Genomic DNA, 72089 nt, shown 5'->3' with positions numbered 1-72089 from the left:
CTCCCTACTTTCCCCCAAGCCCCTGGCAACAAATGATCTTTTACTGACCCTATAGTTTTGTCTATACAAGAAGGTCATATAATTGGAATCATTTTCAGACTGGATTCTTTCACTTAGCAATATTCATCTAAGGCTTATCCATGTCTTTTTCATGGCTTGATAGCTCCTCTATCTTCATCAGTGAGTAACAGCCCATTGCTTGAATATTCCACAGTTGGTTTATACATTCACCTGTTGAAATGTATCTTGGCTACATATATTTTTCTTATTATTTTCTCCCAGTCTATAGCTTGAATATTCATTTTGATAAGAAGTTTTATATTTGATGAAGTTTAACATATTTTTTCTTTTATGGTTATTGTTTTCTATGTCTTGTCTAAAAACTTCTTTGCTTACTCCCAGGGAATGAAGATATTTCCCTATGTTTTCTTCCAGAATTTTAATTTTAAGTTTAGGTCCATGATCTATTTTTGATGAATTTTTATGTAGCATATGACTGAGGTTCTTCTTTTGTTGGTGGAAATGCACAACTGGATCATGGTGATGGTTGTGCAACTCTGTAAATGTACTAAAAAAAGCACTGAATTGTATACTTGTAATGAGTGAACTTTATATAGTTCAATAAAGCTGTTCCAAAAGGAGGAAAAAAAAAAAGACATGGTTATTTCCACCTTTTGGCTATTATGAATAGTGCTGCTATGAACATTTGTGTACAAGCATTTGTTTGAATACCTGTTTTCAGTTCTTTGGGATGTATGCTTAGGAGTGGAATTAATGGGTCATATGATCATTCTATATTTAACTTTTTGAAAAACGACAAAACTATTTTGCACAGAGCCTGCAGCATTTTACATTCCCACCAGCATGCACAAGGGTTCCAATTTCTCCACTTCTTCAACAATACATGTTGTTTTGTTTTAAATTACAGCCATTCTAGTGAAAGTGATTGTGGTTTAGATTTGCACTTCCCTACTGACCAATGATGCTGAGCATCTTTTTATGTGCTTTTTGGACATTTGTATAGTTTTTAGAGAAATGTCTGTTCAAGTCCTTTGCCCATTTTAAAAAATGGGCTGTCTTTCATTGAAGTTGTTTTTTTTTTTTTTTTTTTTTTTTACTGTAGCTTTATAATGTCTTGAAATCAGGTTGTGGGCATTCTCCAACCTTCTTTTTCTTCTTCCTTTTTTTTAATCATTAAGATATTTGTTTATTTGCTAAAAATATTAAACCTGTTACATGTTAACATACATAACTTTTTTTTTTTTTTTGCGGTACGCGGGCCTCTCACTGTTGTGGCCTCTCCTGTTGTGGAGCACAGGCTCCGGACGCGCAGGCTCAGCGGCCATGGCTCACGGGCCTAGCCGCTCCGCAGCATGTGGGATCCTCCCGGACTGGGGCACGAACTAGTGTCCCCTGCATCGGCAGGTGGACTCTCAACAACTGTGCCACCAGGGAAGCCCCCTGATGTCTTTTTATTTTTTAATTTATTTTGTATTCTTTGTTCTTTTTATAAATTATTTTGGTTATTCTAGGTCCTTGGAATTTCCAATAAAATTTTAGAATAAGTTTGTCACTTTCTATACAAAAACCTACTGGAATTTTTATTAGGATTGCATTTAACCTATAGATCAATTTAGGATGTACAGACATCTTAACAATATTGTGTCTTCCGATCCATGAACATGGTATATGCCTCCAATTATTTAAGTCTTCTTTAGCTTATCTCCAGAATATTTTTATTATTTTATAGTCTTCAACATATAGGTCTTACACCTATTTTATTTATAAGTAAGTATTCATTTTTTGATGCTATTATAAATGGTTCCCTTTTTTAAAATATTTAATTTCTAGTTGTTTGTCACTAACATGGAAATATAATTGATTTTCCTATTGGCCTTGTACCCTCACTTAATAATCTAGTAAACTCATGTAGTCCTCTTTTTATATATTCTGTGGAATTTTCAACTAGACGATCATGACATCACCAATAAAGTAACTTCTGATCTGTATACTTTTTCTTATCTTGTTGCACTGGGTAGGATCTCCAATACAATGTTGAATATAAGTGATTATAGTGGACATCCTTGTCTTGTTCCTGTTCTTAGAGGACATGGTAGGCAGAATTCTAAAAATGTCCCCCAAGATTCCCATCCTCTGATTATTCAATCAAATACAAGCATACCTTGGTTTATTGTGCCTCATTTTATCACCCTTTGCAGATATTGCACTTTTTACAAATTGAAGGTTTGTGGCAACACTGTGTTGAGCAAGTCTATTGGTGTCATTTTTCTAACAGCCTTGCTCACTTCATGTCTCTGTGTCACATTTTGATAATTCTTGCAATATTTCAAACTTTTCATTATTATTATATTTGTTATGGTGATGTGTAATCAGTGATCTTTGATGTTACTACTATGACTTGTTGAGGGCTCAGATGATGGTTGGAATTTTTTAGCAATAAAGTATTTTTTAATTAAGGTACGCACATTTTTTAAGATGTAGTGCTATTGCACACTTATTAGACTATAGTATAGTGTAAGTATAACTTTTACATACACTGGGAATCCAAAAATTTGTGTGACTTGCTTTATTGTAATATTCACTTTATTGCAGTGGTCTGGGACCAACCCTACAATATCTCCAAGGTATGTATGTATGTCTGTACTAACCTAGGTACTGCTGTGTAGGACTCTGAAGATGGAATTAAGGTTACTAATCAGCTTAACCTTAAATTAGGAAGATTATTCTGTTGGGCCCAATGTAATTACATATGCCTTTAAAAGTAGAAGAAGAAGAAGGCAGAAAAGTTAGTCAGAGAGATGCTGAAGAAGGAGCAGTAGATGAAAGACGAAGAAGAATGGGTGGTCAAAGAGATTCAAAGCATAAGAAGGACTTGACTTGCCATTGCTGGTTTTGAAGATGGAGAAAGGGAGCCATGAGCCAAGGAACACAAGTGACCTCTACAAGCTGAGAACAACCTCCATCTGACAGCTATCAAAGAAATAGGGACTCCAGTACTAAAACTGCATGGAACTGAATTCTGCCAACTGAATGAGCCTGGAAGTGGATTCATCCTTAGAGCCTCCAGAAAAAAACAAAGCTCTGCTGAAACCTTGAATTTGGCCTGCTAAAATCCAGAGAATAAACTGTGCAGAGCCACACTGTGCATGTACTTCTGATGTACAGAACTGTATGATTTTAAAATGGGTGTTATTTTAGGGCACTAAATTTTTGGCAATTTGTTACTGCACAATAGAAGAGAAATACAGAGAGAATACATTCAGTCTTTCACTGCTGAATATGATGTTAGTTGTCCACCCCACCCAACAGGTGTCCTTTATTGGGTTGAAGAAGTTCCTTTACATTTTTAGTTTGCTGTTTCTCTCGGGAAAGGGTATTGAATTTTGTCAAATGCTTTTTCTGCATCCATTAAGATAAGCATATGTTTTTCAACATTTTTCTGTTAATATGGTTAATTATATTGATTTTTATATACGCTTTTTATTAATATTCAGGAAAGTCATGATAATAAATGGAGTTTTTCATGTTAGGCATACAAAGGAGTAGGCTTGCAAAAGGACCCTCACTATGGTATGGCAAAATTATTTATGCTGAGTGGATGAGTATTGATCCTTACTTTTTATCTTTTCCTAAGTAACAGCTTTATTGAGGTATAATTCATATACCATATAATTCCCCCTTTAAAGTACACCATTCAGTGATTTTTAGTATATTCAGAGTTGCATAACCATCATATTATCTATTTTCAGTACATTGTCATCACCTCAAAGGAAACCCTGTGCCTATTAGCATTCATTTCTCATTCTCCCCTCCACCCAGGCCCTGGCAACCACTAATATATTGTCTGATTCTATGTATTTGCCTATTCTAGACATTTCACATAAATGAAATCATTCAATATGGAGGCTTTGTGGCTGGCTTTTTTCATGTAGCAAATCTTTAAGGCTTATCCACAATTACTATTTATATTGGGTTGATCAAAAAGTTCGTTCTTTTTAAGTAAAAATAAAAGACACATTTTTCATTTTCACCAGGAAATTTATGGAACAAAATATTCACCATTTTGTTCCACTACCTTCTGCCATTTTTTAGTCAACTTCATAATTCCATCTTCCCAAAACTTTATATCTTTTTGAGCAAAGAACTGTGCCAGGTGCTTTTTACAGTCCTCCAGGGAATTGAAATTTTTTTCCATTAAGAGAATTTTGTAAAGACCAAAATAAATGGAAATCCGAAGGTGCAATGTCTGGTGAATACAGCAGATGAATCAGAACTTCCCGGCCAAGCTGTAACAGTTTTTGCCTGGTCATCAAAGAAACATTGGGTCTTGCGTTATCGTGATGGAAGATTATGCATTTTCTGTTGACTAATTCTGGACGTTTTTCATCAAGTGCTGCCTTCAGTTGGTCTAATTGGGAGCAGTACTTGTTGGAATTAATCATTTGGTTTTCCAGAAGGAGCTCACAATAGACAACTCCCTTCCAATCCCACCATGTACACAACATTACCTTCTTTAGATGAAGGCCAGCCTTTGGTGTGGTTGGTGGTGGTTCTCTTCCATTCCACAGCATTGTACAGTATCCACTTTTCATTGCCCATCACAATTTGTTTTAAAAATGGAACGTTTTCGTTACGTTTAAGTTGAAAATCACATGTGGAAATATGGTCAAGAAGGTTTCTTTTGTTTAACTTATGTGGAACCCAAACATCAAAGCAATTAACATAACCAAGCTGGTGCAAACAATTTTCAATGCTTGATTTGGATATTTTGAGTATGTCGGCTATCTCCTACATGGTATAACGCTGATTGTTCTCAGTTAATGTCTTGGTTTGATCACTATCAACTTCACCTTGTCTACCTACCTGACAGTGGAGCATCACCCAGTGAGAAATCTCCAGCACAAAACTTCTCAAACAACTTTTGACACATTCGATCAGTCACAGCACCTTCTCCCCACACTGCACAAATATTTTTTTGCGTTTCAGTTGCATTTTTACCTTTCTTGAAATAATAAAGCACAATATGCTGAAAATATTGTTTTTCTTCCATATTCAATATTAAAATGGCTACTCAAAAATTCACCAATTTTGATAAGTTTTTTTTTACTGCATGCTGATATGACAGCTGTCACGATACAGTCTAAGGAAATTGTTTCAAATGAAGTTAAAGACAACTAAGTGCTACTACAGCCATCTTATGGAAAAAACTGAACGAAGTTTTTGGCCACACCATACTTCATTCCTTTTTTATTGTTGAATACTCCATTATATAATAGCATATTTCCCTTATCCATTCATCAGCTGATGAACAATTAAGTTGTTTCCAGCTTTAACTATGATGAATAATGCTTTTATGAACATTAATGTACAAGTTTTTTGGGGGGGTGTACATTTTCAATTCTCTTGGGTATATAACTAGGTGTAGAACTGTTAGGTCACATGCTGTCTCTATGTTTGATATTTTGAGAAACTGCCAAACTGTTTTCCAAAGTAGCTGCGCTATTTTACAATCCCACCAGCAATGTATGACGGTTCCAATTTTTGTACATCCTTGTCAACAATTGTTATTGTCTGTATTTTTATTTCAGCCATCCTACTGGGTATAAAGTGGTATCTCACTGTGGTTTTGATATGCATTTCCCTAATAACTAATGATGTTGATAATCTTTTTATGTGCTTAATGGCCATTTCTATATCTTCTTTGGAGAAATATCTATTCAAATCTTTTGTCAATTTTTAAAATTGGGTTGTCTGTTTATTTTTGAGTTGTAAGTGATCTTTATATATTCCATATACAAATCCCTTATCAAATATATGACTTGCAAATATATTCTCCCATTGCATGGTTTTCTTTTCACTTTCTTGATGGTGTCCTTTGAAGTACAAATGTTTTTAATACTGATGAAGTCCAATTTATCTGTCTCTTTTTCTTTTATTCCTTGTGCTTTTGGTGCCACATCTAAGAAACCATCACCTAATTCAATGTCATGAAAATCCATTTACTCCTACATTTGTTGATTTTTAAATATTGAACAGCCTTTGCATTCCCAAAGTGAAACCCTCTTGATTTCTTGATCATGTTATTACCCTTTCATATGTATATGGTGAAGTCAACTTGCTAATATTTTGTTAAGGATTTTGACATCTATCTTCATAAGGAATATTAGATTATAATTTTCTTGTAATTGTCAGGAGTTGGAAACAGGGTTATGCTGGCCTCAAAAAATGATTTGTGGAATGTACTCTTCTCTAATATCTAGAAGAATTTGTGTGAAATTGGTGCTATTTCTTTCTTAAAATTTTTATAGAATTCATCAGAAAACATCTGGATTTCTTTCCGGAAATATTTTTGATGATGAGTTCAATTTTTAAAAATAGACGTAGGGCTATTCTGATTTTCTGTTTCACCTTGTATCCATGTTGCATTTTTTAAGGATGTGTTCATTTCACCTAATTTGTTAAAATTATTGCCATAAGTTGTTCATTGTACTTCTATATTACCCATTTATTTTGAAGAATCTATGGCACTAGCCCTTCTTTCATTCCTGATGTTGGTCATTTGTGTATTCTCTTTTTTTGTTATTTAGAACTCTATCTAGGGTTCAGCATTGGCTATTTTCTCTATTTTTAAAGTACCTCATTGATCCTGTGTTTGTATTTATTCTTTCCTGCCTTTTACTTACTCTAGATCATGGATTTGTGAACTACAACCCACAGGACAAATCTAGCCAACCTCTCACAAATTGCTGAGAGAGGTATTTAAAAATACCCAACTGTGATTGTGAACCTGTCTATGTTTCCATTTAGTTCTATTAGTTTTGCTTCATGGATTTTTAAGCTCTGTTATTAGGCATATACACACTTAAATTACAGATTTTCCTAAAGATTCAATCCTTTTATCATTATGAAATGTCTCTTTTCCTTTGGTAATACTCTTTGTCTTGAGGTCTACTTTATCTGATATCAATATAACCACTCCTACATTTTAATGCTAACTGTCTGAATGGCATCTAGTTTTTCATCCCTTTACATTCACCTGTATGTGTCTTTATTTTTAATGTATTTCTTGTCGTTAGCATGTATTGTGTGATTCTCCAGTCTTACAATCGCTGCCTTTTAACTGGAATATTTAATCCATTTATATTTAATGTCATTATTGATAAGGTTAAATTTAGTTCTCTCTTCTTGCTATTTGCTTTCTATTTGCCCCATCTAATTATTTGACACTGATAATATATTTTTAATCTAGCATATCCAAAATATCATTTCAACATGTAATCAGTATAAGAAATTATTAATGAGATATTTTACATTCTTTTAAAAACTTTATATTGAGGTATAATTGACAAAGTTGTAAGAAAATTAAAGTGTCCATCATGACGATTTGATACATGTATATGTTGTGAGAAGATTCCTCCCATCTAGTTAATTGGCACATCCATCATGTCATATGTCATACATTTATCTTTTTTTTAAAATAGTCCATGTATAATGAAACCTAAATGCAGTAGTTTTCTTTCTACATCTGGCTTATTTCACTTAGCATGATGCCCTCAGGTTTATCTATGTGTCAAAAGTGGCAGGATATCCGTCTTTTGCGTGACTGAATATTTTATTCATTGTGTAGATATACCACATCTTCTTTATCCATTCACCCACTGACAAACACTTAGGTTATTTCCATACCTTGAATATGTGAATAATACTGCAATGCACATGGGAGTGCAGCTATCTCTCCAGTATCCTGTTTTCATTTCCTTTGGGTATATACACAAAAGTGGGATTGCTAGATCATATGGTAGTTCCATTTTTAATTTTTTGTGGCACCTCCATGATGTTTTCCACAGCAGCTGCACCATTTTACATTCCCAAAAACTGTGCACAAAGGTTCCCTTTTCTCCACATCCTGCTAACACTTGTTATCTCTTGTCTTTTTTATGATGGCCATTTTAACAAGTGTGAAGTGACAATCTAGTGATTCTGACTGACTTGTATTTCCCTGATGATTAGTGATGTTAAGAACCTTTTTATATACTTGTGGGCCATCTGTATGTCTTCTTTGGAATAGTGTCTATTCTGTTCCTCTGCCTATTTTAAAATCAGATTGTTTGTTTGTTTGTTTGTTTTGCTATTGAATTGTGTGGATTCTTTGTATATTTTGGATATTAACCCCTTAACAGATGTATGATTTGCATACATATTTTTTTCCATCCCACACGTTGTCTATTCTGTTCCTCTGCCTATTTTAAAATCAGATTTTTTTTTGCTATTGAATTGTGTGGATTCTTTATATATTTTGGATACTAACCCCTTATCAGATGTACGATTTGCATACATATTTTCTTCCATCCCACAGGTTGTCTTTTTATGTTGTTGATGGTTTCCTTTGCTGTCCAGAAGCTTTTTAGTTTGATGTAGTCCTACTTGTTTTTCTTTTGTTACTTTTGCTTTTGATGAAATATCCAAAAACAATCATTGCCAAGACCAACTTCAAGAAGCTTACCCCCTATGTTTTCTTCTAGGAGTTTTATGGTTTTGGGTCTTATGTTCACATCTTTAATCTATTTTGAGTTGATTTTTGTGTATGGTATAAGATAGGGGTCCAGTTCCATTCTTTTGCATCTGGCTATCCAGGTTTCTCAACACCATTTATTGAAGAGACTATCATTTCCCCATTGTACATTCCTGGCTCCTCTGTCATAAATTAATTGGCCATATAGCATGGGTTATTTTCTGGGCTACTTTTCTAGTCCATTGATCTATGTGTCTGTTTTTGTACCAATACCATACTGTTTGGATTACTATAGCTTTGTAATATGGTTTGAAATCAGGAAACATGAGGTCTCCGGCTTTGTTCTTCTTCCTTTAGAGTATTTTGGCTATTTGGGATATTTCCACACAAATTTTAGGATTTTCTATTTATGTGAAAAATGCCATTGGAATTTTAACAGGAACTGTATTGAATCTGTAGATTGGTTTGGGTAGTATGGACATTTTAACAATATTAATTCTTCCAATCCATGAGCATGGAAAATGTTTTATCTGTGTCTTCTTCAATTTCAAAATCTTAGAGTTTTCCGTGTATATGTCTTTCACCTCCTTGGTTAAATTTATTCCTTAGAATTTTATTCTTTTTGATGCAATTATAAATGGGATTGTTTTATTATTTATTATTTTATTAAAGTATAGTTGATTTACAATATTATGTTAGTTTCAAGTGTACAGCACAGATTCAGTATTTTTGCAGATTATACTCCATTATAGATTATTACAGGTAATGGGTATAATTCCCTGTGCTATATAGTATATCCTTGTTGCTTATCTATTTTATGTACAGTAGTTTTTAATCTGTTAATCCCATACCCAAAATTTGTCCCTTCCCCACCACTTTGATAACCACAAGTTTGTTTTCTATATGTGTGTCTGTTTCTGTTTTGCATATACATTAATTTGTATTATTTTTTTAGATTCCACATATAAGTGATATTATACAGTATTTGTCTTCCTCTATCCGACTTATATCAATAAGCATTAATATTCTCTAGGTCCATCCACATTGCTGCAAATAGCAGTATTTCATTTTTATAGCTGTGTAATATTCCAGTGTGTGTGTGTGTGTGTGTGTGTGATGCCATATTGTCTTAATCCAACCATCTGTTGACAGACACTGGGTTGCTTTGGAGATTGTTGTTTTAGTTTCCCTTTTTCACAGTCCATTGTTAGAGTGTAGAAACTCAACTGTTTTTGAATATGCATCCTGCAACTTTATTGAATTTGTCTATTAGTTCTAACAGTTTTTTTGGTGTTTCGGGTTTTCTCCGTGTAATATAATGCCACCTGCAAATAGAGACAATTTTACTTCTTCCTTTTCAATTTGGGTGTCTTTTATTTCTAGTTCTTGCCTAATTTCTCTGGTTAGAACTTCCAGTACTATATTGAATAAAAGTAGCAAGAGTGGGCTTCCTTGTCTTGTTCCTGATCTTAGAGGAAAAGCTTGTAGCTTTTCACCATTGAGTATAATGTTAACTGTGGGTTTGCCATATGTGGCCTTTATTATATTGAGGTACATTCCCACTATAAACAGTTTGTTGAGAGTTTTTATCATGATGGATGTTGAATTTTGTCAAATGCTTTCTCTGTGTCTATTGAGATGATCACATGATTTTTATCTTTCATTTTGTTAATGTGATATATCACATTGATTTGCAGATGTTGAACCATCCTTGCACCCCTGGAATAGATCCTTCTAATGTACTGAATTCATCTTGCTAATATTTTTGTGGAGGATTTTTGCACTATGTTATTTTCCTTTCTTGTAGTGTCCTTGTCTGGTTTTGGTTATCAGAGTAATGCATGCCTCATAAAATGAGTCTAGATGTGATCCCTCCTCTTCAATATGTTGGGAAAGTTTATGAAGAATTGGTATTAATTCTTCTTAAATGTTTGGTATAATTCACCAGTGGAGCCATCTGGTTCTGGACTTTTGTTTGTTGGGAAGTTTTGACTACTGTTTTAATCTCCTTACTAGTAATTCATCTGTTCAGATTTTCTATTTTTCATGATTCAGTCTTGGTAGGCTGTATGTTTCCAGTAATTTATCCATTTACTCTAGGTTGCCCAATTTGTTGGCATACAACTGTTCATAGTAGTCTCTCATGATCCTTTGTATCTCTGTGGTATCAGTTGTAATGTCTCCTCTTTTGTTTATAATTTTGAGTTTTCTCTCTTTTTCTTGGTAAGTGTAGCTAAAGCTTTGTATATATTGTTTATCTTTTTAAAAACCTTATTATTTTCACTGACCTTTTCTATTGTCCTTCTACCCTCTGTTTCATTTATTTCTGCTCTAATCTTTGTTATTTCCTCCCTCTAGTAACTTTAGGCTTTTTTTCCTGGATTCTTGTGGTGTAAACTTAGGCTGTTTACTTGAGATCTTCTTTTCTTCTTAATGGAGGCACTTATTGGTATAACTTCCTTCCTAGGACTACACTTGTGGCATCACATAAGTTTGGGTATGTTGTGTTTCCATTTTCATTTGCCTCAAGATATTTGTTATTATTCTTTTGATTTCTTCTGTGATCCATTGGTTGTTCAGTAGCATGTTTAATCTCCACATACTTGTGAATTTTCCAGTTTCACTGCAATTGATTTCTAGTTTCATACCACTGTGGTTGGAAATGATGCTTGATATGATTTCAGTTTTAAATTTATTAAGATTTGTTTTGTGGCCTAAAATATAATCCATCCCGAGGAATGGTCCACGTGTTCTTAAGAAGAATGTGTTTTCTGCTGCTATCAGGTGGAATGTTTTGTAACTGTTAAGTCCATTGGGTCAAATGTGTAGTTTTAGTCCAATGTTTCCTTATTTGTTTTCTGTCTGTATCATCTATCCACTGTGAAAGTGGGATATTGATGTCCCCTACTATTATTGTATTGCTGTCTACTCCTCCCTTTAGGTCTGTTAATATTTGTCTTATATATTTAGGTGCTCCCATGCTGGGTGCATAAATATTTACCAACGTTAATCCATTTTCTAGGATTGACTCTGATATCATTATATGACTTTCTTTTCCTCTTATTACAGTCTTTGTCTTAAAGTCTATTTTGTCTAAGTACAGCTACCCCAGATTTCTTTTTGTTTCCATTTTCATGGAATATCTTTCTCCATCCCTTCACTTTCAGTCTGTGTCCTTAAAGCTGTGAGTCTCTTGCTTTAGCATTAATCACCATCTATATACTGATGATTCACATATGTCTATCTCTATTTAACATATAACTCTCTCCCACAGGAACCTTAAACTTGATCTACCTAAAAGTGAACTCAATTTTCCCTGGAAACTTGTTTTTTCTCTTATATTTTCTATCTCAACAAATGGTGCCACCATCTTTCCAGTTTTTAAATTGACTCTTTCCTCTTCTTCACATCCTGTGTCTCCCTTCCCTTTTGACCCTCAACATTCAATTAATCATGACATTCTTTCCATTTTCTCTTACAATTCTCTTAAATCTGTCTTCTCTATATTCTCATAGCCACCACCTTTGTTCACCAACATTAACTATTTCTTCCTAATTGGTTTCATATTTCCAATATTTTCTCCCCCTTAAAAATTCTCCTTATCACAACCAGAATGGTCTTTCTAAATAAAAAATATGTTCTTGTCATTTTCTTATATGTACCATTTCACTGTTTCTCTATTGCCCTTGGGAGAAAATCCAAATTCACCCATTTCTTTTTAGAGTACACACTAGTCACACTAAACCATATGCAGTCCAGGATGATGCCACAATTCTGACATCTATAGGCCTTTGTACTCCCAATCCTTTTGCCTAAAATGACATTTCCAAAATCCTCCTCATTGCTTTCACTCATTTTTCAGATCTCAAGTTAAGATATCACCCCCAGAGAAGTAATCTTTAAATCTTCTAGACCTGTGATGTTTGATATGGTAGTCACCAGTCACACACAGCTATTGTGCACTTGAATATGGCTAGTCTTAATTGAGATGTAGTCTATAGCAGGTTTTGAAGGCTTAGTATAAGAAATGTACAGTTATCTTATTAATAATTTTTATATTGGTGACATGTAACATAATATTTTGAATGTATTGGCTTAAATAAAATATATTATTGAAATTAATTTCATCTTTTTAACTATTTTATGTCTACAATAAAACTCAAAATTACATGTTGTTTGCATTATATTTCAACTGGACAATACCTAGACCAGATGAGGACGACCAAGCCCTTTTTTCCAGCACCCTGTAGTTATTTCTTTAGCAGTATTCTATCTGTTAAAATTGCTAGATGGTGTCCTGCACTGGACAGCAAGCATCTAATGAACAAGGGGCTATCTTGGTTAACAGAGTAATTCCAGTGCTGAGAGCGCTAAGATAAAAAGTCAATCCTCATTTTTCATGGATTCCGTATTTGTGAATATGCCTGGTTACTAAAATTTACTTGTAACCCCAAAATCAATACTCACTGTGCTTTGTGGTCATTTGTGGACATTCACAGAATAGCAGAAGATTTGAGTCATCCAATACATATTTTCCTAGCCAGGTCAAACAAGGCAATGCTCTGCCTTCTTGTTTCAGCTATCAAACTGTAAACAAGTGTTCTTTTCACAGTCTATTAGTGCCACTTTTCGCATTTTTGTGACTTCTGTTGATGACTTGGCTATTTAAAATGGTCCCTGAAGTGGGAAGTGGGAAAATAGTACTGAAGTGGGAAAATAGTACTGAAGTGCTGTCTAGTGTTTCTAAGCACATGAAGGCTGTGATGTGCCTTACAGAGAACATATATGTGTTAGATAAGCTTCCTTTGGGCATGAATTACAGTGCTGTTGGCTGTGAGTTAAATGTTAATGAAACAATATATATTAAATAAAGTGTCTTCAAACAGAAACACACATAAAGCAAGATTATATACCAGCTGACCAAAATGTCAAGCTCACAGGAACGTACTATGTACTTCCTCTAGTAGCAATAGTTCAGTATTTGCTAATTCAATGTTCCAGCAACTTTACTAGAATCAGCTATGTTGAATGAATGACGCTGGATCATTTGACCAAATCCAAATCTTGTGTGAATGCAGTATATGGTGGTATATAGGCAGCATGTGGTAGTATATGGTGGTAGCAGTGACTGTGGAGCCAAACTGCCTTAGAGTTCAATCCTGGCTCTCTGACTCGCTAGCTGTGTAATTTGGGGCAAATTATTCAACTTTTCTCTGCCTTTTTCCACAACTGAAAATGTAGACTTAAAGAGTAGTCGCTAATGGTTGCCAGAGGCTGGGTGTGGTGGGAGGGGAATGACCACAAAGAGGCACAAAGAAACTTCTGAAATGAGGGAAATATCCTATATCTTGTTTATGGGATTATAGTGGTAGTTACTTAGCTGCCTATGTTTTTCAAAACTCATAGAACTAAAAAGGGTAAATTCCACTTTGTATAAGTTATAACTTAGTAAATTTGAAGTTAAAAAAGGAGTAACAGTAAAAATTAAAGGAATAATGCACTACCTGCTTACATAAATACTCTTTAAATATTTGTAACTGTCCTAATAATAATAGGGAAAGGTTAGGTGGTGTAAGGAAAAGCAGAGCGGACTCATGAACCAGGGTTCTAATCTGGCTCTTTCACATATTAGGTAGAGGCTGAGCTCAGTTTAGAGAGTTCACTTACTTATTGTAAAGGTTAGATTAGACAACATGTGTGAAATATCTGTGAAAAAACTTAGAGCCACATAGGAAAGTGAGAAATGGGATTTTTCATGAGACAGCAATACAAAATCACAGGGCCACAGAAACTGTGGTAAAGGTCACCTCTCCAAGGTAGGAGAATGTGGTGGGTTGTGAAACCACTGAGAAAAGGAGAACGCATCTCTTTCTAAGAATCTCGATCCTAATCCTATTCAAGTCGCTATTGGCTCCACATTGATTCCAAGACAACCCAACTGATCTAATGAGGTACGGACATACCTCAAACTCAAAGTAATGCCAATGCCAGGAGGAAGGAAGAGCTGCGTCTGGCAGAACATCTTTCTGCTGGACAATGCAGTAGGAGTCAGACACCCATTCGCCTCCAAAACTCCGTAACAGCCTCTGATGTGAGGAGTGAGTTAGGTCATTTCACCGCTGCTTTTTAGGTCGCGGATGTCTCAGGAGTTCCCACCCGAGAGCGCTGCTGATCCTGGCAGAGCGGCAGCGGCAGTGGCTGCTGGAATCTCATCATGGGTGGCTAGGGTCCCCCGCAAAACCCACAGTGGGAGCCACGTAATAAAATACTGCACTCGCGCTCTTCCTCAAGGAAGAAGCATGGTTTTCAACGCCAAGTAGGGCTGCAAGTTGGGCCAGCATTTGGAACACAAAGTCCCCTCCACAGTCACGAGGCACAACCGTTGAAGGCCCATGCCTCGCGAGTTCTGGCAGCCGTCACATGACAACCGCCACGCGCCTGACGTCAAGGGCCACCGAGTGCGTGGCTTGGTTCCCGTTAACTTTGACCGGGACCCGAACAGTAACGAACCTAAAAGTTTGAGGGAGCAAGCTTCCTTGCCGACGAGTTTACCCTCAGCAACCGAACTCCAGAAAGTGCTCTTCACGCCGGAAGTGCACTAATCCGCGGCACGTGGGGTTGCCAGGGCGCTCTTCACGTGACTGGGAGGAGCCTCGGGAACCTTGTAGCCAATGGTAGCGAGAGAGGGCGGTGCCTATGACGCGCCGGGACCTATCCCGGAAGTAGGGCTGATGTGGGGGCGGGAAAGGGCGGGGAGGCCGGGGTGTGGGAAGTGTGGCGGCCCCGCCCCGTCTCTTGGAACTGCCGAGGTCGCCACTGCTGCCGCCGCCGCAGCTGTGGGGGACTGGCGCGGTTACGCAGGCGAAAGGCGCTCTTTCCCTGCTGAAAGGTGAAGACTCTGGGAAAAGGTGGTGGGGCTGCGACCGGAGCGAGGCAGGGCCGGGGAAGGCGGCCGGAGCCGAGCCCCGACCGTGGAGAGGAGGAAGGATGGAAGGGGGACCGAGGCGAGCGCGGGACCCGCCAAGGCTCAGGCCCGTGAGGCGCCGGGCCGGGCCGGGGATGCCGGCAGGACAGGGGGCGTCTGAGAGGTCGAAGTGACGGCGCTGCGGGCTGGGGGGAGAAGTGCGCTGCCGCTGCCCGAGGGCCAGGTGCTGCTGGCCGGGTCCTGTTATCTCCATCCTTCGTGGGGACATGAGGCCTGGGCTGGGCCCCCCGCAGTGAGGATCCGGGCGGCGGCGGAGGGCCGGGGCGCGGCGCGGTGCGGGAAAGTCACCGGCTCCTCCTGCAGTGGGACGGTGGGGGCCGGGATTTGCTGCCCCCAGCGCGGGTGAGCGCCCTGGGCGGGTATCCCCCCCGCCTCAACGAGCTCTTCTGCGACTTCCCTCCCACCTCCCCACCGAAGGATGGAAAAGTTTGTAAGGCCGGAGTTAGAAAGTCCCCACTATTCTGGGTGGGTGTTCTGTAAATGCAAAAATAATAGATCCATGATGCGTGGCTCGTAACCTCTCCGAAATGAGGCGTTTCCCTGCCTGCATGCCAGTTGTTAAAAAGCAAACAAACTTTTTGCATAGTACCCTCAGAAAAGCAACCATCTCCCCAGCCCACCATGGCGGACGAAATTGATTTCACTACTGGAGATGCTGGGGCTTCCAGCACTTACCCTATGCAGTGTTCGGCCCTGCGCAAAAACGGCTTCGTGGTGCTCAAAGGACGACCATGCAAAATAGTGGAGATGTCAACTTCCAAAACTGGAAAGCACGGTCATGCGAAGGTAAATGCCCTTCCAGCTCTTTCTTGGTGTTGGGATTTTGATCATTTGTATTCCATTACAGAACATGCAGTTTCTGTAATTATAAGTGTATAATGACACTTTTTTTTTTCTTCCCACAATTACTGGGTGATCAGCTATTTGAATACTGAAAGGTAACATTTCCTTCTTGGGCCCTTATAATGTTTCATTAACTGGGAACTGAAACTTTCCTGAATCCTAGTGACTTAGACAATCTATTCAGTTTACAAATGAGAAAACCTGTTCTAACATCATTCTAACGAACCTAAATTCATTTTTCTTAATCACTCTTATGATTGAATTACTAGATTATATGATATTGGGTCTGGATATGTCATGATACTGTTTAGTTTTTCACTGCTTCTCAGTTGTATGACCACTACATTTTTTTTTTTTAAGAAAGTAAAATTAGATGACCTTGGAAGGAGAAAGAATCTGTCATAATCAGCTTTAGTATTATGCATCTGTGTATGTAATGAGTGATATCTTGGCAAAGATTAAACAGTTTCCTGTTCTCCCGTCTCTGTTAGGTTCACCTTGTTGGAATTGATATTTTCACGGGCAAAAAATATGAAGATATTTGCCCTTCTACTCACAACATGGATGTTCCAAATATTAAGAGAAATGATTATCAAGTAAGTACTAATTTCCTTTAGAATGCTGCTTGTTTCCCGAAGGCGCAAATACTTTCTACTGTCCATTGTAATTTAATAAAACCCACAAGTAGTTTTGTAGGTTTTTCTAACCAATTGTTAAGTACCACTTATTTTAGAAATTGAAGAAATAAATAGTGCTATTTAACACTTGTACCTTATCTAGGATGACTGCTAGTTTGCCACTTTTTAACATTATTGCATTTTAAAAAATTTGAACACTTATTATTTCTTAAATCAAGTGACTCTATATTGTGAGTCCAATGTTTAGTAAAATTACTATCTTCTTTGTTGTAAATTATTTCTCTTTGTTGTAAATACTTTCCAGGTATTTCTTTTCCCTTACCAGACCTAAGACTCTCAAGAAATTATTGGAATTCATGTTCCACCAACCAAGTTTGTGTGTATTAGTGAATGTGTGTCAGAATTTGGTATTCTTAAATAGGGAAATAAGTTGAAAGCCATAAATACAAAGGATAAAGTGTATGGTCACTGAATATGGTGAAGAAAATACAAAAACTTCGTAATTGTTTTATTTGTATTTAGTGACCATGCTGTGATCTTTTGTTAAATTATAGGTATAAACTGCAAGTTTTAGTTCCAATTATGCATTTGGATAAGTCATGTTTTATGATAGAGTTTTCTTGTTTGGAGTATTGATGGCAACCAAACCGCTGACCTCATAGAATGTGGGAGCTCAGATTAATCATAACTAAAGTCTTTCTTGAAAGTCTGCAATTTCTTTATCAAGCATACAAGCATATAGAACTCTTTTCATTTTACATAGTGAAAAATACAAGTGTGACACTCGAATTCGTTTTACCCAATTTAAACTTGTTCCTTTCTATACCTCATATTGTGTTGTATAATTTTTAAAGAATGTCACCATTAACTGCAATTATCCAATGATTTCCTTTTACTTTTTGTCCATATGTAAACATATTTTTGCACAGTTTTAATCTAGTAAGCAGTTTTATATTTTCATTTTCCCACTTACAAATGTTTTCTAGGTTGCTTTGGAGTCTTCATAGAAATTTGAGTTGTCTTAGTATAATAATAGCAAGATTTTTTTTAAGTCAGGCAGATCTGAGTTTTGATCTAGTTCTGCCACTTTCAAGCTGGGTGATGTTGAACAAATTATGCAACCTCTCTGAGCCTCAGTCTTCTCATCTACAAAGGAGGGGTAATATGAAGATTAATGAGAAAATGTACTCCATAATTCCCTCATAAGTAGATATGTACCAAAAAGTAGTTTTTTTTTTTTCTGCTTCCCCTTTTCCTGTATAAAAACTTCACTTAATCATTCCATTATTCTTGGAGCACCTAATTTAGACATGGCATATAGTGGATGCTCAATAAACATTTGTTAAATGCATACATGATTACTCAATGAGGTAAAGATAGTACAGCCAACTAAAGCTAAGCATAGAATTTTCTTTTGCCAAAGATAGATTTCTGTTTTTATCCTTAACGTGTGAATGCTTTGAATATTCAATATTCATTAATATTCATTCAATATACAATGCTTTTGCCCTTGAGTGTTTCAGAAAGATGGTATCAGTAGTTGAGATGACTACTACAGTGATCAAATTAGCCAGTCATTGATTGGAGCTCAAGATTTAACATCAAGGAAAATTTTGGTTTGGGTTTTATTTTGAGATAAAGCAGGACCTGGACTAGGATGAGGGGTATGAGATGAGTGAGGCCCTTGCCTCAAGCACAAAATTTTAAATAAAGACAGTACCAGAAACAATGCCAAGCCACACAGGGGCCTGATCCTGTCTGATATTTTGTTCATTATAGAATTTATGCATTAATTCTAATTTTTAAAAATATTACATTAACCTGATCACTGAGGGGTGTGTGTGTGTGTGTGTGTGTGTGCGTGCGTGCGCCACCTTAAATTTTGCACCCAAGACGAGTGCCTCACTTGCCTTGCCGTAGTCCCAGCCTTTGGTATGTAGTCTGTGTTCCAGAGCGGATAAGAGAATGACTCAAGCCTAACAGTCTGGGTCCAGATCCTTGCTTTGGCACTTACTAACTGTATGACCTTGGTTGGCAAGTTATTTAATCTCTCACCTGCCTTTCTTTATAAAATAAGGATAAGAATAATAAACTCCTCATGGAATCACTGTGAGGTTTAATTAGTTAATTCTTAGAATAGTGCCTTGCAGAGTGAGCACTCAGTGATCACATCCCTTCATTATCAAATCACCATAGAATAACTTATTTCTGTTCATTAAAAAAAATTAGTTCCATGAGCCTTTCCAGTTATATTTATTGTCCTATGGTGGTCTTCACTCACCTTTCCAAGTGCCTTGATTAAATTTCTACTTATTATTTAGCTACATGTAGTCCTTTGTATTTGCTGAATTCAGTATTTCAAGTGCCAGTTTGACAGTCAGCTAAAGTGAAATATATATATCTGTTCATTATGATAATTAAAAAGTAAGTCTTTGTTTAGGAAAAGAAATGTATCAATATTTACAATTTTAATTTTACATATTTTAACATAAGTTCAGAATGAAAGGAAAATTGTCTCCTGAATTCCATTCCAAGATGTAGCTTGGATTGGAATTGCTAATTTCCATCACTTCTCCCAAAAGTAGTTATGGTTATCTGGGGCTCACTGATGGTGTAAAATACAAATACACCCAGACACCTTTGGGAATCCCCAGACTCTTAAATATAGAAACACTTGTTCAAACTCTGGTACGCACTTGAGTCATATTTCTTTAGAAAGTTCTGTGTTCCTGTGCACTACACCACAAGTTAAATGCCTTTTCTGCATTTGCTAAAGTTTTACCTGTTATTTAAAGACCACTTTTCAGAAGGAAAACTAATCACTACAGGACATGTTAAAGTGTATTATTGTGCATCTTTGGATTATTGATGAATTGCCAAAACAGTGAATATTAAATCCTAGTATATTCTTCAAATAAGTGGTATGTCTTTTGGATGTGGAGTTGAATTTTGTTGTTGCAACTAAAATAGGACAACAAAGAAAATAATGACGCTATGAATTCCTTGTGCCTAAAGTCTTTTTATAATTTATACCTCTTCTGTGGAATCTTTGTGTTCCCTGGTAAAAGCAGTCTTTCTTTGGAGTAGAAAACCTCTAAACCAGCCGATCCCAGTACTGCAGGGACAAGAAACAGATATTTTGCTACAGTATCATTAAGGGTAATAGTGAGAAGAGTCTCCTACCTTTGGTTCCTAGACCTGTGTATTCTACCTATGGGAGAAATAGTACCATATATTGGAATATATTTAACCTGTAAAACAGCACCCAGGCCCAGAGAGTGTCATTCCGCAGGAGGCAAAGATGAGTCTTCAGTAGGCAGATGCACACAGGCAAACTGTCTTAGAATGATGGAGGACATGGACCAGTGAATTCTCTGAGCATTGTCCTGTTGTCTTTTTATTTTGCCTGTCAAATGAGTTTTTTAGCTAGAAATGATACTGATAGTAATGTGACAGTTTACAAATCCACAGATGAGATTTTAGCAGAAGCACTGAAGGCAGCAAAGGCAAGTTTATATGTGGAGTAAAGGACCTATTATAGTGAGCACAAACTGCCGCCTCTTCCATGAGGCAGGGAGTACAATGGTACCAGGTAGCTGGCTCTTCCCCCGGGGAAATGGTGCCATATCAGGGACTCTGTATTGGTCTTTGCTATGAGATACCAGCAGTGGCTGTAGTCAGATCAGCCTTGGTGAGAGAAAACCGGTGTCATTGAGCCCATGCCACCATGGCCAATTGTTCGTGAGCCAATTGAACAAGGACTGGGAAGACTACAAAAAGAAGCTAAATGAGGGCCTCCCTGGTGGCGCAAGTGGTTGAGAGTCCGCCTGCCGATGCAGAGGATACGGGTTCGTGCCCCGGTCTGGGAGGATCCCATATGCCGCGGAGCGGCTGGGCCCGTGAGCCATGGCCGCTGAGCCTGCGCGTCCGGAGCCTGTGCTCCGCAACGGGAGAGGCCACAACAGTGAGAGGCCCGCATACCGCAAAAAAAAAAAAAAAAGAAAAAAAAAAGAAGCTAAATGACATTCACAGGTAGAATCATCTTGTCACCTAATTGTCTGCCTCCTCGGTAGCATGTCCCCTTGGTAAGCATTTATATGGACACATTCTCTAACTATTTGGAGAGGTCCCTCCACGTACCACTTTCCCAGACCTTATTGTCAGCAATTTTCCCATCTTTTTCTTTCAGTTTTGTTGACCTTCCATCCATACTCATAGCCTTTGCCCATAATCAGTGTAAATCCAAACCTTTGGTTCTCTCTTCTTTCAAGTCCAGTACATGAAGTTCTCATCCCCACTGTCTTTCAGGGCCACCTCTGAATAGTTGCATCAGACTACGCATAACCATCTAGAAACCATTCTGAATTTTGTTTTTCAGTCAGGTGGTCATAGGGAACTCCCCAAAAAGTCATTGGTACAAGTTGAGGGAGAAATTGTGGATGTTGCAGAAGAAGGTGCTTCCAAGTCTAATACAACTTGTTGGTGTCTTCAGGAGCTGCTCAAGTTGATCTCACATATGCAGCTTCCGCTTGATGATGGAGTGCTGCTGTGCATACCCAACTTTATAGCTTGGTGTGTCAGATAACACTCTAGTTGATGATAGTGTTATTTCCTTGTGTTGTCTGATAACAATGATCAAACATTCAGTTCCCCCCAGGGACCAGCAGCTCTAAAGAAGTAGTTTAAGAGTGCTGCGGGAAGAGGAAAAGGAAGAAGGAGAAAGGAGGAGGTCTTACCTAAAAGTCTGACTGTTTTGAAATAGATTGAGAAATAAAATTAAATTCATAAATTAGGGCTAAGCCACCTGTAATGATGCTATTCCTTCTCCAGCCTTCTTCTGTTGTATACCAATAATACAAATACAAGCAAAAACGTTCCCCCATAATTCTCCTTTTTCATGTTCTTTCTTACCAGACCACATCATGGATAGAATCTGCAGTCACTTACTCTCCCCATATCCTTCCTTTCAGTTCATGCTTTGCTTCCTCAGCTCCCTGTACCCCCAACTATTCAGTGGTTACAGTGCTCTTTCTAGAATTCTGATATACCATAGCATTTTTCTCTTTTACTTTTTATTGTGGACATTTTCAAAATATGATGAACCTCACGTACCCATCATCCATCTTCCACAATTATCAGTACATAACCAATCCTGTATCATCTGTACCCCACCATCTATTTTTATTTCCTGTACCCTCTACCTCTTGGTTATTTTGAAGCTAATCCCAGATATTATATCATTTCATTTGCAAATATTTTGCTATGCATTTTTAAAAGATATGGGCTGTAAAAAACAGAAAGCATACTGTGGCACCCCCAAAATTAGTAATTCCTTAATATCTTCAAATATCCAATCAATATCTACATTTTCCTAATTGTCTTTGTTTTTTTTGTTTGCGTTTTGCTTTTTCAGATGTGATAGTTACTGTTTTTGTTTTACAGTTTTTCTAAATCAGGACCTAAAAGTCCACGCATTGAAATTGGTTGAGGTATCTCTTAAATCTACTTTATAGGTTCTCCTCTCTCAGACATGCATTTGAGTCTCTCTTCCCTCTCTTTCCTCCCTTCCTTCTTTCTCTCTCTCTCTCTCTCTCTTCCCCTCCATTTTTGATGAAGAAACTAGATAAGTTGTGCGGTAGACTTTTGCACAGTCTGTATTTTGCTAATTGCATTTCCTTTGTCCCACATATTTCCTGAAAATTGATAATTAGATGTACAGACTTGATCATATCCAGTTTAGATTTTTATTTTCTTCTTCTTTTCTTTAACAAAAATTACTCCATAGGTGATATTCTGTGCAACCATCAAGTAAATGAGTCTGATGGTTTCATTTTTTTTTAAATTTTTTAAAATTTATTTTTGGCTGCATTGAGTCTTCGTTGCTGTGTGTGGGCTTTCTCTAGTTGTGGTGAGCGGAGGCTACTCTGCATTGCCGTGCACAGGCTTCTCATTGTGGTGGCTGCTCTTGTTGAAGAGCACAGGCTCTAGGCACACGGGCATCAGTAGTTGTGGCACGTGGGCTCAGTAGTTGTGGCTTGTGGGCTCTAGAGCACAGTCTCAGTAGTTGTGGTGCAAGGGCTTAGTTTCTCTGCGGCATGTGGGACCTTCCTGGACCATGGCTTGAACCCGTGTCCCCTGCACTGGCAGGCAGATTCTTAACCACTGCGCGATGAGGGAAGCCCCTGATGGTTTCTTTTTTTGTGCTGTTATTAGATATGTAAAAATTGCCTCAATCCATTAATTTATTAAAGGAGACAAAGTAATAATCTGTTACTTTTTTTTTTCTTTAAAAGCCAGAACACTTCTATAAGAGGAAGTTTCCTTCAGCTTTTTTGTTTACCCTGTGGTACAGTATATAATAGGAAAGCCAATATAAATATTTGATTCTTTCCCTTTAAGTACCAGTTTTCAAAATTAGTTGGTTTCCTGGCATCTACTGAAGATGACCAGTGAAATTTTTTTTTTCACTGTGAACTCATTTAACACATTTAAACACATTTATGTTTCAATCCATTGTAGTTATTATCATTATTGATTCTCAAATTGTTCTTTCTTTATTCCAGACCTTATTCTGGTTAGCTCCTGAATCCCTTTGATATGGACCTAGTGGTCTTTAATAGCACCATGCTTTCTGATCTTGTATACTTCCTACTGTGGACCTGGAATTATCCATTTTCCCAGGAGCCCTATGGAGAGAAATAGCACCATACATTGGATTCTTTTAGTAGGAAATGACAGATACCACATTCTGGTACTAGTATTTTGGGTGTATGGTATAATTTCAAATGTCATTCAGCAGCTTGCTACACCACTGCATGCCTGACTCCTCTATTACAAGTTTTCTGACTCTACCCTCTCCTGTCTCCTTGCTTGCTATTAGCAAAATGATTGCTCTCTCTACCAAAAAAAAATTGTTCATAAACATCTCAAAGTTATCAAATAAGTAGATTGCTTACAGGTGAAGGATCAGAAGGAAATATTTAGAATTGACTTATAACTGTTTTCTTAACATCCTCTCCTTCCAACTCTACAGCATCAGAGAGGGCTTTGAGGGAACATTGAAAAAGTTGCACAGAAATACGCTTGAAACACAAAAATGACACTGTTAGCTTTTTTTTTTCAAGATTGAAAATTACAAAAGGGGAAGTGGTACCTTGAGAGAGGAAAAATCTTGCAGATACTACCTTAACCAGGTGATCAAAGTTAGTATCACCAGTAATAGGACATAGTGACATAATTTGCCTCTTGATGTGATACTGAGGACACATATATGTACTAATCCTTCCAAAAATGCACTAGCTGAATCATTAGGAAACAAACTCAAACTGAGCAACATTCTATAATACAGTGAACCTGTGCTCGTCAAAAATGTCAATGTCATGCAACACAGAGGGTCAGGAACTGTTCCAAATTAAGAGACTAAACTGACCTGACAGCCAGATAAATACAAGGCATGATCCTGGAGTTGGAAGGGAAAAATTGTTATCAAAGACAATATTGGGACAATTGGCAAATTTGAATATGGACTATATATTGAATAATGTGTTAGCAATATTGAATTTCTTGATTTTGAAAAATAAACTGTGGTTATGTAAGAATATGTCCTTGTTCTTGGGAAAAACACACTGAAATATTATTGCTGAAGAGTCATGATGTTTGAAACTTACTCTCAAATGGTTCAGCAAAAATAAGAAAAGAATAAGAATGTATATGGTATGCATTTTATGTATTCCATATATACAGAGAGGGGAAAAAAAGCACATGTGGTTAAATGTTAACAAAGAGTCAATCTAGGTAAAAGATAAAGGATTTCATTGCATTATTTTTGCAACTTTTCTCAATATCTGAAAATTTTTAAATAAATTATTTAAGATCAAATAATTCATTTTTATTATTTAATTTTACTTTTCTGTAGCTTAGCTTATTTTTGAAATTTTAAATTTTATTTCTTATAGCAATTTATTTTAATGTTTAATATTTATAAATATATATTTTAGTAGATGTTTTATAATATGTCTGTATCTTTTTGTATTTGAAATGCTTTATATTTCATCCCATGGCTTATTTTATTTATTCCCTTAAAAAAATAAAATACCATATAAATACCAAAATATCAGTATTATTATTTGGTTTATGTGGTTCAGTCACTAGTGGAGTGGGAACCTTTAACTCTTGAAATTGACAAGTTCTACTTCAGGGAATTGTTAAAAGAGCTGAAATAAAAAAAGATGAGCCAGTGGTTAATTGTTTAAAAATTACACTTCTGTCTCAACCTCCTTGCTTCCCGCTTTTCTGCCAACTACCTCACAAATGTTTGAGTGACCAAAAGATTAATTAAAAGTGTTTGTGGGGCTTCCCTGGTGGCGCAGTGGTTGGGAGTCCGCCTGCTGATACAGGGGACACGGGTTCGTGCCCCAGTCCGGGAGGATCCCACATGCCGCGGAGCGGCTGGGCCCGTGAGCCATGGCCGCTGAGCCTGCGTGTCCGGAGCCTGTGCTCCACAACGGGAGGGGCCGCGACAGTGAGAAGCCCGAGTACAGCAAAAAAAAAAAAAGTGTTTGTGGTGGCTTAGTAGGATGGTTTTTTGTTTTTGAGATTGTAGACATGTGCAAAAACTGAAATCTCCGGTGGTAGGTGGGGTTTCTATGGAAAGCCATTGCCAGAGTTGGTAGTGCCATAGAGGAGAGCTTTGAAACTCTACCTCTGTGGTACCTGTGTTATGTCATAGTGGCTAAAGGGGACCAGGGACCATGTCTTTAACTCTTTTTGTGTATGTCAATGGTAGCATCTGGTATGCTGGGTGATTGCCTTTTATAAAACCTGTTAGACAAATGGGACCTAATGAAACTTAAAAGTTTCTGCACAGCAAAGGAAACCATAAACAAGACAAAAAGACAACTCCCAGACTGGGAGAAAATAACTGTAAATGAATCAACAGACAAAGGATTAATCTCCAAAATATACAAGCAGCTTATGCAGCTCAATATCACAAAAACAAACAATGCAATCAGAAAATGGGCAGAAGGCCTAAATAGACATTTCTCCAAAGAAGACATACAGATGGCCAACAGGCACATGAAAAGATGCTCAGCATCGCTAATTGTTAGAGAAAAGCAAATCAAAACTACAGTGAGGTATCACCTCACACCGGTCAGAATGGCCATCATCACAAAATCTACAAACAATAAATGCCAGAGAGGGTGTGGAGAAAAGGGAACCCTCTTGCACTGTTGGTGGGAGTGTAAATTGATACAGCCACTATGGAGAACAGTATGGAGGTTCCTTAAAAAACTAAAAATAGAATTACCATATGACCCTGCAATCCCACTACTGGGCATATACCCAGAGAAAACTATAACTCAAAAAGACACATGTATCCCAATGTTCATTGCAGCCCTATTTACAATAGCCAGGTCATGGAAGCAACCTAAAGGCCCATTGACAGTTGAATGGATGAAGAAGATGTGGTACATATATAAAATGGAATATTGCTCAGCCGCAGAAAGGAACGAAATTGGGTCATTTGTAGAGATGTGGATGGACCTAGAGACTGTCATACAGAGTGAAATAAGTCAGAAAGAGAAAACCAAATATCGTATATTAACGCATATACGTGGAATCTAGAAAAATGGTACAGATGAACCTGTTTGCAAGACAGAAATAGAGACACAGATGTAGAGAACAAATGTACGGACACCAAGTGGGGAAAGGGCGGGTGGGATGAATTGGGAGACTGGGATTGACATATATACACTAATTAATATGTATAAAATAGGTAACTAATGAGAACCTGCTGTATAGCACAGGGAACTCCACTTTGTTGTACAGTAGAAACTAACACAATATTGTAAAGCAATAATACCCCAATTAAAAAAAAACTTAAAATTCTAGGCACACTGATGGTGTACATGCTTTTAGAATAAATTAATGTGGCCTGGCTGATTCCTCATACCTGTAATGAAAGAAATTCAATGATATCAATACTGTGCCTTTTTGCAGGTTAGGTTGATGACTGGTTTTGTTTCATTAATGTCATCAACAAGCTAATGTTTTTCTTTTTAAAAAAATCTAGTGGTGTTAGCAGTGAGCTGGAGACCAAAAATTTTCCACTTCAGTTTGTTCATAATCAAATTATAAAACACATTGTTTGTAATCGTGAAAAACTGAAAATAACTTTTATGCCCATTAATACAAAAATGGTTAAATCAGTTACAGTATAACTGCAGTTGTGAAGTGATTAGAGAGACTAAGGTAGGTCCATATTTTCCAAAACGGAAAGATTTCTAAGACATATTAAGTGAAAACAACTTGCTGAAAAATACTTATAATATCTCATTTATTTTTTAAAGCAACTATATATTGTGTACATAACTTCAGGATACTCTATAAAAAAGCCTAAACTGTTTAATAACCTAGAGATTTGCGGGAGGGGAGAGTGCAGGAAGGAATGAACTTATATTTTTTGTCTATACCTATTTTATGCTTTTGTATGTGTAGCATTCTTAAACACCAAAAATTTATTAATGTATTACTGTGTACTTATACAAATTAATGTAATTGGCAATTTATGTAAAAATTACAAAGGAGTGGGTGTAATCTAATCAGTGCAAATGATATAATTTCTTTCAATAGCTGATATGCATTCAAGATGGTTACCTTTCCCTGCTGACAGAAACTGGTGAAGTTCGTGAGGATCTTAAGCTGCCAGAAGGTGAACTAGGCAAAGAAATAGAAGGAAAATATAATGCAGGTGAAGATGTACAGGTAAAGACCTATGGAGAGATTGTTTATTTAAATCATTTTATAAAAACTTTGACCTAAACTAGTTAGCATAAAATACTATATATGAAATATAGCTTTTAAATACTGCTGAAATGTTGAAAATGATCTCTAGAACTAGGCAGCTTTCCCATGATACCTTTTACCATGGCCATTACCAAAGAAAGTATCAGAGTTCATTTTTTACTACATAGACACTGTCAACCCCGAATTTGTTTTGAAGATCAGCCTGAACTATTCTTAAGGATGAGAAAGGATGTTATGGGAATACTAAAAAGTGAAGGTGACTTACTTTATCTTGTTATAACTCTCAGAAGTATAACATCTAATAAGTATTGAAACATTTATAGTTCTTATTCTCCTTTTCCCTGGAAGTTTTCTTAAAAACCACAATTTGAGAAATTTAGCTTTAGAAAACTGTAAAAAAAAGTAGATTATTTGGTCTTGGAATACCTCTTTACAAAATCAATATGTATAAAATATCCACAAAATCCAATGTATGATGAATTAACTGTATCTTATGTATGTATTGCCTTTTGAATACATTTTTGCCTGCATTTTTTTCCTTCTAGGTGTCTGTCATGTGTGCAATGAGTGAAGAATGTGCTGTAGCCATAAAGCCCTGCAAATAAATGGGAACATCAGGCATGAGCAAAATGTTTAGGTCTGGATCAACTGAAGATCTTTAGTTCTAAGTTGTCACCAAAGCTATGGCGTTCATAAGCAACCTCATTTCTTTTTTAATTGTTTTGAAATTGTGCTGAGTTAGTTTTGCAGGCAATTCGTAATTTTAAAAAATGATCAAGATGTATAATTCTTTTTTTTTTAATTTTGTAGATGTCTTTCCTATAACTTTCCTGTGGTGTTCAGTATGTAAGTCTAAGAAACAGACAAGATAGCTTCAGCAGATGTGATTTGTCTGAGCAAATCGTTCCTAAATTTTAGTTAAATGATAAATAAACCAGGGTTTTAAATCAAACAATGTAGCATCTAGTGGTATTGAAGCAGTACATTTAAGTTGAATTAATCTGCATTAATTTCAAACTTAATATCATAGAATAAGTAGATTATGGATTGGAATTGTCAGAGTTTCAGCATGGGTGTGGCAAGTACAGATCCTTAAACAAAAATCATGTTATCAAAAAGTGCCAGTTATCTTAGTAACCATGTGCAGCCCACCTGTATTACCTCAGTCATTCTCTTCTTTGCCAAATTGCTGGTACACTTAATATAACCTATATTATGGTGATTTTAGTACTTTCTTATGGTTGACAGAGGCATTAAACTGTCTTGTGATTGTTAGCAAGTCATATTGTAAGGAAGACACAAAGGACAGTGGCAAAGGATGTTGGTTAAAGCTATAGGTTTTTATTCGTGGCCTTTGTATTCAACATAAAAATAGGAAGTTTCCATTTGTGTTTTTGCCTTTAACTCTTGTTTTCTCTATTTAAAGGAGTGACCTGCTTTACAGGATACTATGCAGTACTTTTTATCAATTATGTTGAATGAATGTTGGTATTTGTAGTAGTCACTCCTTTTCAGCCATTTTTGAGTAGACTTTTTTGACATGAAAATATTTGTTAGACAAAACTGGAAATTCTTACTTTAAATTGATTTGGAACATTTGTTAAATTTATGTATGTTTTTTCTAACATGAAAGTGAATCATAGAAAAAAAGTCACTTTATGTGATAATTATTATTTAACTTAAGAAGTATATGTATTTTATCTGATTGTCATGTGACTTAATTCAGTTACTGGTGCAAAATATATCTAGGAAAGAATTCTATAAACAATTATTTTAAAAAGTATTTTAGGTGATTCTGCTACATTTCTGTTTAGTCTTTTGGACTATATATCTTTATACTTCCAGAATTCTAGGCATTGTCACAGGGTTTGTGAGGACCTTTGACTCAGTACCAGTCATTATATTGCAGTGAAACTTAGAACAAAATCACCATTTCAGTAATAACTTCGTTCTCTAAGACTCATTATGAGACCTCTCCCATCATACTTTGACTTTTAAAAGGCCTTTGTACCTATCATCTAGAGGAAAATATGTACGATGCTGTAACTGGTCTATTCAGTGACTGGAAATAGCATTAGGAACAAAAGATCCCAAAGTTTTAGTTACTTAATTTGCACACACTTTTAAATCTTGTATTGGCCTCAGCAAACCCATTTGGAGAAGAAGCAAGATACTTTAAGGAAATGCAAGAGGAATTCTAAAGCACAAGAAATATTGAGGTTGTAGTTAATCATTTTTAGTATAACATTTTAGTTTTTGCCCATCCAAAGCACAGCTAGTAACTAGACTAAATTCTTTCCAGTATTCCATTTAAGTATCTACTACATACTGGTCTAGTTTTTTAGTACTCTGTAATATGTATCTTACTTGTGACTGGTTAGCATTGTTACCCACAGGAACTCCAAAAAGTTATCAGTCTGTGTTACTTGCTGGTCATTCATATGACCCCAGTTAACCACCAATGTTCTGGTTTAGTATTAATTCTGGATTGGCATGCCCTTGTTCTTCGTAATTTGTCAAACTTCACATAAATATATTTTCAATTGTGAGGTAAGTGTATATAAATTATAATAATGCATCTGTACCTTCATATCTTGAATGGCAAAAGCTATTTATGCTTAAATATTTCATTTTAAGTACTATAATGAAGTATAAGTACTCTTCTGTCATATAATTAATTATAAGTATAGATTTTAAAGATATGGGACTGTTTATTTTCACATAAGGCAGTACATGTTTCGCTAGAACAATATATTTCATTTAGAAAAGCTTTATAAATTGTATTAAAAGGAAGCAGGAAACATATTTTTTAACAGAACAGAAGTGACTTCATTCTTTTTTGACATCAGAAATGTTAAAAGTTGATTCCTAGTATTTGTTGTACTTTATTGTAGCAAATGTTAAATGTCAAAGTTACCATGTATAGAATGTAGACTGTCACACTGATAGATTATACAGTGATACCTTTTTGTTTGTAGGCATTTCACCAATTTATACACAATATTTTAGTAACAAGTGGAATATTTGTTTCTTTCTAGAACAACATACTTTATTTCTACTGTGAAGACTTTGTTTTACCTTATTCACTACAAAGTTGTATACCCTCTGAAATAGATCAGATTATTGCTACTTTGACTTAGCATTTGCATCATAAACATAATTATGATGTTTCTTTCATGCTCCCCTCCAAGGGCTGTCAGTCACTTGAAATTATTGCTAACCAGGCTCTTGAATACGATTCCATTTATGGTACAAAATTCTGTACCAATGCTTTATAACAATTATCAGAACTCTCCTGCAGCCAGAGCATGAAATCTTTAATAGGAGATGCTGCAATAAAATGTTTAGGCTATAAAATTTGGGGACACAACTTTTCATTATAGCACAATGAGTGTGCATGTGCACACATAGCTTTGTATGTTTGTTCTTTTTACAACGTCATTCCAACTCTTAAAAGTACTGTAGTCTGGTAGTGCCTCAAATGTTGGTAACTGTTTTTTTTTTAATTTATAGCTTTTCCAGAATTTGTTTTTGTACCTTAAAGTTTCTCAATTAGATTATTTCTAGTTGAACCGTAATTTGAATGCATTGTTCTCAGGGCTGTTTGTGCTAAGTGCTGAAGTTTCATTATTTCAAAGCTAACTGCCTGAAAGTATATTGCAAATTTTTCCCAAATTATAATAGAGTGATACATACAAACAAAATTCCGTAATATCAACATACTTAAACCATATACTAAATATTCAAGAAAAAAATGAGAACATTAGTAATATCTATACTGGAATCTTGCCATATTTTTTTTCATTTTAGAAAAGAATTTGGTAGTCTTATCTTAGACCCTTATCCTTGATGATATATCTGAAAGCATTCCTTTGGCCTGGAACCCAAAGATAGTTTTAGAGCCAAACTTTGATGTGATTCTCAAACATATTTAGGGACAACAGAACAAAAATTCATAGTACTTTTTTGGGTACATTAAAATGTTTACATATTGAATTCTGTAATATGAACTAGGAACAAATTTATTATGAGAAAATATGGCTCTTAAGCAGAAAATGTGTGAACTATAAGCATATTTCCATAAACAGTATATTATATTGAACTTGTCAACAGTTTAAAATTTTCTGATATAATCTAAGCAAAATATTTCATAGTTTTCAAGCCTTTTTTTCCCCTACCATTCAGACAAGTAATAGGCAACAAAAGCTTAAGAAAAATTTATTGTGGAAAATCTTAAAATTGAGAAAATTCAATCTATTAACTTTATTAAATTTTTTTCTCTGAATTGGGTATATGGCATTATTTGATTTTAGCAGGGAACATTTGGATTTAGCTTACGGAACACAGATGTTCTGTGGGAACATGACTTGAAGTTCTATATAATGTTTTTTCATTAAATAACCATCTGAACATCAAGGTAACTACCAAGTGAGGTCAAGTGCCTGAAAAGTGCTGTATACATCTTATTAGCATGTTTTCCTTACATGAAAGATGCATCTTATAGCAATGCATATCAGGCTTTCACCTTCTAAAAACACACTTGCCAAACTTTACCATCCACCACTATTTCTGTCTCTTTAAAACAGGTCGAAACCTATTTTACAATTGAAAGAGAGATTCCTTTATTTATATAAAGTCCCTAAAACTGTGTCTTGATATTGGTAGACTTAAGTTTATCTTAGTTCAAGATTGCACATTTTAAAAACTCTGGATACAGACTTTATTCAGTAATGACTATACAGCTTCTCATAAGTCATAGTTGTGATCATTCTTGAAAGGAATTCTTTATTGTGGTTAATATCTACTATAAATAAGCACTCTTGTGCTTGTTACAAAGTATAGTGCAAATTACTAGCTCTATACTGTTTTTGTCCTCCTCTCCAAAAAGAAAATAGTTGAAATGGCATTGTCTAATCCAGTGGCACTTTATTAGTAATACATTTTATTTGTCATAGGTATAAGAGAACTCATGCTTTTACCTGCAGAGACTCATATGTTTTAGCTAAAACTTTAAAATTGTAAGATATGTAGTATGAGTATTATTATAATCATGTATTTTACATTTCAAAAATGGGTAAAATTAAAATATTAAGCCTTTGTCTATATTAAAATAATTGTGAAATCCTTTAAAATGTAGATGGTAAACTTAGCAATTATAATTTTTGTTACATTAAAATATATTTGTCTGTTAACTTCATCAGTTATATTAAATAAAAATAAAGTTAATTTAACAGCTTACACTATTCTTGTATATACACGTTCCTAGAAACATTTTCATACTAGAAATTAATTTGTATATTACTGTTAAAAGAAAATCTAACTTGTATTTTTTAAAATATATTTTAGGTTCTTACTATACAGCACCCTAGCTTTACAGCTGGGAATGTTAATTTCTAGATTTTAGTTCCAGATTTAGGTACATTTCTTTTAATCTTTAAATTTTTAATAGTTTTTAAGAATACATAAAATACATGGTTCAAAATTCTATAGGTACAAGAATAAATACATCTTCCCATCTTCGTCCTCTTTCTGTGCATTCTTCCAGAGATACACAGTGCAAGAGAGTTCAGTGGTCCCTTCCCCTCCCCTGACCTCCCAGGATCTGAAGTGTTCCTTCTTTACCAGAGTTGCTGTTCTCTTTCCACAGCAATGTGAATGGTGGAATGAGTCCCTGAAGCAAACTCTTCACACTTTTCCCAATCCTCACCATATCTAATCAACACCATCTGGACAGATTCGTCCTCAGGTGGCTCAGCAGTTTCTTGCTTTTATTTATACACTGTACTATTCTAGAACATCTCTGTCACTCCTGACTTGTGGACCATACCAAGACTTCCAGTGTAGTTGTCACCTTGTATCCATGATCAATATCACTGTTATCCATAATCTTCCATATCCAGCAAGCATAATTGGGCAGTGGGAGAAGCACCAAATTAAAGTCTTCCACCCTTCAGCCCCACTCTTTTTTGCCACTTGCAAATACCAGTAGCTTGTTTCCCAGAAGTAGGCATGAGAAGCGTAAAAGAAGAGTGAAAAGGGACTAATTGTATGGTATGTATCAGCCTGTCTGAGTTTCTTCTTCCTGCCACCCCAACCTCATATTTAAACATTCTATCCAAACAGGAGGTGTCTATGGAATTACCACTTTTAAAACCCTACTGCTTGTCTATAAAGTGTGTGTTCCACTGGAAACTTAAAGTATTCATTGCCACAGTACATTCAGCAGGATCAGTTACAATCACTGGATGTGTATCGGCTCAAAAGAACCCACCTACAAGGTTTTATCAATCCATTTTCCAATTTGAGAGTTATTTCTGGGTCCAGTCAAAATAATTTGCCGCCACCCACGGGTACTACCCGGCATCACAATGACTTGTGTCCCAGTGTTTAGGAGGGCCCAAAAGGCTTGGCAACCACATTTGCTATCAGATTCGCAACAAAGATCCTAACTGGGAGAATGGAGGTTTATCTACCTAGTAATGATAGTGTGTCTACCTTTTTTGGTTCACAGTTATGTGTATGTTTCACTTAAATTATTGTCACTCTAGTTCGTTTTAATTCCTATACAGTCAGTGAGGTTAATCTTGCAGAAAAAAATATATACATGGAACCTTCAGAAAAAAAGGACATTTAGGACACAAAACAGTTTCTATAAAGTGGAAATATTAAAAATAACACTCTGATACCAGTCCTAAGTGAAATTAAAAACAAAACTAGATGTAGGCTTTGTACCTTGTTAAATTTATTTCAAAATATTTTATTTATTTTTTTATTTTTAAATTTTTTTCGGTAGGCGGGCCTCTCACTGTTGTGGCCTCTCCCGTTGCAGAGCACAGGCTCCGGACGCACAGGCTCAGCAGCCATGGCTCACGGGCCCAGCCGCTCTGCAGCATGTGGGATCTTCCTGGACTGGGACATGAACCCGTGTCCCCTGCATCGGCAGGCGGACTCTCAACCACTGCCTCACCAGGGAAGCCCCAAAATATTTTAAATTAAAAAAAAACTAGAAAATAAAAAGACTCTTCTACCTGGAAATTTTAAAACCTATTATGTAATTCTACTATGAAAGGGGTACTACAAACAAAGAATTCCTGAAAGATAATGAAAACACTATATATCAGAATCCATGTAAAGCAGTATAGATGAAAATCTGTAGCCTTAACACCTATATCAATAAAAATGAAAGAATGAACATAAATGAATTAAATTCCTAAATCAAATAACTAGGGGAAAAAAACAGCAAAATAAACCAAAAGGGAGCACAAGGGAAGAAATGATAAAGATAAAAACAGGTGAATAGAATAACAGCAAATTAAAAAAAATTAAATTCTGGTTTCTTGAAAAATTAACAAACCACTGGCTAATTTAAGGTAAAGGAAGAAAACACAAATGTCAAAAATGAGAAATGACAAGGAGTGACTAATGCAGAGAAAATAAATATAAATTCTATGCAGATAAATTTGAAAACCTAAATGATATAATTTTTAAGGAAAATATGGTTATTAGAATCAACCTCAGTAGAAACAGAAAGTTTAAACAGAACAATTTAAATAAAAGAAATAGAGAAACTATTCACAAAAAACAAACCAATAGCCAAAAACCAAAACCAGGCAAATTGTTTCACTGGAGAATTTTACCAAACTTTTAGAGACCAGATGGTTTCAAAGTTACATAGATTGTTTTAGAGCATAGAAAATCAGAACTTCTAAATTATTTTTACAAAACAAATATAACTGATACCTAAACTTGATAAAGTTAACCAAAATAAATACAAATACTTATGCAAATATCCTAATATACTATACTAGTAGTGATAGACTCAAACCCCACATGAAGAAAATGATACCCATGCCCACATGGAGTTTATATCAGAGATGCAAGAATAGCTCAATATTATGAAATCTATTAATTCACTCCCATAGGAAACAGGTTAATATCTAGGAAATCTCTCTTAATAGTATTCACTATATTATGAGTCTAAAGAGATAGGTCATATTATTTTCCCCATAGATACTGAAAAAAACTGGACAAAACAATACCCATCCTCAAAATATCTCTCGGAAAACAAAAAAACAAAAAACAACAGGTGGATGAATAACATAAATATATCTACGTTTATACATGATAACATGGTATATATAACATATGTGTGTACGTGTGTGCATGCTCACGTGTGCGTGTGTTTGTAAAATTGCAAAAGCTAGCCTTTTACCTAATGGAAAAACACTAAAGGCATTCTCAGTAAAGTCAAGAACTAGCTAGGCAAGAATGCCCACTATCTTGACCACTATTATATTGTTCTGAAAGTATTAGCCAATACTATTGGACAATAGAAGACAGTTAAGACACATTAGACTTTTAAAAGTAAGAGAAAAAACTTTTCTATTTTCAGATGATCACAAGAATAAACTCCAAATGAAACAGTGGTCCAAATGGAAACAATAAACTAAGTCCTAGAAGGCAGTATGGGTGAATTTCTCTATAACTTGACTTCAACTATGACTGAAAATGCAGATATAATAAAAAGATTTATAGATATATAGATATACTGTAAAGAAAAAATAATAAATGGAGCAAAATGCTAACAATAGGTAAAAATCTAGGTAAAGGATATATAGACACATATATATTTATATATTCTTTATCCAGATTTTTATGCATTTATATTTATATGTTTATAACGTGTGTGCGTTTTGAACTATTTTAACAATTTTCAGTAAGTTTGAAATAGTTTATAAATAAAAAGTTTTTTAAATTTCAAAAAAGTGTGTATAGTACCAACCAGTATTTACAAATGTATGTAATTACTTGTGTAATCCAAATGATATAGATATACAAATACACATTCATAAACATTCAAGCCCCAAAGCATTAAATAACTATTTTTAAGCAGGTGGGATTTTAGATATTTTTATGCATTATCTTTTTTGCTTCTCTATATTTCCTTTCATGAGCATTTCTTTCGGCATAAGAGGATAATAATTTTGTTATTTAAAAGTTCCTCAAGCATTGTCTATAGTAGTGAAAAATGGAAATACTCAAAATGGACACAAACAGGTGAATGACTAAGCTAAAAATGACAAGTAATAAAATTAAGCAATGAAAAAGATACTTGCTCTCATTTTAAAGGCTGATCAACTACTCAGAATTCCTGTGGCACTGTGTAACGAGAAAATCTTACTTCTGAAACTGCAATTGTTAAAAATAATTTAAAAATTACTTAGGTTTTTCTAAATACATACTGAGACAAGAGATGAACTGAAGCAAGTATACATTTTTTTAATCATAGGTTTTAATGCTTTCCTATCAAATTAGTAAAGAAAAGTGCAAGCAGCGACTTCAGTTCCTATTTCCCCTGCCTGATACCCTTAACTTTCATTTATGAGTATCTAACGAAGAACATTCTTAAGTTGGAGGAGTTAGAAGCAATATTCTTCAGTAGTGATAAGTTTTCCTCAGCACCTGACTGTTGTTTGCACAGAAGGGCTATAGCACATCCTTTGTCAAAGCTGTGCAGTTACTTCCATAGGACTGTTTGTCTGCAATGTCATTTGAGGATATTTTTTTGGAGATGGGTAGTGCAATGCCTCATGACACTCAACATGCTCCATTTTGTACCACATGGCGCAGAAAGAAACAATTCCATAATAAAAACTATGAAATGGTGTTTTTGCTACATATACAAAATCTTTTTTTTTTTTAATACACTGCTTGAATGGTGATAACATTGAATACTGGAAGGTTTGGATAAAGGGAAATTTCAGATTCCAGTTTCATAAATCAGCTTCTAGCAAATAAAGTGAGTCTTAATAATAAGTAAATTTCAGATATGCAGATACTGTCTACTTTCTATGTTACAGTGTGATCCTTTGTGATGTTAACAGTCCTGAGGTCTTCCAAAAGAGAACGCTGTAAGACTGAGGTACACCATCTGATCCTGTAAGATATTTTGTGTGATGCACAAACCCAGTACAGACACAGAGCTGCAGGAAAAGCAGATGTATGAAATACAAATGCACCATGACAGAAAACTCTGTTCAGGGCCTGTTTGCATAAATGTCATAATATTGTGTGTGTGTGTGTGTGTGTGTGTGTGTGTGTGTGGTTCAAAATACATATTGGTACTTACAAGGATAAATGTTTATTAGACTATTATAAACATTCATTAAAATATCTATAACCTTTCCAGTACAAAATAGTAGTGTGGATTTTAAAGTTTTACGTTGACAGCCAAGTTTTATGTTTTTACAGGTGTACATGGATTTGCATATTAGAAAAATAATTAGAAAAAAAATGATGGTTGTGAGAACTTTTTCCCCACTGTTCTTAAGTGCCATTTTGTCATAAATGGCAATAACACACATTTGTGTGTGCTTATTTCTGGGCTCTCTATTCTATTGGTCTGCAAATCTAACCGTGAAACAATATCCATTTGTTTTAATTATAGTAGCCTTAAAATAAATCTTAATCTATAGAGCAAGTCCTCCCACTTTATTTTTCCTTCAAGTATATTCTGGTATCTGTGTTTTCATACAAATTTTCAAATTAGTTTCAAGAGAGAAGGAAGGAAAGATGGATAGATGGATGGATGGAAAGAAGGGGAAAAGGAGAGAGAAGGAGGAAGGAGGGAGGGAGGGAGGGAGGAAGGAAGGAAGGAAAGAAAGAAACAAGAAACATCTGTTAAGCTATTGTTTGTGATCACATTGAACCTATAATTCAGTTTGGTGAGAATTGACATCTTTATTTTATTGGTTTTTCCAGTCAAGGCACAATGAATGTCTACTTATTTAGTCTTCTTTCATTTTTCTCAATTATATTTTATAGTTCTGCATAGAGGTCTTGTACATTTTTATTTTTTAATAGGTATTTGATATATTTATGTTATTGAAAATATCTTCTTTACTTTTCATCTTCTAATGTATTGCTGGTTTATAGATTTGCAATTGATTTTTATACCTAAACTTTGTATCCAGCAATCCTGATAAATTCACATATTAATTCTGATAATTTATCTGTAGATTATTTTAAATTTTGTATATATACAATTGCATATCCACTACAAATAATGGCCCAACTTGCTGCATAACATATTGCTGGATATGGTTTTATTAATAATATATCTGTGATTATAATATATTAAGATAAATATTTCTACTAATATAAACAAGTTGATGACTGAAAGAGTTTGTGTAAAATGGGTGTCTTAGCCTTCATACATTTGGTTTATTTGGGGAAATGATCCCAGGTAACAGAAATAAAGAACTGGGAAGTGTGAAACTGGGAAAGAGCAAAAGCAAAAAGTAATGTGCTGGGGACAAGTGAGGCTTAATCCTCTGCTGGGATCTTCCATGCAATGATGTACAATGTACTTCTTTTTTTTTTTTTTTGGCTGCATTGGGTCTTCGTTGCTGAATGCAAGCTTTCACTAGTTGCGGCGAGCAGCGGGGGCTACTCTTCGTTGTGGTGCGCGGGGTTCTCATCGCGGTGGCTTCGCCTGTTGTGGAGCATGGGCTCTAGGTTGTGCGGGCTTCAGTAGTTGTGGCTCACGGGCTCCAGAGCGCAGACTCAGTAGTTGTGGCACACGGGCTTAGTTGCTCCGCGGCATGTGGGATCTTCCAGGACCAGGGCTTGAACCCGTGTCCCCTGAATTGGCAGGCGGGTTCTTAACCACTGCGCCACCAGGGAAGCCCTAGAATGTACTTCTGAACTGTCCACTCAAGAGAAAGAAGAAGGGAGCGGCAATTTGGGGCAGGTGTAACTTGGCAGTGTCTCCCCATATATTTTTCACCTTTTATCTCTATGGCTTCTCTGAGGAGAGGCGTGGGAATCTCCCTACTAACACTCATTTACACATGTACAACCTGGAAGTACAAGGCAGTTAACACCCCATGTATAACCATTGACCAATGGGGGACAGGAAACTGTGGATAAATGCTCCCCTCTTCTGGATTAAAAGGGAAGCTGACCAACTGTGAGTTTGGGCATAAAAGGTATCCGTTAAAATTAGCATTATTTTTTCCTCAGATGTGTGGTAGCATTCACTGGTGAAGCTATCTGGGTGTTTTTCTTATGGGAAGGTTTTAATTACAAATTCAATTTAGTTAAAAGATAGAGGACTATCAGATAGTGTATTTTTTCTTGTGTAAATTCTAAGTTGTATTTTTCAGTATTCATTTCTTCTAATTGGGCATACAGTAATTTAAACTATTCTCATTTTTAATTGTAATGTAACATATACATATATAGAAAAGCACACAGATTATAAATTTACAGCTCGATGAATTTTCATAAGCTACACACACTCATGTAACCACCACCAAGATCAAGAAACAGAACATTACTAGCACCCTAAGCCCACAAAATAAACATGTTATTTTTTTATACAGTAGGTGTTTGTTTAGAGTCACTCACAAGTTAGCCATTTTCTTTGCTCACTATTTCTTTTGGCCCATAGGCCTTCTTTCTAGGATTCTTTTCCTTTATCCTGAAGTATATTTTTCAGAGTTCCTTTCCTGGGGGTCTGCTGATAGCAGATTTTCCATTGTGTTATCTAAAAATGTCTTAAATGCATCTTTACTCTTGAAAGATAGTTTTATACTTTTTAGTTCTAGGTAGACAGTTATTTTCTCTTAGCACTTTGAAGATAATAATCCTCTGCTTCTGGCTTCCATTATTGCTGATGTGAAGTCAGCTGTTAATATAACCCCTGTTAGTAAATATTTTGGTTTTTCTTTCAGGATGCTTTCAAAATAATTTTGCGTTTGTGTTTTGAAGTTTCACTACAATGTGTTTAGGTGTGCGTTTCTTTTCAGTCATCCTGCTTGAGGTCCATTGGGCTTCCTGAATCTAAGAATTCAGCCGTTATTTCTCTAAATTTTCCCTTTCCCCCATTTTCTCTATTGTATCCTTTTAGATCTCCCATTTGACATAACTGGAACATTCTTACTCTGACATCCTTGTCCCTTAACCTGCCTGTTATATTTTCTGTCTCTTTGCTTTTCTCTGTTTTATTCTAAGTAATTTCCCATTCACTAATTTTCTCTGCAGTTGTTGTCTACTCTCCTGTTTAACTCATCCACTTTTCTAATTAAAGATCTTCTATTTTTAATTTCTAGAAGTTCTACTTTGTTCTTTTTCTTTTTATTTTTTTTGTGGTACGTGGGCCTCTCACTGCTGTGGCCTCTCCCGTTGCGGAGCACAGGCTCCGGACGCGCAGCCCCAGCGGCCATGGCTCACGGGCCCAGCCGCTCCGTGGCATGTGGGATCCTCCCGGACCGGGGTTCAAACCCGTGTCCCCTGCATCGGCAGGCGGACTCTCAACCACTGTACCACCAGGGAAGCCCTACTTTGTTCTTAAAAAAAAAAAAAATTCCTGGCCAATTTCGACTGTCCCTGTTTCCCTTATCGTATTTTAAAAAGTTTTTGCTTTTAAATATATTAAAGATACTAATTTGCATTTGCTTCTGCCAGGCACTACCAAGCCAAGCATACTTTTAAACTACATTTTTAGGCTGGAGCTTTCTTATGCTATTTGAGCAGACCTAATTCTAGCCCTAAACTTGTATGAGCATGAGGACTGGTCATTTCTGTCTCCAAAAAAATTCTTTTACTTTTCCACCAATTTAACCATACATTAGAAATTATTGTTAAAACTATATTTTAGCCAGTTTTTTAAGGTGGCTACATATGGTAGGGTTTCCCTGTGAATCTAATCTGCCATATCCTTCTATATTTTATTTTACTGCTCTATTCAAGCTCCATTATCATATAGATCCAATGACTGAAGTTTATAATATATCAGAAATGTATCTATCATATATTATAGGATCTTATATTTGAATTGCAGAAGAGACAACTTCCCTTCATTGTTCTAAGTTGTCTTGGCTCTTTTTAGACACCTATTATTTCATATGTTTTAGAATCTATTGTCAAAATAAAAAATATCTATGGGGTGTTGACAGGCATTCTATATATATGTACATACATATATATACATGGAGAGAGAGAGAGAAAAAGAGAAAGAGAGAGAGGGAGAGAGACTCTGTATATGTAAAATTTGGTTATTTACAATATTTAACCTTACTATCTTATCTGCACATTTCCAGTTAATATATTTTTTAGGTTTTTTTTTTTCCTAATTAAGAGGGGTTTTTTTCTGTTATAGCTTCTATTTAGTTATTTTGGGATTACTAGTTATTTTGAAACACATGTTGTTTTTAATACCCACTTTGTACAAATGGCTTAATAGTTCTTAAGGATTTTTTGTCATGACATGGAAGTCTGCCAAAAACAAGCAACAAAGTAATAAGTGCCTCAATTAATGGCTTATTTTCAAAACATCCAATAGTACAAGGATCATTTCTGCTTTTCAGCCTGGGCAGCCCTCAAGGAGAAAATGCCAATGGCTCTTCTTTCCCCTTAATGTTTGGAAAACAAATGAAGTCATAGTGGTTCTTAAGGCAAACAAGCAAAAAATCTTGAAACGGATTTCTTCTAGGAATTCAACACCTCTTTTTAGAACCTACACGTTGTATGCTTCATTTAAGTATAGTTCTCACTATTACTAATCAGTGTCATAAAGGAAATACACAGCTGTCGCTTTCTAGGGTCACCCTCCAAATTAACATCAAAAGTCCACCCCATCTGCTACCCCCCGTCCCTCGCATGACAGTTTAACCTCACCAAAAAATATCGCAAAACGTTGAGAGGCATGCCACTTTTCTGAAACGATGTCAACTTACAATCCTTCAAAACTCAAAAACTACTTCTTTTTTCCTTTTGTCATCAAGACTATCACCACTGCACATCCATCCTAGTGTGTCTTTTACATTTTAGTAGTTAGGTCTCAGCAAATATTCCTTGAATATTAACTGCGAGGCATTTTGGGTGAAAGTCAGGAGTCCTAGGATTAACTCTAAAACCTATAAAATAGAATAAATTACACACAGTGTGTGAACAAGTGAGCACTATGTATTCTTCGCTAAAAGGTTTTTTTGGGGGTTTTTTTTGGTTTTTGGTTTTTTTTTCCCCTCAAGAACCAAGTTTGTTTTTGGCTCCCTGAAACACTGATTTCCCTCAACAGTCATTTAGAAAACAAGACTTAAAAACATATATACAGAAATAATTTTTTTTGCTGGAAGATTATAATTGCAATATAAGACAGGAGATCCCAAAGGAACCTGAGACATTGCCTTGCCCTGATTGGAAAAAAGATCCAGGCGATTAGTGAAAAATGTTTCCTGTATCCCTCGGGTGTGTGCATCTGGAGCGGCCTCCCAGCAAGCAACCGCAGAGACCTCTGTGGTCAACCAGCGTTTGTCGTCACCAGCGTAAAATCGTGAATGGTTTCAGCTACCGTCGCTGGTGGACGCTCTGAGGAAAAGTGACTGCCTACTGCCCTCCAGGCTACGCCCCCGGTTTCCTGGGTTACTGGCCTCCGCGCTCCTCCCAAGTTCTCTTCCGGGAGGCGGTGATCTTACGTTCTCGGCGCGTGACGCAGCACGCTTTGGTATAAATATGTGCCGCCGGTCCCCGCTTTCTCTCTGATCGCGTTGCCGGCGTGCAAGATGGCGGTGGTGAGTGACTGTGGTCTCTCCGGTATATTACTCTTATGTAGACGATTTTTGCAGCTGGCGAGCTGGGAGCGTCAAACTCTAGGTCGAGGAAGGGTAAAAATGGAGACTTGGGTCAGGAACACAACCAGGATGTTAAGATTATAAGTTACTGACTCCTGGCAACTGCCATGTGGTCTGGAGGAGTTCGAGCTGGGCCCAGAATTGGGTTAGGATGGGCGGTCGTGGGAGCGCAGGGAAGGAGGAGGCACGACGGTGAACGGGGCTAGTGGGACAGCATTTGGGCCATTTCTTTTCTCCCTCGTACCTGGTAACGCCGATGATAACCTGTTTATTTGCACTAGGAAGCAAATGTGGGTAATCGGGCAGGCCCGGTCGAATGGCCTTGCCAGGGCGGAGGGAGACCCGAGACACTCAACTCCCGGGATAGCCGCGGTTGCAGAAGTTTCAGAGAACTTTAAAACTAAGTTGGGGAAGAAGTTTCTTCATTATCTCATAACGAGTTTTTTTTTTAAAGGTGAAAGCCACGACTCTTAAGCAAATAGAAAAGGAACATGCTTCAAAGACTTTATTTATTAATAAGGGAACCAGTAATACGTTAAACCCGGTCCAAAGAACATTTGATGTTAGGGTAAAATTGCTGGGTTAAATACGAAACTAGATAATGTCCAAAGCCCTCTGGGCTTATCTCTCCCCCCAGATAAATTATTTGCCTTTCCGAAGTTAACTGATGCCCCAACAAAGGTATAAATTGCCCAGTCAAGGCCAGTTCCTAGTCTTCTTTTACCAGTCCCAAGTTCTGGATAAATTTTTTTGGCACAAAGTATTCCACTGACTAAGAAAGCAAACTGGCATTAGTGCTTGGTATCCATTTGGTTGGATTTTACGTGTAGCCTTATTCCGCGGTATTGGCCTAAAAGTTTTGGGTATGGAAAAAGTAATTCATGTTTTAAAAAAAAAAACCAGGGCTTCCCTGGTGGCGCAGTGGTTGAGAGTCCGCCTGCCGATGCAGGGGACACGGGTTCGTGCCCCGGTCTGGGAAGATCCCACATGCCGCGGAGCGGCTGGGCCCGTGAGCCATGGCCGCTGAACCTGTACGTCTGGAGCTTGTGCTCTGCAACGGAAGAGGCCACAACAGTGAGAGGCCCGCGTACCGCAAAAAATAAATAAATAAATAAATTTAAAAAACCAGATTAAAGGTATCTCTCCCCTCCCTTTTCCTCACCCGTAACAGCATTAAGGATTGAATTCCCTACACATTAGTGGGCAGAATATCCTATTCTGGCATGTAGCTGAGCTTGGACTAGGTGGTACACTACCTGTTTCCCCATCTGCAGTGGGGATGGCAGTAATAAAGTAGTGCCTGGTAATTTAAAATTGAACATCTGTGGTCTGGAAAATATCAATAATAGAAGCCCACAAAACTTAAGTCTTGATAACTTGAACAAAATGGGCCTAGTTAGCGGTTCAAACCAAGCTAGGTGGGTATTTTTTAGTTTTAACTTGTAGTATAAAGTAGATTGATTCTCTTATTCTTTTCCATTTAAAAAATAGGATTCTTTGGAATCTTCTGATGAAGGAAACTAGTAGTAGCTCAGCATATACTTTGCGCTTTCTTGAGTTTTGCACTTGTGAGGCACTTATGTGGTGAATAGGGGAAGTTTCCATCGGATTTCATGAAACTTGATTTTAACCAAGTTAATGAGTGTACTCCCCTACACATAGCCTGGTTAAAAAAAAGTTAGGGTATATCTGATAAGTATTAAGGAATTTTTTTAGAATTTTGCACTATTTCATGTATATAGCCTCATTGTACAATACTGCACTGATAACAGATCTTTGATTTTGTATGTAAAGTGAATAGATTCTTGTAGAGAGTCATAATTATATTAACTTTCTGTAGAAGAAAGACAAGAAGCCTAAGAAGTCAACCTGGAAGTTTAATTTGGACCTTACTCATCCAGTAGAAGATGGAATTTTTGATTCTGGAAATTTTGTAAGTATCACTCTATTCAGCTTGTTTTTTATCATTGTAGTAGAGTTCTTAAAAATGAATTGCGTATGTAATATTTGATTTTAACCTAAGCTCTGTTCCTAGGGTACCTTCCCTAGTGAACATCTAGGGTTTTCTTCCCTAGTGTGGCATTTTTTCTGTTTTAAAATAGGAACAGTTTCTACGGGAGAAGGTTAAAGTGAATGGAAAAACTGGAAATCTTGGGAATGTCGTTCACATTGAACGCTTCAAGAATAAAATCACAGTTGTTTCTGAGAAACAGTTCTCTAAAAGGTTGGTATTTGTTTTCCATGGTCTTTTTTTTTTTTAACAATGTTGGGTGCTTTAATATTAGAATATGTTTGAAGAAACATGTCTGTTGTGTAACTTGGGAGTAGTGTCCCAACTTTCTTAGTTTTTTGGTTGCCTAGTAGAAGCAGCCAATCAAAGGTGAAGTCTTTAACATTAATCTTGCAGCCAGTTTTCGTTCATTCAGTTTACTTGGCAAATAGTAAATAATACATGGTAGCACTCTTGCAGGACTGAGTAGCCTAGCAGTGAACCAAGCAGACTAAGTACCCACTACCAAGGAACTTAAATTCTAGTGGAGAAGAGAGGTAATGAAATGCAATATTAAGTAGTTGATAAGTGCTGTGTAAGTGCATAAAGAAGGTTGATGTATAAAGTGGTCAGGGAAAGCTTCATCTAAATGAAATGCGGTAGTGAGCCATGCAAATTAAGGAATTGATTGTTGTGGCTGAGGAAGATTGATGGTGGAAACTGAAGACTTAGGAGCCTATTGTGGTAGGAAATGGTGGCTTGGATTAAGGTGGTAGCAGTGCATGTGAGCTGTGGTCATGAATCACTAGGTATTTGGAGATGAAGTATCTGTCCTCAAGGATCTTATAGACATGCAGATAACTTATAAATGCAGTACTGTAACTGTTACATTGAAGGTAGAGATTGGTACAGCAAAAATTTGCAGAGAATCTGAGAATAAGCTTAGCATTGCCAGTGGAATGAAGTATTCCTAACAGGGAGCAACATTAACAAAGGGCAGGAAGGCTTGAGAGGAATGCTTGGGAGTTCAGGATTGCTGTAAAATGTAAATGGTGAGAATGGCTGGAATGATGAAATTAGGCCGTGCTGTAAGCTTTTTTATAAGGACTGAGCCATATGCTAGTTGCAAGACTGGATAATCTTAAACTTGTGAATTGGATTCAGCGCTGTTGACAAGTTGCCTCTTGTTTATCCAAGGTGGGATTAAGGTTAGGGAGGTTGATAGTGGGGAAGAGAATGTTGACATTTTAGTACATAACATTTGAAGAATGAGATCGTATATTGTTTAAAAAATCTAATGTGGCAGTAAGACTGAAGAGGAAACTACTGTTACTGCTCTTAAGCATAAAGTTTATTTGGGGAGGGGAGAAATAAGGGTTTTGATAGGGCATGAACTGATTTTAATTGGGGTGGAGATGCTGCCATATTTATATCCCTAGCAACCTTGCTCAATGCTTAATACAAATGAAAGGAAATATTTTGGAACTGGGAACACAGAAGATGAATATGACAGTGCATATTTTATATAATAAGCCTTTACATAGTAGTATTTTATGAAATTCATGTTTTTATTTTAAAGGTATTTGAAATACCTTACCAAGAAATACCTTAAAAAGAACAATCTTCGTGATTGGCTTCGTGTGGTTGCATCTGACAAGGAGACTTATGAACTTCGTTACTTCCAGATTAGTCAAGATGAAGATGGATCTGAGTCTGAGGACTAGATGAAGCCATCCCTTTCAGGGCTTTGCTTACTAACAAAACAAATGAAGTATACAAGAGAAACATCTTGAAATGGACCTTTAGTTTATCAGTGAATAAAAAACATTACTCTGTATGTTAAGCATTCATCTCTTTGATTTAAGTGTATGCTATTTATATGGTGCTGGCTTTCCTTTAATACTTTTAAAAAATATTTTTATTGGAGTATAGTTGATTTACAATGTTTTGTTGGTTTTGGGTATACAGCAAAGTGAATCCGTTATATACATGTACTCCTTTTCTAAGATTCTTTTCCCATATAGGCCATTACAGAGTAGAGTTCCCTGTGCTCTACAGCAGGTTCTTATTAGTTATCTGTTTTATGTATAGTAGTATGTACATGTCAGTCCCAATCTCCCAGTTTACGCGCCCCCCACCCCCCGCCTTTATCCCCTGGTAACCATAAGTTTGTTTTCTACATCTGTTACTCTACTTCTGTTTTGTAAATAAGTTCATTTGTACTCCTCTTGTTTTGTTTCGTTTTGTTTTTGCGGTACACAGGCCTCTCACTGTTGTGGCCCCTCCCGTTGCGGAGCACAGGCTCCGGATGCGCAGGCTCAGCGGCCATGGCTCACGGGCCCAGCCGCTCCGCGGCATGTGGGATCTTCCCAGACCGGGGCACGAACCCACGTCCCCTGCATTGGCAGGCGGACTCTCAGCCACTGCGCCACCAGGGAAGCCCTGTTGTTTTTTTTAATACTTTCTGTAAGCAGTGTTTAAATAGCCTATAGCTAGTGGAATTTCTTCCAGGATTTCTGAAGTGTACTACTTTTACAAATGTCCTTGAGTTAAAGTATATAGTGAAAAAATGAAGCACAATTTTGGGTATAACTTTATATAATAAAATATTTAAATCCTCTTGACAGTCTCAAATATCGTTGTGCAGTTTATAAATGAGATCCTGAGTGCCTAGAACTGTTCTTGCACATAGGTCCTCAATATTGAATCACTCCTGCCCTTTGCTTCAAAGGAGCAACTTTCCTAACTAGCCTAAAGGCTCTGTGAGTTGAGCATAGTACTGCTCTAAACCAGCTTGCCTATTAGAGGTCTCTGTCCAGATGCCTTGTGGGCACTAGAAACTCAAAACCTTCAAATCTGAACTCATTATCTTGCCCACTACACTGTTCCTGTGTTCCTTGTCTGAAAAATTACAACTCACTCAGCCTTCTCTCTCCTCTCAACCCCCCTCTTGATCATGCTAAAAATGGTGGTCTTCTGTTGCTTAAAACTTTTTAGTAGATAGACCCTTTCTCCCAAGTAAAGCAACCTTTGAGAGCTGTAAGCAGCATGGTTTGTCAAAATCCAAATTGTAAATGAGAATTATGGGAGCCATATAAATTTGCTTTTCCATTGGTCCCAAAGTGGTATTAGTACTTCAGGCATGGGCTGTGAGTCCTGATAGCAGTAGAGTCATGTTACCAGGTCTTGACTATACCGACCTAATACAGATGAATATAGTTGGTTTTGGGAGTGTTAAAAGTTTTAATTCTCTTATTAAGAGCTTGTTTTAAGTACTCACCAATGTTAAACAGCAACTCCCTAACTCTGCCCCATTTGAATTGTTCGTGTTTTTCACCAATAGTTACCAACATCCTACTATGTGCTTGCTCTGTTGAGCATTGTGGATGCAATGGAGAAAAAACAGCCTGTTTTCTGGTATGGTGAGGGAAACTGTCCAAACAATCATATAAAGTACAACAAAGAAGAGGGGTTTTAAAAAGGAATTTGATGCAGTCAAGGAAAGTGAGGAAGTGTTTTAGCTGACCTAGAACAGGAAAGGTAATCTCTGGGTAAAGAGAAAAGGATGTTCCAGCCAGAGGGAACAGCATAGGTAAAATTCTCAGGACATTGAGGATCTGGTTGGCATCCAGTGCATCTGGAATGGAATTAATTATTGGTTATGAGAAGAATCTGGAAAGGTAAGCAGAAACCAGCACATGCAGGACCGAAGTTGATGCTTCCTTTTAATCTTGAGAGAAATGGTAAGCTACTGAATTTTAAGTGGAGTGTACTGAGATGAGCATTTTGAAAAAGATCAGTGTCTGCGTTAACGAAAATGGTTTTCAGTGGCAGTCATTGGATACAGGGAGACAGGAGGCTTATGGCTGTATCCATGATGGTAGGTAAGAGGTGTTGGAGATGGGAGAAGTAGATTTTAGAGATTTTTCAGAGGATAAAATTTGTGGGACTTGGTGACGGACATTGGTGGAAAGGGAGAAATGTCAAGGGTGACGTACAGTGGGCTAGGATGGTGGCATTTGCCAAGTTTGGTAACATTGGAAGAAGGTAAGAGTAGGTTTAGGCCATGCTGAATTTGAGGTCCAGAAGGTGTCAAGCATGAAGTTGAATATAGCGTAGGTTTAGAGCTCAGAGGAAGGATCTAGGTGAAGATACCTGCTAGTCTTGTGCACATGGGTAGTACTGAACAGTGGGCATGGGTGAAGCTGCCTATGGAGAGCACAGAGTGAGGATCAAATGTTGCAAACACCAGCTGCCTCCTTAATTTCTCCCCTAGAGTAATCTTTCAGAAACACAGTTAATTTAGCATTTGATGTTGTGTGCTAGGACCTGGGTACACTATGCCAGGTAAGATATGCATGCCTTTAGGGAGTTGGCAGGTTAGTTGAGACAAGCGCATTCATTTAACGAATTTGTTGGGAGCAGCTGCTTGCTAGCATTGGGGATACTGTAGTACAAAATAGAAACATTTGTCTTCGTGAAGCTTATACTCCAGTGGAGGAAGACAAAGTAAAATGTATGGTACATGGTGGTAAATGTTATGAAGAAAAATCAGAGACAAGGAATGTAAGGAGGGAGGCATGTTGAATTTGTCTATAGGGTCAGGAAAGGCTTTACTGAGAAGGGCTCAATTGAGGAAAGACCTGAAGGAGCTAGTGGATCCAACTAGATACCTGGGGGAGAAGCATCCAGATACACAATAAGAGAACAAAGGCTCTGAGGCAGGAGTGCCTCTGCTACATTCAAGGAACAACAAAGTCTGCTGAGCTGAGTGTGTGGTGGAGAGTAGAAGGATGAGGTGAAACTAGAAAGGTGAAGGGGTATGTGTGTTGGGGGGTGGGCGGTGATAGGGGAGGGTGTGTTATTTCCGTTATGCCAAGCGTAGCAGATTAAAACAGTCAACTTACAGTTTCTGAGGATCAGGAATCTAAGGATTCTTTATCAGGGTGGTCCTCGTTCAGGGTTTCAGCTGCCCACAGCTGTCAAGCTGTGGGCCTTGGCTGCAGTCATGCGAAAGTTAACAAACCACTGCCCCTTTTTGTAAATAAAGTTTTATTGGAACACAGCCATACCCATTATTTTTTGTTTGCGTACAACGGTAGAGTTGAGTAGTTTGCAGTAGGGACCATATGACCTGCAAGGACTAAACTATTTACTACCTGGCCCTTTAAGAAAAACTTTCCTTTAGGCTTAACTGGAGCTCAAGGATCAGCTTCTAAGCTCCCTCCCGAGGTTGTCGGTAGGAAAATTGAGTTCCTTGCCAGGTGGGCTCTACATGGACCTGTTCATGACATGGCAGCTGGTTTTTACCCAGAATGAGTGATTCATGGGAGAGAGAGAAAGCAACCGAGGTGGCAACTGCAGTGTCTATAACCTAATCTCAGAAATAACATGCCATCACTTCCGCTTTATTCTATTGATCACACAGGGCTACCTTGGAACAGAGTGGGAGGGGATTACATAAGAGTTCAAATACCAGGAGGTGGAGATCATTGGGGTCATCTTCAGACTGGCTACTACAGGGGATGGCAAGTAGGGAGAGCTTGTAGACCACTGAAAGGGCTTCAGCTATTTTTCTGAGTTCTACGAGGGGCTACTGAGAGACTTGAGCAGAGAAGTGTCATGATCTGACATTTTAAATGAATGATTATAGTGAAGTATTTTGTTAGTCTATGATAAGTTTCAGAAATTCAGAGAATCTCAGACTAGGCATTCTGGGCAGGTGACTTCACAGTTTGGAAGTTGACTTTATTTTGAAGGGCTGAGAGTCTCGGATTGCCTTACAGGGTCTCTGCATCAACTGGAAATCGGCTTGTTTTTAACATTATTGTTTTTATTTATTTTTAACTTTTTATTTATTATGGAGGAAGAGAAAACTTATTTACTCTGTGTTCCTATCTACTCCCCACACCCCCAGATTATTTTAAAGCAAATTCCCAACATATCATTTCACCCATAAACTTCTGTTTGTTTCTCTAAACTTTAGTATCTAAAAGATAAGGACTCTTTAAAGCTAACTACCATACCACTATCACACCTATAACAAATTAACAATATTTTCTTATATTATTCATTGTCAAATCAGTGTTTAAATTTCCCCAAATAACTTTTTTTTTTTTTTTTTTTGCGGTACCCGGGCCTCTCACTGCTGTGGCCTCTCCCGTTGCGGAGCACAGGCTCCGGATGCACAGGCTCAGCGGCCATGGCTCACGGACCCAGCCACTCTGCGGCATGTGGGATCTTCCCGGATCGGGGCAGGAACCCGTGTCCCCTGCATCGGCAGGTGGACTCTCAACCACTGCGCCACCAGGGAAGCCCCCCAAATAACTTTTTAATTGTGCAATTCAGGGTTGTAATTAAATAATGGCTCTTAAACCTCCTTTAATCTAGAGTTTTTCTGTTTCTGTCTCTCTCCCTCTCTCCCTCTTCCTTTCCCAATTTATTTGTTAACCAAACTGGGTCATTTGCCCTGTAGAATTTCCCACAATCTGGATTTTCATGATTCCTCACCTTCCAGCCTCAGTAGTGTCATTTAACACATTCCTCTGTCCACTGTGTTTCCTGTGAATTGCTAGTTTGTTCTAGAAGCTTGATCAAATATTAGATTGAAGTTTGATTTTGGGGGGGCTAGAATACTTATAGGTGTCATTGTGCACATCTGTTAAGAAGTGTATGATGTTTGATTTCCTTTTGTCACGTTAGTACCACTGAAACCACTGCCTAGGTTCATTATTTCCCTAGAGGTGTCCAAATGGTGATACTCTATCATTCTTTTAAAATTTATGGGCTGAAATACCCTAGAAGAAGTGCCCCTCATCAAACCCAAGCTACAACTATAAGAAAGATAGGATAAGTGCTTGCTTCTTTTCTTTTATGTATTACTTTTCAAGTTAATTTCCAAGCAGATTGCTTCTAAAGGTGATCAATGAGGGGTTTTGTTTCTTTGGTTTTTTTGTTTGTTTTGTTTTATTTTAGTGTCATACTGAACCTATGGTGTAAAAGTATTGAATATTTGGTATGTTCTAATCCATTGTAATTACTTTTATTGACTCAAATGGTTCCATTTTGACCGATGAGAGCCTCTTCAAATTGGCTCCTGAGGTTTTTTTTGACATGATCTCAGTAGTGTTTTATTTCTTCCATGGTTTCTGACATGATAACATGTTCCAGGCTCTTCCAAATTTCCTTCTCCAGATCTGGAATCATCCATTTCTCTAAAGAGCTCTGGATCATGTTCCAGGTGTCAGAGGGGCTCATTGCTACTGGTTTGATCATTGTTTCTAGACATATTCAGTGGACAGAGAAAGGAAATATATTTTTGTTTTTCAAGACAGTATACTTAATGAGTTTATACTGATGCTTCCAGTTCAAATTCAGGATGACAGTTTTTACCTCATCTATTGCATAGACATATTTCCTTTTTCCATGCTGAAAATTTCAGTGACACCAACACCAGTACTCGTTTGCTTTACCTTACAATCCACACATAATAGTCTCAAAAAGGCAATACCAACATTACTACCTATAATATAATACTTTACAGTTTAAGATTGTTTCACAGTTCTTTTTGTCCTTACGGTATATCCACTAGGAATGAGCAAAGTCCTATGTTTTAAAGTCACTGGAGATGATTCATCTCTCCATGGCTATGGCACAGACTTGATACACGGGTTCATTTATTTCAATTTTCTTTTGATTCTTAAAGTTTGCTTAAAATCTTTTTATGTTTTATAATTCTGTAAAATATTTACAAGTTTCCAAAGTCCAAAACAAGTATGTTTAAAGAAATCTAGCTCCTGTATTAGTCCGCTCCATTCAGTTTCATCCCTTCCCTTACAGGTAGCTATTTAAAAAGGATATTTTGGTTTATCTGTCTTTTTTTTTTTTTCTATCTTTTTTGGCTGCGTTGGGTCTTCGTTGCTGCGCCTGGGCTTTCTCTAGTTGCGCCAAGTGGGGACTACTCTTCGTTGCGGTGCACGGGCTTCTCATTGCGATGGCTTCTGTTGTTGAGAAGCATGGGCTTTAGGCATGCAGGCTTCAGTAGTTGTGGCGCGCAGGCTCAGTAGTTGTGGCTCACGGGCTTTAGAGTGCAGGCTCAGTAGTTTTGGCACACAGGCTTAGTTGCTCCACAGCATGTGATATCTTCTCCAACCAGGGCTTGAACCCGTGTCCCCTGCACTGGCAGATGGATTCTTAACCACTGCACCACCAGGGAATCCTCCATCCATTTTTAAAAAGATATGCACCATTAGTTAAATGATAGCTTACTGTACTCACTTTTCTCCACATTACTTTTTTTTCACTTAATAGTATTGTGGAGTCATCACTCCCATGTGGATGTACTGAACTTTATGCAACCAGTTCTCCACTGATGGGCATTTGAGTTGTTTCCAAGCTTTTGCTACTATAAATAGTGCTGCAATTAAAAGCCTCATGCACATGCCTTTTTGTATTGTTGCCATCAGATCTTTGGAGTGGATTTCCAGAAGTGAGACTCTTAGGTCAAAAGATAAATGAATGTATAATTTCACTATATATTGCCAAATTTTCCTCCATGAGGGTTTTACCATTTTACCCTCCTAATGGCCTTCCCACCAGCAACATATAGAAATGTGCATGGACTCACTAACAGATTTTGTCGTCCAGTTTGGGTATTTTTGTCTGATGGGTAAGACACTGTTTTCAGGATAGTTTAATTTGCATTTCTTTTATGAGTGAGGTTGAGTGTAATAAGTTAAAGACCATTTGCATTTCTTTTTCTGTGGGCTGCTTGTTTATATCTCTAGGATGTATATGGGATTCTTGGTCTTTTTATTCTTTCTTTGTTTTTCAAAGTTATTTATTTTTGGCTGCATCAGTTCTTAGGTGCTGCACGTGGGCGCTTCGTTGTGGTGCACGGGCTTTTCTCTAGTTGTGACGTGGGCTCTAGAGCGTGTGGGCTCTGTAGTTTGTGGCACGCAGGCTCTAGGTGAGGCACATGAGCTCAGTAGTTGTGGTGCGCGAGCTTAGTTGCCGTGCGGCATGTGGGATCTTAGTTCCCCGACCAGGGATCAAACCCACGTCCCCTGTGTTGGAAGGTGGATTCTTTCCACTGGACCACCAGGGAAGTCCCTTATTCTTTATTTTTAGAAGCTTGCTCTATATTAAGGCTATTAAACTCTTGCCTATGATATAAGTTGCACATTTTCTTTTTAATTTGAATCTTTTCCTTATATTTATGGTATTTTTTGTTTTATCTTTTTGAAGTGTTATTTTTCTGCAATTGAATCCTAATCTTTTCCTCATTGTTTCAGAATTTTTGAGTCAAGGTTGGGAAAGTTTTCCCTTTTTTCGGGTTATAGAAGAATTCATTCATGTTTTCTTCTAGTGCTTGTATGGTTTTATTTTTAAAATTTAGGTCTCTGTTCTATTTAGAATTTATCCTGGTTTACAATTTGAGAAGTAGATGTAATTTTACCTTTTTTTTCCCCATGTGGCTACCCATTTATACCATTACCCCTGATTAAAAAGTGCTCAGGAAGTTTTGGGCTTCCCTGGTGGCACAGTGGTTGAGAACCCACCTGCCAGAGCAGGGGACACGGGTTCGAGCCCTGGTCTGGGAGGATCCCACATGCCACGGAGCAACTGGGCCCGTGCTCCACAACTGCTGAGCCTGTGCTCTAGAGCCCACGAGCCACAACTACTGAAGCCCAGGCACCTGGACCCTGTGCTCCACAACGGGAGAGGCCACCACAGTGAGAAGCCCACGCATCGCGACGAGGAGTGGCCCCCGCTCGCCGCAACTGGAGAGAGCCCGCACACAGCGGCAAAGACCCAACGCAGCCAAAAATAAATAATTTTTTTAAAAAAAGTGCTCAGGAAGTTTTGATTAGCATTAATTTTCCTACTTGTCTGGAAATCCTTGTTTGTGGTTATGCTGAAGTGATGGAGAGTCTACATTTATAGCTTTAGTGTGCTGTTCTTTTACAAGCTGGATGATTTAAATGCCAGAAAGGCCACTTTTAAGTAATGTTTTGCAGTTTATAAAGGAATTTCTCTTCTCCTTTGACCCTTCATCAGCCCTGTGTGATAGAACATTATCTTCCCCATTTTGTCTATGAGCATGTGACCACTGGCTTTCCCAGGATCACTCCATGCCTTCCACCTCTCAGTCCTCAACCCACTGCTCCTCCTGCCCTAGGGCTGTGCCACTTCTTCATCACACGAGGCCATGGTGAGGCTGAGATGTAGTGGAGGAACACTAATCTGGGGGTCACAAATCCTGCCTCTGCTGCCTACAAGCTGTGTCTCCTTGGACACACCTCTTTATCCCCCTGGGCCTCAGTTTCCTCATATGTATGCAAATAAATGGTTGAAAATAGATCAGTGTTTGTCAGACTTCAGTAATGCCTGCCTCCTTTTGATAGATACAGATACCTCATGTTTCCCTGCCCCAGTTCTGATTGCCTTCCCCATGATACGACTGATGTGTAAATATCCCCACCAACCAAGGTTTTTTTGGGCTTTCCATTCCAAAACAACGAAGTAAAGTCCCTCTTTAACTTTTCCAAATATAAACTTATAATGTCGAATACATTTTTTAAGGCACACAAGCTCCTTGAGATATTCCCCCCTCCTGCCATGATGAGGCACTCTCTAAAGCTTTTTCCTGCCTTAGAGTTATATGATTCAAAGACCCAGACAGAATCAGGGATCTGCCATCTCAATTTTGATTGATTGGATATGTTTTCTCCCAAGGGAGGGAATCAGTGACATAGACTGCTCTTTCCCTATCTCTGAGGTTGGATGGTGTCCACATATGTCACAAATGTCAGGTCATTGATTACTGTTCTTCCAGGCCCTGTCCTGAGAGCTGTACTCTCAGAAGTACAGTGTTCTCTGTATTCAAGGAGCCCACAGTTCTAATGGGGGAAGCGACTTTACAGTTTCAGTTAAATGTGGTTAGTGCCAAAATAGGGATATCACAAGATGCTTTGGAAGCACCTATACCATAATGAGGGGGAAAGGGAGTCCATGAAAGCCTCATCGAAAAGGTGACTGACTCTGAGCTATCTTTTTTTCACTGCTGTGGCCTCTCCCGTTGCAGAGCACAGGCTCCGGACGCGCAGGCTCAGCGGCCATGGCTCACGGGCCCAGCCGTTCCACAGCATGTGGGATCTTCCTGGACCAGGGCATGAACCCGTGTCCCCTGCATCGGCAGGTGGACTCTCAACCACTGCGCCACCAGGGAAGCCCTCTGAGCTATCTTTAAGGAATTAATGGGGCAGGGAGAAGGAGGAACGGATTCTAGGCTGAGGAAGGATGGTGATGGTGGCGATAACCCATAGAGGGCCGTCTGTTTCACAGTCTTTTACATACAACATTTCATTTGATCTCTACAGCCATCCTTCAAGTTAGCTATTATTTCCCTTTTACAAGTCAGAAAACCAAGGGCTTAGAGTGACAAACTGTCTACCTGTGGTCACACAGCTAATAAACTCCAGGTCTGTCTGACTTCAATGGTCATTCTGTGTAAAAGATTTAGTGTAAAAATGTTTCTAAACTTCTCTCTCTGCCAGGCAGTTCTTTCTCATAGTGATACACATTCAACTGGTTCCATTCAGCTGCTTAGGAGAACCAATATTTTGTTTTGTTTTGTTTACTGCTTGAGACCCACAAACTGGCTTAAAGCGGTTGTCTGGCACATACCTTTGTTGCAATAAAGTCAATCATGGGAGCTGGCCCACTGCTTTCTAGAAACAGCATGGAAGATTCCATATTTCATCACTCCTACACTTTTCTTCTAGGCATGAAACAAGCTTTTACAATGAGACTTTTTCTCTTTCCTTTCAGCTGAGATCCCAAAAACAGAGAACAAAGTTAAACGTGTCAAATTTTCCCACTTCCAAAGTAAGGTGCTTATAGTCTCTGTAGAGCTTGCAAAGGAGGTGCTCAGGTTCCAGTTCTACAAGCCTTAGTTCACTACCTACATGCAGGACCTATGAGAAGTTGAAGACTCCCGGGTGTTTGACTCATCCTTGAGAAATTAAGGCCCACGGTACTGGCCAGAGCAGTTTACCTACAGCAGAGCAATAAGAAATGCATGTCCACAGATGCAAGGATGAACAAATGTTTCTCTGGACCAAATGTGGTCCATGAAGAAGGACCAGGCCTGGGTTAGATTTTTGTCTGCTTAAGAGGACTACTTGGGAGAGAGAGGGGACCCCAAACAAAAAGAATCTGTGTGGAATGAACCACGAAGTACTCAGAGGCTACAAGTAGTAAGTGAAAGTTCTAAGAAAAAGCATTGCCCATGCCACAAATGTTGTAGATAAAGATTCTCAGTGATAAATCTTTGAGAAATTCAGATATGTATTGTCTACTGAAATGGAAACATACAACATAAAAGTTATGAGTTAAGTTTCATTCATGGACCTTACTGAGGACTATAGCGCAGGAAACAGCCTCTCAGACAGCTTTGAGGAACTGCTCTGAAGAGGTAAAGGAGGAACCAGGATATATATGAGGGTTTTTGCTGTAAAAAAATATGTAGTCAAATGTCAAAAGATTATTGCTATTCACAAAGAACAGACATCTCAAATTAATGATTTTAGTGCTTTTCTATGTATGGGAAGGTGCAAGAAGCTGGCTTCATTGAAATTATTCCTTAGATGTGCATCTTAACTATCTAGGGCCAGTATACCAAAGCACAGAATATTTCCTGTTTTTCTCCATCCTGAATTCCCCTAAGGGCGACTGCAGTGGCTAATGGCTTAACCCCTGTAGAACTGGAATGGTGGACATCATTCTTTGTTTACAGTATCCTTTGAGATAAAGAATAAGGCTTGAACTTTCTTCTTGTCCAGAGAACCATGCCACCAAACCGTTGCTCTTAAGTCTGACCTTTCTACCCTTACCTGTTCTCTGCCAGCCCCTCCATTTCCGGCCCAACCCAGGAAGAGCCAGAGGCAGCTACTGAAGTTGGATGAGGGACACACTTGGAATTTCCTGGCACACAAACTGATACCACCACCTTTTCTTTTTGCTTAAGCTGCACTATAGGCATTCTGACCCTCTGACAGAATTTTTGGTTTACTCATTATCCTCCCTCACTAGACTGTGAATACCTCAAGGTCAAGTTTTTCTCTGTGCGCCTTTCAATGTAAAGAAATCTATGTGGTCTTCCCTGGTGGCGCAGTGGTTGAGAGTCCACCTGCCGATGCAGGGGACACGGGTTTGCACCCTGGTCCAGGAAGATCCCACATGCTGCGGAGCGACTGGGCCCGTGAGCCATGGCTGTTGAGCCTGCACGTCCGGAGCCTGTGCTCCACAACGGGAGAGGCCACAACAGTGGGAGGCCCGCGTACCACAAAAAAAAAAAAGAAAAAAAAAAAGAAATCTATAACTACAGATGAATCCCAAGCCAGATCATAAACAGGACCTTTCATTCATAAATGTGGAAGGATCAACTAAAGATGACCTCAAATGAATAAAACCTCAAAGATAAAACGATTGGATGAACAAATGAAAACAACTGGTCTAGATATAGAAATGCAAGGAAATGATGAGAGTTTCCCTGAGCCTAAGGAAACTTGGATCTTCATATTAAAAAGTCTGACTGTAAGCCAGGCAGAATGAAGGGAAAAGCTCATACTTAGACACACCTTGAAGAAATTTTAGAACTCCAAAGTATAAAGAAAAAATCCTAAAAGCTTCCAGAGAGAAGACAAAACGAAACAGTTTACCTACAACAAAAATAATTTTGAAAGGGACTTTTTCAGGGTATTATTAAATTTAGCAGCAGGAACAGCTGGGTTTTAGTTCTAAGATGTGTCCCTCATTTAGTTCTAAGCTGTTATTGAGAGTCCTTTCCTGTTCCTGGGCTTCGTGTCCTCTGTAAATGAAGAGACTAGACTGGACGATTTCTGGGGCCTTTTTCAGCTCTGACTTGCTGCCAATTCTTGTTGCTCGGCTGCAAAGCTGACCTCACCACTGAAGCTTACCCGCAGTGAACCCCACCAGGCCTTCCTCTCCATGACTGCAATCTACACAGCAGATTTTTTTTACTGCCTTATCCTTTAAATGAGCACAGTGCCTTGGCTTCCTGGATACCTGCTGATTCATTAACTCAATCATTTCTTGAGAACAAGAATAGTGTTTTCATGTATAGTACCCTATAAATAGAAAACACACAATACATGTCTGCAGGATCAATCTATCAGCAAACCTTTATGAACATCTGCCGTGTGTCTTGCACCATACAAAATTATGGAATGCTGAGAAGACCATTCAGATCTTTTCCTCCAGTGTATATAGAGTGTGTAAAACAGGACTCCAGTTCCATGTGAGTGTAATAGGTAGTACGACAACAATAACAACAAAACACATGGGAAATGCACGGTTAAGCACAATTAAACATTTCCTCACTTTGGGACTTTTCAGGTCTTTATTTGTAAATCTCCATGTGTTGATTTATAAAAATATACAGGGCTTCCCTGGTGGCGCAGTGGTTGAGAGTCTGCCTGCCGATGCAGGGTACACGGGTTCATGCCCCAGTCCGGGAAGATCCCACATGCCGCGGAGCGGCTGGGCCCGTGAGCCATGGCCACTGAGCCTGCGCGTCCGGAGCCTGTGCTCTGCAACGGGAGAGGCCACAGCAGTGAGAGGCCCGCGTACCGCAAAAAAAAAAAAAAAAAAAAAAAATGTACAGCATTTACCAAACATACTGCATCATAGATCACTTTTATTTACCAACTCAAGAAAGCACATCGAGTCTCTAGGTCTGTCTGCTGGCTTACAAAAAATACAGTGGATGAAGATGTGTTAAACAACACCAGGAGGATTCAACCAGCCATAGGCAGAATGTGAGAAATTCTAAGATAAATGACCAGTTTCTTCAACAACAAAGAAGTAGCATTAACCAAAAGGGATGGGACTTCTACAGAATAAAAAGATTTAAGAGAAAAATCAACCAAATATAATACATGGACCTTTCTGGATCATGATTCAAACAAATCAAATGTAAACAGACATTTTTGAGATAAGCAAAAAAAACTGAACATGAACTGGGTATTAAAAAATTTAAGCATTAAATATTTAAAATTCTAATTATTGTTAATTTTATTGGGTGCGATAATGGTATTATGGTTATGCTTTTAAATGTTTTATTATTAATGGTATTATGGTATATGTTGAATATCAGTCTAAATAAAGAGGTAAACTGAGGCAGGCTCGAATTGTTAGAAATTGAGTTCATTTGGAAATAGCAGGAGAATTGCAATCTGGGACACATCAAGCTACAGGTGAGTCTGTTGAGGGTTTGGGGCAGGTGGTATTCATGGGCAAGAAGTGCAAAGAGTGGGGAGTTCAGCCAGAGTTCAGGCAGTAAGTGCATAGGAAATGGGGAGGGATTCTTGGTGGATGTTCATTGGTCAGGAGATAAGTTTCGGGAAATCAGTCTTTCCGTTCTTAAGTTTTATTTTCCTGAGGGTGCATGCCTGAGAGTCTCCATTTCACATCCTCCCGTTCCACTTTAGGCTGAAATCTTTTCTCAAGAGATACGTACTGAAATATTTACAGGTAAAATTTTTAAATGGCTGGGATTTTCTTTTAAATATACATTAGCAGAGATCTTTTTCTTGATATGTGTTTTTGTTACTTGCTTATGTTAACTTTATGAAAATTTGTTGTCCTTCACACTTAAGATTTGTACATTTTTTTATATGTAAGTTCTTTTTAAAAAATTTTAGGGAATTCCCTGGTGGTCCAGAGGTTAGAACTCCTCGCTTCCACTGCAGGGGGCATGGGTTCAATCCCTGGTCAGGAAACTAAAGCTCCCACATGCCACGTGGCATGGCTAAAAATAAATAAATAAAATAAATTAAATTAAAATTAAAATTTTACAAAGCATTGAATTTATTAGATTTTTGATTTACAGAAAATACATATAGATGGTTTTAAAAATCGGTTTATAAGGAAAGGGTATACAATGAAAAGTATGTCTTCCTCCCCCTGACCCATTTCTTCTCTCAGAGGCAATAGCTATTACCAGCATTCATCTGGAGGTATTTTTATACGTGTACAAGTATGTGTGTAGAAGCATGTCTTGGAGATAATCCTATGTCAGTATATATAGATTTTCTAACTTTTAATAGTTACATGTATTTCACTGTATGCATTACACTTGTAACCTAGTGCTGGACATTTAGGTGGCTTACAGTTTTGGTGACTCTACATAGTGCTTGTGTGACTGTCCTTGCCTATAGGTTTTAGTACTCATGGGTTTTGAAATGTTAATAGATGTTGCCAAGTTGTCCTCCAAGGTGTTTGTATTAATTTATTTCTGTTTCCACCCACCGGTATGTATCAGAGGGCTGCAGTTTAAAAGTATATTGGTGCATAAATAGTAATGCCCTCAAGAGGGAGATATTTTCAAAATAAATGGACCATTTTTTAACAGTTCTTATTCAGGCACCTTAAACAAGGAGAACATGGCTTGTTTGTTTATAAAATTAGTACTGAGAACATCAACTGAAGTACTTCCAGAGTGAAAGGTTTTCTCTTCTAAATGGTGTGATAAATAAATATAAATTTTGGAAAAATAAAATAAAAATAAAAAGTAAAATCAATAAGAAAACTTTGAATTATCCTTATCTAACAAGAAGACTAATGAGATAAACTCAAAATTTTGAAGGAATGGATTTTGATGCCTTTTCTCTCTGACCTTACCCTTGCTATTGGGTAGATCTTGCTGTTGTCTGGTTCAAAACAAATGCACATAAACCTTATGTAGCAGGCCTAGTTATAGGATTGCATCTTGTGTTAGGTGATGCAGGGAGGGTTTAAAATAACAGCAAATGGCTCAAATTTGGGTGGTATCAGAAGTAGGAATAATTCTGTGATTGGGTTTCTTTCTGAATCTTACCTAGGAGGTAGGAAGAATTAATTGGGGCTAAAACTGTAATAATAAAGTAACAACAGTTCCTTATATTAGCCAGAAAATGGGAATATTTGATCATTTTTGAGGTTTGGAAAGTGTTGTTGTTTTTGCCTTTGCTCAGACCTGATTACTAAATTGCCTTATTTTTGTCTTGCTCTCTCATGGTCACAGAGTGACTTTGTCTGATGCTAATATTTTATGAATTTTTTTATGTTTTACAGAATACCTTTGTCAGCCTGTGAGTGCCAGGCCAGCTCCTGACTGTTTTTCTCTTTTTCAAGAGGTAAGACTCATGAAGTTGCAAAGGACATAAAACCCCAACCAAACTGACTTAAGCAAAAAGGTAAGTCCAGGGCTATACTGTTTATATTACATATATATTATATTTTTATAGATGAAGTCATTGAGGCTCAGAGTGATTAAGTAGCTGAGCTTGGGTCTGAACAGTCTGATTCCACGAACTTGTTTTGTTCCATTACGACCGGGCGCTAATGTATGAATGAGCTACCGACATGGCATGAATGGATGGGAATGGGAAGCAGGAAGGGAAAAGTTTGGATAGTTAGGTTGGGGTGAGAGTAAGGAACAAAATGAAATGGAGATGTGTGTTTTAAGGCAGGGCAATGAACTGATGAAGACCATGTTTTAGGAAATTTAGTCTGAAAATAACATGCAGAATGTATTATTAGTTGGGAGAGAATGAAGCCTGGGAAAATAGCCCCCCCTCAAAAAAATTAGCTAAGAGACACTAGTAGTTACCTGGGCAGGAGGCATTGAGGGTTTGGTTTGAGAGGAAGGAATGGGTGGATCCCAGAGATCCCAATTTCATTTATTTAGTCCAAATCTAAGGGAAAGAGCAGATCTTGCAAAAACTATGACTAAGTACCTTTGGGTCCTATCTGGTTTCAAAAAACAAAGCGGCACAGAAAAGCGTGTGTGTGTGTGTGTGTGTGTGTGTGTCTGTGGCCTACACATACTTTACAGTTTTACTAATGCTCATGGAAGTATTCCTAGCTCCATGAAGCGGTGTAATTGGATGTTTTTTTCCATTAGATGGAGCTATATCTTTGTTACAGGAGAATTTATGAATTTTTATAAAAGGGATGCTTGATAGGTAATGAACTTTAATGTGGAACAAGGAAGAACTACATATTAAAATGGTTTTTAGAGTAACCATTTTATTTATAATTTTTGAAATATCTTGAGTTGTTAACATGGGTGCCTTTGCATGGGTCTTATATTTTACATACTCTGTTCATATAAAGCATGTTTAATAAAACTTTGTTTCTTGTGACTCCCTTCAAAAGGGCCCAAACCAAACCCTACCCCCGGAACAGTAGTACCTATAATAGTATTTCAGTTAGGATATTTCTCGATACAAGTCCACAATCACTTGTTTGCAATTCTGAAGTTCAAAAAGCCAGAGTTTGCAAATAAAAAACCAGGAAACTCAGCTGAATTTGAATTCCAGATAAATACCAAATAACTTCTCTAGCACAAGCGTGTTCCATGCAATATTTGGGACATATGCTAAAAAATTATATGCTGTTTATCTGAAATTCAAATTCATCTGGACATTCTGTATCTTATCTTGTAACCCATTCTGAAAACCAAAGGTTTTTGTAACTTACTTGGTTGGAAAATGTAACCTAGATTGATGCGAGGCTATTCATACTCTTTACCTCACTTAGTGCAAGTATTTGTATGAATAACTGCAGAAATATTAATATGTTTGATTATGGATACTGCCTCAACTTCACTGGGAGTGCTACATAATATATGATATTTGTACCATATTATTGTTTCAAAATCAGAAAAGTACTGAATTTTAAAATACAGTTGTTTCCAAGGCTTTTAGAAAAGAAATCATGAAACTGTGATAAGTTTTATTTTATATTAGTAAGCAAGAAAAATAAGTATGCAAAAAATTATTTCTGGGGGCTTCCCTGGTGGCGCAGTGGTTAAGAATCCACCTGCCAATGCAGGAGACATAGGTTCGAGCCCTGGTCCGGGAGGATCCCACATGCCGCGGAGCAACTATGCTCGTGCACCACAACTACTGAGCCTGTGCTGTAGAGCCCGTGAGCCACAACTACTGAGCCTGCATGCCATAACTACTGAAGCCCGTGGGCCTAGAGCCCATGCTCCACAACAAGAGAAGCCACCGCAGTGAGAAACCCGCGCACCGCAACAAAGAGTAGCCCCCGCTCGCCGCAACTAGAGAAAGGCCGCGCTCAGCAACAAAGACCCAACGCAACCAAAAATAAATAAATTAAATAAATAAATTTTAAAAAATTATTTCTGAAGATACTGTAAGAAAAATTTTTAAATCCAAAATTAGTTCATCATAGGTAATATGACTGAGAATAAACCTAATTGCTTTTGAAAAGAGTGTCTTAGTTTTCTCTGCTTCAAAAAAGTCAGAAAAGTAATGTAGAGAGCAGGGCATCTCCAGTTCAAGCTGAAAAAACAACTGAGAAATCATTTAGTCATCCCCAGCCCAAACAAAATTACCTCAGATTCTGAAAGAGAGATGGCCATCTTCCCGTTCCTTCAAACAAAAGAAACCTTATGGAGGGACACTGCCGAATTTCCTTGGCATTATATTTCAGAATGTTGTTACTTTGCTACTTAGGAAATGCTTTCTAATTTGTCTTAAATCTGTCTGCTTTCATCAGATATTTGATAGAGTCAATGTTAAGGACCGTTAAAAGAACTGCTTATTAACATTTTCACAAATATACCTTTACCTCATTGAATATTGATTTCCCTCTCAGCTTTTATTTCCAGCTTAAATAATCTCAATTCCCTTCAAGATCTTTCCATTGTAACCATTTAACAAACTTTGTAATTATTAAAAAACAACTAGCCTCAATCTTGTATGCATTGGTGTGTTAAGGGCATAATATATAGGAGGATTACTTTTCTGTAGGCATCTATTAATATATACACACATCCCAGAATTATGCTCCAGAACAGTCTCAGTGTTTATAATGTATCTACTAGGTCTTTTCCGGCTAGGCCTTTTTATACTGAATCAATTTCTTCTGATAACCTTGAAAATCCGTTTTTGCCAAATAAGTTACCTAGTGTTCTCTTTTTTATATATGTGTTTGCCTCTATCTTCCAACTTTCTAAAATCAGCTTAACATCTATTACATACCCTCACATCGTCAGCACATTGGTGTTGGTCTGTGTCACTAATTAAGAAATAATGCTAGTCCTTCAGTTGTGCATTTATAACATGAATCATATCCAAAGGGAAACAGGTCTTGTTTAGGACCATTGTCCAAAGTGGTCTGCTCACAATGAATGTCAAAATATGTACAAAAATATATATGTATAGGTACATTCAACATATTTGTGATAACACTATATGAATAATTTTGTACCCTTATTTTTTAGTTAATATTATAATGTAATCACTTTCCCCACAAACAATTTTTATTGGGTACCTCATGTAGATTCACCATAATTTGCTTAAATTACTTGTCTATTATTGGACATTTTTGGGTTATTTTAAATTAATTTACTACTATAAACATTATGGCAATGAACATAATGTTTTGTTTTTAAACATTTGGGATTGTTTAGGATAGATTTCCAACAGTTGAATTGCTAGGTAAAAGAATGAGAGGTAATTGAAGGCTCTTGATACATATTGCCACATTTCTTTCCAAAACGATTGTGTCAAGTGATATTTTAACCAGCAGTATATGAAAGTGAATATTAAGAATCTTAAATGCAATTATCAGGTATCTAAATAGGATGGTCCCTTTCTTATCACTTTTTGATATGACTCTTCACTCAAGATTTTTGCCTACAGATAACTAAAAGCATTACCTAGAAATGAATAAATCCACCCTTAGAATGAATGATATGCAGCTTACTAAACCCAATGTTGATATATGGGTTTTAGTTAATATAGAGTTAGAAGTACAGAGAGTTGCTGATGCTAATTATAATCCCTCTTCATTAAATAATGGTGAGGCTAATCCAACATGGCTGATCCAACATGGGGGCACGTGGACAGCCTTTCTCCCCTTCTTTGGAGGCAGAGAAATTGAGGAAGGACAACCTGCCACCTCTGCCTTATTAAAATAGCATTGAGTATAAAGCAGAAACTAAAAAAAAAAAAAAAATAGTATTGAGGCTCCTAGTGGTACTCATCAGGCCTGTTCCCAAAAATTCCACCTCTCTTTCTGGCCACATGATGAGATTGCACCTTCCCAACTCCTTTTGAGGTTAACTGTGGCCATATGACTTGCCTGAGCCAATGAAATATGAGAGGAAAGTCACAGGTGCCACTTCCGGGTGGCAGCTTTAAAAGTCAGTGCATGTTTTGCCACTGCCCCTTTTTGCACCTTGGTGATTGTGGAAGCACATGTTGAGATGGCATCTCCATCAGCCTTGGTCCCTGATGGCTCAGCGAGCATCCTTGCCAATCTGTGATGGATACGGAAGTGTGAGAGAGAAATAAACACTGTTTTAAGCCACAGAGATTTTTTTTTTTTTTTTTTTTTTTTTTTTTTTTGCAGTACGCGGGCCTCTCACTGTTGTGGCCTCTCCCGTTGCGGAGCACAGGCTCCGGACGCGCAGGCTCAGCGGCCATGGCTCACGGGCCCAGCCGCTCCGCGGCATGTTGGATCTTCCTGGACTGGGGCACGAACCCGTGTCCCCTGAATCGGCAGGCGGACTCTCAACCACTGCGCCACCAGGGAAGCCCCACAGAGATTTTTGAAGTTTGTTTCTACAGCAGAAGCTAGCCCCTTCTGACGGATACACGTCTTTCAACCCAGCTGCCTATGGGACGGTGGCTCTTTCCCCATCAACGGTGAATCAGAGCATGTGGGCAGTCTCACTCCTGTGGATAGCTCCCTGGCAGCTTCCATAGCTAATTCCTGTGCAGCGTCTTTCTTCTCCAAAGTACATAAGCCATCTTTTCCCCTCATCACATCATACCTAGTTTTTGCTTTGTCAACTTTGCTTCCTCTGTTCAAAGGCAAGAAAAAGGAAGCTCTTCTTGGTTATATTCAAGGGTGTAGAGCAAGTTGGGAGTGTGGTGCAGGGGAAGGCATTGAGAGTTTGCATCAGGACTCATTTTTACTAGTAAAACTACTCATTTTACTGGATCTAATCCTGTCTTTACCCAGGTTCATTCATCGTTGTCCTTTTATCTCCCATGGTTGCTCACACCTCAGGCAAGTCACAGTTCCTTTACTCGATAAGGACTGATAATAAAGGTGCAGATTTTCTTAGTCTCTTTTTCTACAGTTCTCAATTCCAGATTTTAAAGTGTAGAATCTTCACAAACCATATTTCTACTTCTATTTCTACTTCTATTGCACCACCACGCAATTTATTTACTACTACAAGCATCTTTATAAATACTGGAAGTTAAGAACGTTTGGCTTAATGTTACTCTGCATACTAGCTTGGTGCCGCAAAATGATTTCTTTTATTTATGTGACTCTGATAGGTAGGGTGTATAGGCTGTCCAAGCATTGTTTTCTTAAGGGAGACAACCTCAGAGTTGGACTTGACCTTGAGATGTTTTCCTTCATTATTAGAACAAAGAGACAAACAAAAACATAATTCTGTGGTTATTTCTTGTCTTGCATCATAAAATCCATTACTGTATCTGTAGCTGCCTGGATTTTGATGTTTGGGTATTTCACACTGATTTATGTGAGGGTTATAGAGACATCTTTTGATTATACAAGGAAATAGACATTGTATAGTAGTTTAGAATGATGCTCTGGAGAGAGAAAACCTGGGTTTATACCCTGGGCTTCCTCAGTGTAAATTAGAGATGCTGAAACCTATCATGAAGGCTTGTTGTGAGCACTTAGTGTGGACGTAACAAGAGAAAATAAAATTGTTGTTCATAAGCCCCCTCCACTTTATAAAGAAGGGTCTTAATTTGCTGACAACTGGGTATATAAGTATGCAGGTTGGAGGTGAGAGACTGGAGGAAGGAAAGGGAGCCAGAGGGGCTGGGGGCTCTTTGAAGGATGAAGGGTGCTAAGGAAAACCCCAGCTGGCAGCAAAGCTGGGGAGTGAGGGAGGAGAAACAGCACTGATTTGGTGTTTGCTGCAGTTTTCTGAGAACGTGTACTGTAAGACCTCTCTTCTTCTAGTTCCCATTTAAAATCTGTAGTCCAAAAAAATCTCAAAGCGCTAGGAATGACTGTCTTTCTTGTGTAAAACGGGGCAGGGGCCTAAGTGCCTACTGCTGTTGGGTGAAAACAGAGTCAGCCTGTGAGGATGAGTGACAGCCTATATCTTCATTGTAAAGAAAACTACTGCACTGCCTGGCAGGTCCAGGAGTCTAAACCCCTTGTACACTCATTGTCTGAGAGAGAAGAAGGTGTTTTGTACCAGGAACAACAGTGGACATTTATGACGTTTGAACAGAGTCATATCTGCAAAGGTCTGTGATACAGCAGTTAGAGATGGAAGTAACTGGTGACTAGCAATATAATTAAAGAAGACATTGTTTCTTGAAGTCTGAGACTTGAACAATTGGAGACAGAAAGACCAAGAATTCAAGCACAATATAAAGAAACAAAATGTTTGAGTGAGGACTGAGACTAGCATGTGATACAGTCCAGCAAGGGGCACAGAGCTGTAGCCCTGAACAAGGCTTTGAGAATCCAAGACTTTAGATGGGACCATGGCTTCCCTAGTAATTTCTCTAATCATTTCTGATTCATGGTTTCTTCTGTATCCTAGAGAGAACAGTTTGGGGATAATACCGTTTTGTTTGTATACTATTTATATGATATTGTTTTTGTTTTAATATTTATTTGTTTATTTATTTGGTTGCATCGGGTCTTAGTTGCGGCAGGCGGGCTCCTTAGTTGTGGCATGCGAACTCTTAGTTGAGGCATGAATGTGGGATCTAGATCGAACTCAGGCCCCCTGCATTGGGAGCGCAGAGTCTTAACCACTGTGCCACCAGGGAAATCCCTTGTTTTGGGGCTTTGTTTAAAGCTTTTTTGGCCTCTGTTATTAACTTTATCACGTCATTTTATTTGGTTTTTTATTTTTATTTATTACTATCTTTTTATTGAAGTATAGTTGATTTACAATGTTGTGTTAATTTCTGCTGGACAGCCAAGTGACTCAGTTATACACCTATACACATTCTTTTTTTTATGTTCTTTTCCATTATGGTTTATCACAGGATATTGAATATAGTTCCCTGTGCTATACATTAGGACCTTGTTGTTTATCCATTCTAAATGTAATAGTTTGCATCTACCAACCCTAAATTCCCAGTCCACTCCTCTCCCTATTTGTTTCTTCTTAATTGAACCTTTAATAAAATTCTCAGAAAAGACACTCAGGTACCTAACCTAGAAGGATACAAGAGTACATCTATGGCTATGTTTTTGAATCCCAGAATGTAGAGTAGGTCAGTAGCCATCCTTATGAAACCTTGTCTCAACAAAACTCCTTTCTTCACCATTGTGCCATGACTTGTAAACTGCACAGTGTGTATTTGGTAACCCAGGATTTTTTTTTCCAGTATCCTTCCCCCAAATTATGAAAGTGATAAACACTATAAAAACCATACAAAATAGGAAAGCATAAAGAAGAAAATGAAAATCATACTTAATCATACCACCCAGAAATTAATATTTTGTTTCCTACAATGTTAAATTTGAGTTTTGGAAACTAAGTTGATGAGCTCTATAAAGAACAACCCTGGAAATCAAAGATTTGCTCTTTGGTCAAGATTGAGGTATATATGTCCTATAAAAATCCTTAAAATTTGCAGGAGAAATCTTCAGTTTTTAAAATTCTTTCTTTTTTTTTTTTTTTTTTTTTGTGGCCTCTCCCTTTGCGGAGCACAGGCTCCGGACATGCAGGCTCAGCGGCCATGGCTCACGGGCCCAGCCGCTCTGCAGCATGTGGGATCTTCCCAGACTGGGGCAGGAACCCGTGTCCCCTGCACTGGTAGGCGGACTCTCAACCACTGCGCCACCAGCGAAGCCCTTAAAATGATTTCTTAAGCACCCTAGGATTTAAGTATTTGGAACTGCAGAAATGAACATTTGATTTATTAAAATAATTAGGTATTTACTTCCTTGCTGAATTTGCTTAACTACCAAACTAGAAATGTATTCGTTGCTCTAGGTGCTCTATCACAGCTGATATTTGTGTGTGCAGAAACAGGGAAAAAGTACCCACTTTCTCCCTTATTATCATGAAAAAAGAGGACTTTTCTCTTTTTTTAAATTATATATCTTTTATTGCAAGTACACTGTTTATTATAGTGTTCCTTAACCTCTTTACCTGTTGTCTTTATTCTTTGTCTTGCTTTTCTGATTTTAGTCTGAGAAATAAGATGGAAATGAATGAATAAAGTAATTTTAAATAATGAGGACTCGATATATTGACCCATCTCACCCTGTAGTCACTTAGAAATTATTAAATTCTATGGATAAGGTCACAAAACACTAAGTCTACTAAGGAATCTGTATACATGTCTGCTTTAGGGTGTTTGATATAGTGCTTTGGTAAAACAGAGGCCTTGCCTAGAAAGATAAAGTTCAGTGAGAACAATGTTTCTGGTGATGTGTCTAGTGGAGAGGAAGAAACATAGGGAAATTCCCCAACTGTTTTGATTAGCCTAAAAAAATTTATCTAATTAGATGATTTTCTCCAAGCACATTCAACTTTTTAATTAATTTTCGCTTAATTTAACTAGAGAAAGCTGGTCACCATTTAAAAAAAAACCCTCTCACTCCCTACACATGTATAAACTAGATCATCTTTATGAAGATGTTTAGAAATGAACTGAAATGTCATTAGCATATTTCATTTCTTAGTCAAACCAAATAAGGCAGAACACTGATACAGAAAACATGCCACTTCATCTTGAGCTAAACTTAAAAAAAAAATCTGTCTTTGACCAGATTTCTTCTCAAATCACTATTTTAGAACCACATCTTATTTCTAACAAAAATCATCCACCAAAGATGAAAAAATACCAGTGATTTTGAAAACATCCTTGCTACTGCTGTGTTGAAGAAAAAAAATGTGTCTTATTAAGGCATCTTCGGCTGGCATTTTTCACGAACTGATGGACGTCTATTCAGCCTGGGCACTGTGCAGCTCAAAACACTTTTTTTCTCTCAGCATTCTTAAGGGGCTCTGTGCACTCACTGGATGCCAAAGATAACATCTAGATCAGCAATTTCTCATAAATCATTGGAACATGGAACATGAAACAAAGAGAAGAAATCAGGAATTCAATAATAAATATGGCAAGGTGCACAAACAAGAGAATTGAAACCAGATGAAAAGGAGCCTTTCAGAACAGAAGGTCAAGAAACGTGTTTCCCCTGCTCCCTCAAAGCCTTAGAGTAATCCCTCTGTGCTTCCCATCCAACCATCAGCTTACTGCTCTGAGTTGGTTTTGGAATATTTATGTGGTGGATTTAAGGCTTTAACATACAACTGAAAAATTAGTGTCGTTTATTTTAGTTTGCTCAAGGCCCCAGGCTATTATGCAATGAAGAGGAAAATAGTGTTTATTGTACTTTAAGGAATACTGTGCCCACAAGCCTTGAAATAAATTCTAGATATGTGTATATAAATATAGCTCAATTTATACAATAGGTTTTTTAAACTTCAAGTTACATACGTGATAATAAAGTAATGTGACTAGTTCTGTTCTTAAACAAAATGTCAGGATTTCTCAGGAGCCATCTGAGGAAGATATACTTA

The 72089-nt window shown here is 37.5% G+C and overlaps 2 protein-coding genes across 2 annotated transcripts; both read left to right on the top strand.

Annotated features, from left to right (window-relative positions):
- The first annotated feature begins 15313 nt into the window (after positions 1-15313).
- Positions 15314-32905, top strand: EIF5A2 (eukaryotic translation initiation factor 5A2). Its single transcript, XM_060099126.1, has 5 exons — positions 15314-15422; positions 16105-16304; positions 16853-16957; positions 27632-27763; positions 28351-32905. Exons 2-5 carry the CDS (start codon positions 16140-16142, stop codon positions 28408-28410), a joined length of 462 nt encoding a protein of 153 aa, XP_059955109.1. The 5' UTR covers positions 15314-15422; positions 16105-16139; the 3' UTR covers positions 28411-32905.
- A 10422-nt stretch (positions 32906-43327) lies between these two features.
- Positions 43328-47267, top strand: RPL22L1 (ribosomal protein L22 like 1). The gene is made up of 4 exons (XM_060099125.1): positions 43328-43380; positions 45281-45373; positions 45543-45664; positions 47010-47267. The coding sequence occupies exons 1-4, from the start codon at positions 43372-43374 to the stop codon at positions 47152-47154; spliced, it is 369 nt and encodes a 122-aa protein (XP_059955108.1). The 5' UTR covers positions 43328-43371; the 3' UTR covers positions 47155-47267.
- The last annotated feature ends 24822 nt before the right edge of the window (positions 47268-72089 follow it).

Source organism: Mesoplodon densirostris, chromosome 5 (assembly GCF_025265405.1).
Source record: "Mesoplodon densirostris isolate mMesDen1 chromosome 5, mMesDen1 primary haplotype, whole genome shotgun sequence".
Taxonomy (NCBI): domain Eukaryota; kingdom Metazoa; phylum Chordata; class Mammalia; order Artiodactyla; family Ziphiidae; genus Mesoplodon; species Mesoplodon densirostris.
This window is presented reverse-complemented; position numbering and strand designations above follow the sequence as displayed.

Excerpts from the sequence above, each read along its gene's own strand:
- EIF5A2 (XM_060099126.1), top strand. The coding sequence starts at position 16,140 with ATGGCGGACGAAATTGATTTCACTACTGGAGATGCTGGGGCTTCCAGC. Across the intron at positions 16,305-16,852 it reads GAAAGCACGGTCATGCGAAG|GTTCACCTTGTTGGAATTGA; the intron begins GTAAATGCCCTT and ends CGTCTCTGTTAG. Across the intron at positions 16,958-27,631 it reads TTAAGAGAAATGATTATCAA|CTGATATGCATTCAAGATGG; the intron begins GTAAGTACTAAT and ends TTCTTTCAATAG.
- RPL22L1 (XM_060099125.1), top strand. Across the intron at positions 45,374-45,542 it reads TTTTTGATTCTGGAAATTTT|GAACAGTTTCTACGGGAGAA; the intron begins GTAAGTATCACT and ends GTTTTAAAATAG. Across the intron at positions 45,665-47,009 it reads GAGAAACAGTTCTCTAAAAG|GTATTTGAAATACCTTACCA; the intron begins GTTGGTATTTGT and ends TTTATTTTAAAG.